At 41.8% G+C, this 63192-nt stretch overlaps 4 protein-coding genes across 5 annotated transcripts in view; all 4 read left to right on the top strand.

The window, feature by feature from the left end:
- The first annotated feature begins 15273 nt into the window (after positions 1-15273).
- LOC127531821 (primary amine oxidase, liver isozyme-like) lies at positions 15274-34106 on the top strand. Of its 2 annotated transcripts, XM_051942031.1 has the most exons (6): positions 15274-16933; positions 18211-18329; positions 19068-19234; positions 21321-21453; positions 21551-21883; positions 31436-34106. In XM_051942031.1, the coding sequence occupies exons 1-5, from the start codon at positions 15376-15378 to the stop codon at positions 21839-21841; spliced, it is 2268 nt and encodes a 755-aa protein (XP_051797991.1). In that variant the 5' UTR covers positions 15274-15375; the 3' UTR covers positions 21842-21883; positions 31436-34106. The 2 variants fall into 2 exon arrangements, with proteins under 2 accessions (XP_051797991.1, XP_051797987.1); XM_051942027.1 differs by lacking the exon at positions 31436-34106 and having other exon boundaries at positions 21551-24021.
- On the top strand, positions 25522-33864 carry LOC110952431 (primary amine oxidase, liver isozyme-like). Its single transcript, XM_051941973.1, has 5 exons — positions 25522-27103; positions 28380-28498; positions 29237-29403; positions 30873-31005; positions 31103-33864. Exons 1-5 carry the CDS (start codon positions 25546-25548, stop codon positions 31391-31393), a joined length of 2268 nt encoding a protein of 755 aa, XP_051797933.1. The 5' UTR covers positions 25522-25545; the 3' UTR covers positions 31394-33864.
- Positions 34107-35128: 1022 nt separating the features above from the next.
- Positions 35129-40080, top strand: LOC110947054 (primary amine oxidase, liver isozyme-like). The gene is made up of 5 exons (XM_051941982.1): positions 35129-36785; positions 37211-37329; positions 38068-38234; positions 39001-39133; positions 39231-40080. The coding sequence occupies exons 1-5, from the start codon at positions 35228-35230 to the stop codon at positions 39492-39494; spliced, it is 2241 nt and encodes a 746-aa protein (XP_051797942.1). The 5' UTR covers positions 35129-35227; the 3' UTR covers positions 39495-40080.
- Positions 40081-57192: 17112 nt separating this feature from the next.
- LOC110952403 (apoptosis regulator BAX-like) overlaps positions 57193-63192 on the top strand; it is a 12223-nt gene continuing 6223 nt past the window's right edge. Inside the window, exons 1-4 of the mRNA XM_022195927.2 lie at positions 57193-57464; positions 57647-57677; positions 62885-63049; positions 63174-63192. The exon at positions 63174-63192 is cut by the window's right edge and continues 120 nt beyond it. Of these exons, the coding sequence (XP_022051619.1) occupies positions 57437-57464; positions 57647-57677; positions 62885-63049; positions 63174-63192 (243 nt within the window). The 5' untranslated portion in view covers positions 57193-57436. The remainder of the gene's footprint in view (positions 57465-57646; positions 57678-62884; positions 63050-63173) is intronic.

Here is a 63192-nt window from a genome sequence, read left to right as displayed (position 1 = left end):
GATTTGCTTTCAACATCATGAGGGAGTCAGGATTCCTCAGCTTGAACTGTGCATGAGAGAGCAGCATGTTTTCTTACTGCTTTACGTCATCAATCATTTAATCTCTTTTTCCATTACAGCAGAAAGATCAGAGTTCGTTTCGTGGTCACTGGTTTCTTCACACTGAACCAGCTGGGAAAGAGAGCCAGAGGTGGAAATGTTGTGTTTAAAAGTTAGATTTGACATAGACATTAAGTTAAATAAAGTCAGTGTTGGTCTGGTTATTAGACAAGCATCAGACGAATGAAAACAATCCAGTAAAACAAAGACAAATGAATAATAAATGAATCCTGACTGGGTTAAACCGACCATAAAGTGCTTTCTAGGCAGAGTCTGTATTTAAAGTACCTGGTTTTTCTCACTCTTCACCAGTTTGATTATGGATCAGACATGTCTTATCCTGTCTCTGTAAGCAGACAGAGGTGGAGCTTCCTCTGATAGCTGCAGGTGAACTATTCCAGTTTGTGAACCACAGACTGGAGGTTTATCCACAACCAGCAGCTGGATTCTGTCACAGAGCGGCGCTTAAGATGAGCCATGAGCTCTAAGTGCATCCCGTAAAGTTTCCCATCATCTCTGCAGAGTTCCTTATCTGCTTTTATATTCTAACTGGACTGAACCGACACAGCGTCTGTTCACACGAGTGTTCATGTAAAGAAATGCACGACCTACTGTAAGGTGCTGCAAAATGAATTCCCCGTCATGATTTGTTGGGTGCTCTCACTTTTTCCCAAAATGTTTTGTTTCTTAAAATATGTTTAACTTTCACTGAACGAGTGTGACATTTATTAAAGTATCACTTGAAATGTTATTTTTTCCACCAAATATTAGGACATTTTTCCAAAACTGTTACATTTCTCCAGATACTATGCTTTTTAGTCTTCACAATGTTTTTAACATTTCACCTAATTATTATGATGTTTCTCAAATTTCTTGTAGTATTCTTTTAACAACATGCACATGAGTTTTCACAAACTTTTTCACTTTAATTTATCTCCCAGTGGATCAAACAAAGAAGAGTCCAAGAGACAGAGTTTTGAGCTTGAAACAAAAATTGCAAAGAAACGTCTTCAGTCTTAACATAAAACAGTAAATCTTAAAATATGGCAGTATATGCGAGATACTTCAGAATAAGATACAAATTGTTTCAGCTTTAGCTATATTTTGTAAAAAAATAAATAAATTTAGGTACAAGTAACATTCTTACTCTTCCAAAGCAGCTCTTAAAGCTGCTCTAAATTATCTTGAAACCAGCAGATTAATGGAGTGCATCTGATGCTTGACAACATTTACTTTTGTGAGAACAAATCATAAAATAAGACATTATGATGATCTTGTTTACCTTTTTGCAGCACAGGTTAGTGTGTGTTGCGCTCTGTTGTCTGGAACATCCACTGCTCATTACTGCGAAACATTTGATGGATCAGAACGTCCAGAATGAGTTTATGTACTTGTTAGAGTTGAATTTGTAAATACATTTATCATAATCGAGCCTTAGAGCATTAACTGTGTGTGCATAGTGTTTTACATGACTATTTTTATAGAATACCACTCACTCACTTCTATCTGCACACATCTCTCCCTCTCTCTCTCTCCCTAGTCTCCACATCCCAGTATATTTCCACTCTTTCAGCTTAGCACACCCCCTTGTGTAACTCGAGCTATTTCTTATCTTATGCCATGTCTTCATTTCTGCTTGTGTATAAAATAAACCTTGTATGGGAGCAGTCTTTGTAGCTCGCACTAATGTGTCTTGTTACACTGTGCTGTGTTACCCTTGCAAGTAAAAAGTTACAGTCTCCGTGTCTTTCTGGTTCGGTGAACATCTTCTTATGTTATGTGGGAGCTCTCAGCGGAGCTTCTCTCTGACATATAACTTGGTCCTTCGAGCCGGATAAAACCTGGTCTAAAACCATACTTTTATAGTAAGTGCAACTGTGTCAAAAGACAAACTCACATCTAGGTTCTAAATCCGAAGCTACCAACACATAAAAAGAGTTACATTATCAAGTCATTGCAGCTAGTAGTCAATGTAGAAGCTGGTCTAATCCTGACTGAATGGAGACAATGTTGTGCTAAATGAATGGTAATAAAGTTCACAACTGATGTCGGAGGTGAACCCCCTACTGAACGCAGACAATGTTTCATCTCTGCTACACAGAAGAGCATTTCTTCATGACACTGAAGAAATGACAAATCCTTTGTCTACTCTCTCACACCCCACAGCCTTGACTGTGATCATTTTGATAGAAGACGCTAGCTGTTCTATCTTCTCATTCTGTACCTTTTTGTTTATATTCACAGTGTAGGTGTGTAAATTCAGTCCTAGGGTTCGTGATCTGTCACACTTGTTATGGGGTGGGAGGGTGGGAGGGGGTCATTTATCTGGTGCTTCAGCTGCCGCGGCGCCTTCGGCCTCTGATGCACCAGGCCATCGTTGTTGTCTTTGTGTTTTTGTACACTATCTTATCACCTTCTGCTCTGGCTGCACAGGCCTCCCCAGAGGAAAATTTTACTGCTCAAAGCTTGCTCTTCTACAACTCAGGAGACAAATTTGAGATTCTCATGTCAGCCTCATTTTAGTTTCTATTTTGTCTAAAGGTTTCTCATATGTTTCTCCTAAAATTCACTAGGAGAAATAGGTGAGACAGGATAATTAGAGGGAGTCATACTTGAGACTTGTGGGAGATACCTTGCTAATCTCAATACAGTGTGTTTAATGGCTCCTTTATTTCTCCTCTGGAAAAGAAAATGAACAATAGTGGAGCTTCTACAGAGCAATATGTGAGACTCACTCACAGCTCCACAACAGACTCGGAATCAAACCCCGGTCTTCTGGGTGTGAGACAGCCACTCTACCCACTGAGCTATGCCACCCTATGCATATATTAATCTGCACACACACACCTTATAAATGCTGCAACAAATAAGAAGTTTCCAGGATACAGCCTAAACATCTTGAGGCACTTATAATAATATATGGTGACTTCAATCATGTCACCCTCTCCTCCCACTTGACTGGATTTATCATTCTAAACACCACGGATCATCCACTCATAATATCGTGATGGGCCTCTCTCTGGACTGCAGGACGGAGAGATATAGAAGATCTTTGTACCCACAGTGATCAGGCTTTATAATTCTATAGCAAATAGCAGATGAGCTGACAGACAAATGAATTTCCCTTTTGGGATGAATAAAGTAATCTGAATCTTTATTAATTAATTTTAAAAAATATCATGTGGATTACAATAAAGTCAACATACTAGATGATTAAAAACAACCAAAACGTTGATCTGAGTCTGAGAATTCAGTGAGCGCTTGTGGAGATCTCTTCATTTGTTCTCTCTGAGCTTAGTATGAGATGCATGAACTGAAGCTGGGATGAGAACAGATTGAGTTCTTAGAGAGAGCTCTCTGATTTCTCTGCCTGAGATCACAAAGAGACACAAAAGTTGAGAAACTCTGAGAATTATATGAGAGCTTGTTGAGATCTCTTCTGAAACTTTAAAGGAGACTAAACTGAGATTTAGTGCATCTTATTGCTCAGGAGAAAAAAATGAGACACAGGAGAAATAAGCCTTAGTCTCAGTTTGGTGTCACACGGATCTCAAAGTTGTCTAGGAGAAGTAAATGAAACATTTTTGAGATCTCTTTTTGAATTTTCTTTTCCTCTGGGTCAGTTTTTTTTAATTTGTTGCTGTATTTCTTTTTTTTCTTTGTGCTTCTTTCAGCCATATTTCTGCATAATGAAGCTGTTTTTCAGTTTCTTTTGATTTCTTTTATCAGTTTGTTGTTTTGCAGTTAATTCTGTAAATAGCTCTGTGCAGCCTCCTGCTATTAATTTGCTATTAAATTCATATTTCTTTTCCCAATCTGACAAGAATTGTATCGAATCTGGATGCTTCTGTTCTGTTCTGCTTATTTTGCATCGCCTTATAGTGAAATTTTTGTTTTGTTTTGTTCAAAATTATTTTTATTTAGAATTTGTGGTGTTTTTCAAAATTATTTTATTGAGGATTTGTGAAAAACAATGCGTCATAAGCCAAAATTCAGCCTTTGGAAAACAAGCTTCTAGGCCAGCTCTATTAGCTAGTCCGGTTTTCCACTGGGGGTCCGATATCAGGACTAAAGGTCGTTTTAGAGTTTTCACAAAATCCTCCTAAATCTTAAGGACTGTTCACACTCAGTGATTTACTTCAACTGACAACAGCCGTATGTTCACACCGATAGGTTTCAGGCTGTCCACTGCTTCAATCACTGACCAGTCCTTTCACACTCACAGTTTTACACATGCACACGTTTTGTAAGTTTTCAGCTTTCCCTAGCTCAGGACTTCACTTTCCTACTGTAAGTTTTGGCTTCTCTTAGCTCAGGACTTCACTTTCCTACTGTAAGTTTTGGCTTCTCTTAGCTCAGGACTTCACTTTCCTACTGCAAGTTTTGGCTTCTCTTAGCTCAGGACTTCACTTTCCTACTGTAAGTTTTGGCTTCTCTTAGCTCAGGGCTTCACTTTCCTACTGTAAGTTTTGGCTTCTCTTAGCTCAGGACTTCACTTTCCTAAAGCGCTTTGTTCGGATGCCGTCAACCTGGAACCCCGCAGAACCCGGACAGGGTTTTAACCGGCTGACGTGGAATTCAACCATCAGGGCTTTTGTCCCCAAACCTAGTTCCAGGGGGCTGTGCACAGACTTCGGTCTCCCTCGAACAGCTCCTTAGGTTCCCAGGTGTATTGGCATCCTTTCTGCGCTTCTTTTTTTTTTTTCACTCTTTATCTGAAGGATTTCAGTTTTTAGTTTAGTTTGGAGTTCTAAGATGTCTCTCTCATCTAATTTTCCCGAGAAATTATGTTTCTTTCTCCATCTTTTTTGACTTATTTTTCCTGATTCTTCCACATATCCTTCCATAAATTTCTCATCGCCTTCTAATACGCTTTGTTTTTGTCCCATAGCTGCTTGTTGTTGAGTTCTCTGGCACGAGACAACGGGAGGACACTAACACATCCTTCTACTGCAGATAAGCTGCAGCGGTGTTAGTTTTTATGAGTCTAGCTCGCCCTTAATCCCCTTGTCACCAGTACGTCGTCAACAACAAGGAAAATAATAAATCAGAAATTCAGCAAGGTATTCTAGACCTTATAATATGCTTGAAGTTCTCAGTCACTCTTCACATTCACACTGTGTACACCTTGCCGACGGAATCTCTGTCGTCATGTCGGCGGAATCTATTTTATCAAGCCATTACGGCGGAATCTCTTCACACTCACACCTGTGTACACCTTGCAGGCGGAATCTCTTTTATCATGCTAGCGGAATCTCTTTCTCACCCGTGGTTCTGATCGGTGTCACTTCCTGGATCGGATCCTTGGATTCACACCCAGCGCCGAGGGACTGCTTTTCCTTTCACCGACCTGGCCACGAATTCACGTCCCAGGATTTTCAGATCTCGCTGCTTGGCGACGATCGCTGTCGACAGACTTCGGTGTCGGCTCTCCTCGACGTCGGGAAGGAATCCTCGGATCCGGCTCGAAGGACCAAGTTATATGTCGGAGAGAAGCTCCGCTGAGAGCTCCCACATAACATAAGAAGATGTTCACCGAACCAGAAAGACACGGAGACTGTAACTTTACTTGCAAGGGTAACACAGCACAGTGTAACAAGACACATTAGTGCGAGCTACAAAGACTGCTCCCATACGAAGTTTATTTTATACACAAGCAGGAATGAAAACATAGCATAAGATAAGAAATAGCTCGAGTTACACAAGGGGGTGTGCTAAGCTGAAAGAGTGGAAATATACTGGGATGTGGAGACAAGGGAGAGAGAGAGAGGGAGAGATGTGTGCAGATAGGAGTGAGTGAGTGGTATTCTATAAAAATAGTCATGTAAAACACTATGCACACACAGTTAATGCTCTAAGGCTCGATTATGATAAATGTATTTACAAATTCAACTCTAACAGTACTGAAGGAAAATAGCAGTCAAACCGCCCAGCTCTAGTGTGGAGTTACCAGACCTGACTGATACTGATACCAGAATCACTTTCATGCTGCTCTTGAGAACTCCTCACATAACTGAACATTTGCCAGTTAATAGTAAATCTTACATTTGTCACTTTGACCTGAGAATGCTTAAAATCTGAGCTCAATAGTTTCTCAGTCAAAGCCTTTCCCGTACAGTATGCCAGTTAACATTTGGGCTGTAAATAAACGGCAGATAAAGTCCACCTAACCAACCTCTGCTAAAACTGGCCACAGAGATAAAATATATTAAATTCTGTTTAAATATATCAGTAATAGATTTACTGGTTTAGATTTATTTTATTTAGTGAGCATTCAAGTAAAACTGACTTTTTTTCCCATCAATCTTTATTTAATAACCCATGACGACAAATCTGCAGTTTTTTGCTCATCTATTAAAAACAAAAGGCCGTTTTCAAAAGTACTGAGAGTCTGTGCTGTGTCTCCAGACTGTCATTGTGCAGCCTGTTTTCTTCTCATGCTTGGCTGGAGTCCACCTCCTGTCACAAACCAGACTGATTGGACCAACAGTAGCTTAAAAACATGAGAATACAACGATCAGTTAGCATGCTCAGGCAAAAACCAAGAAGCCTTAAAGCATAAAGATCCGTTAGTTGTCAAACCTGTAGTGAGATGCAGATCAGAGATGAAACCAGTTCTAAAGCCTCAGGAGCTCCGTGACCTTAAAGGACCAGCGTTCTTCCTCTAGATGACCGTCCAACCAAACCCAGTAAATGAGCTAATTGTTCAGGAAGCCAACAGTCACTGTAACAGAGCCTCAGAAATGCTCTGTAGAGAACCACCACCAGCACTCTGTCCTGCTGTTACCACATCTACAGCCAAGCATGGTGGCGGCAGCATCATGCTACGGGGGGTTTCTCAGAAGTGCGGACAGATAAACTGGTCAGAAAAGGGAGGATGAGGCAGAACACAGAGAAGTCCATGAAGAAAAGCTGCTGCAGAGGTCCAGTGATGGAATCTGGATGTTCATTAAATAACCATCATCAGTGTGGATTGTTCTCATACATGTAGACCAGTACGGACTTCCTCCACCTTCTAGTAGGCTAAGAAGAGCTTTTAAGCCCCAAGAAATGGAGCTCTATTATCCCCACACTTCACACAGCACTTAAAACAAGGAGCAGAAGTCCACATTTTGAGGTTGGAGCTGTTGGTGGTGTAAGTTAGCAGACTTTAAATTCAACTCCCATCTCAGATCATAGATATAGTTTCATCGTTTTCATGAAGTCTTGATCTGATTTTGCTCACTGACTGTTTTTACTTGGTGTTTGTTGTGTTCCAGTTGGTAGTTAGTCGGGTTTAGGTACCAAATTCATTTGGTTAGCTTTAGAAAAGGATTAGGGTTTGGGTTAAAATACATCCTGTGACCAAATGTTCCACAGACTTTATTTTGATTCTTTCCAGCAAAGATTTAGAAGCACTTATTCAAAAAGCTGTGAGAGGTCACAGACACTATCGGGTTGACTTTCTGTTTACCAGTGATCAGAATGGATTATAATGAGCCTTCAGAGCACAGCAGAGGTTAAAGGAGGTCAGGACACTCTGGGATGTTTGGGGATGATCTACAGGGTTCACAGACATTTAATAACATTTGAAGTGGAGGATGTCACTGCTGTCTGCAGAGCTTTTACCTGAACAAATTACTGAAAATTACACTCTCCAAGGTTTGATTTTTAAGAAAAAACATGCTTTCATTTTGTCTTTATGAGTTATTGAGTGTAGCTTGATGATAAAATAAAATATTTTCCATTCAGGTGGAGCAGAAAGTGAAGCGGTCTGTGTTCTTTCTGGAGTAACTGAGCATTTAAAGGTTAGAGGTGATGGAAAAACACAACTCACCAAACGCTGTTTAGACCCGGATCACTTAGTGGTGATCTTGTCTGTTGCAGATTTGAATGTGTTTTGCTCTTCAGTAGCCTTTGTAGCTATAACTCTCAATTTGTTATAGTAAAATATTGATCTTATTGCTCTGAACTGATTTCTTGCAGAATGTTTCTGAGCAGAAATATCGTGTTAGCATCAGCTTTAACTTAATCCAGCTGTCAGAGTGTTGATTAACAATCTAATATTGAGGCTGAAGTCTGTCAGATCCAAACTTCCAGACATTAACCCTGGATTACAGGCTGCACACTTCCTAAATGTGAAGAATTCAGCGAGGTCAAAGCAGACAGAAACCCCCAGCCCTGAGATCTTATGTAACGTGTGATATCCATCAGAAATCCCAGGAGCTTTGAGAAACCATTTAGTCCACAGATGTGCACAAAACCCCACCTGGTAGCCTCAGCGTCCAATGAGACTGTTGCAGAAACAATGAGACTGTTGCAGAAACAATGAGACTGTTGGGACTTGAAGTATTTTGGAGGGAAGTCCAACAGCCTGAGCTAAACTAAAGCATGCAGTGAGTGGTTGAATTCCTCAGAGTTAACTGTCTGAAGCTGTTAGTGTGGAATGTACGTCCACCGCAGGATCAATCTAAACACTCATTTTTAAACCTTAAGTGATAGCAGATGTGTAGAGACCAGGCCTCACTGAGAAATATAACGTTTCACTTTCATTTTATGCTATGAATGAAGCTGCTGCTGTAAAAGTTTTAGATGCATCCAACAAACTATATATTCTCCTAACACCATCAAATGTTAAAAAAGGTCAATAAAGCTGAGATGTTTTGTAAACCCTCTTCTTAGAATGGATGGTTTAGATTTTGTAACTGCGTAATGAGTTGTATAAACTTGGAAAACAACTTCATTTGAATGGTCTGCTGTGTAAACTGTTGTATATGTCATTGATAGTTCTTAGAAACTTCCATTTCAGAGTAAAGTTTGTGTCTCTGGCATCGTCCATAGCGACCAGAAGAGTTCTGTGTCGGCTCTGGGTCTGCTCCAAGCCACAATTATCTGTCATTCTCTGCAAATCCCTGCATTTATTGACTTAACCCTCTCCACCCTGACAGTCTCAGACTCTGTTGCCCAGGGGAGGGGCTGGGGCTATAAAAGGGAGCTGTGGTGCATTGTGGGGTGTCTTCTTGGACAAGCTAGTCACATTGTGGGTGACTAGCTGCAAAAATTGTGAGGTTTTTGTTTCCAAAGGTAAATACTTTATTTGTGTACCTTTTGCTGCAGTGATTTATTTTTTTTCTCATCGCCTTTTTCACCGCTGTTTTGGAACATTGGGTGCTAAATAAGCAAAAAAACACTGAAGTGTGGTCGTCTGAGCCATCACTACTTTCCTGCAGAATCAAACCCGTGACTGTGTTCTTAAAATAAGCTTCAGATGAAACGATGCAGCACGTATTACATCAAACCTGGTAGGGTTAAGAATTTACAGAACATTTCTAGAAACATCTTCTACTCATTAAAAAGCTGCTCTTTATGTTGGAATTCACAGTTTCAAGTAAAAATGAGCATTTTTTGCAGACTGACTTACTGCAGATCAGTCTCTTATCTCAGGTTGTTTATTGCAGCCGTTACTGACTAAACTTTGGGATTTGTTCCTTGTAGTAAAGTCACAGCCTAGACTTTAAAAGCTTATGATTCCTTTTTGATTTATTTTTTTGCAGATCATGTGAAATATGAGTACAGCTCATAAAGAGGCGACACCAGCAGTCATTACCAAGGTGGTGTCCTCATGTAGATCATCATTGTTTTACTGCAATATCACATCTGGAATCATCAGACTGAAAGCTGTTCACTGGGATCTCCTGAACCCATAAAAGTCGTGTCATGTTCAAAAACAGACACCGACCATCGACATGCTGAAGGTTTTCCTGAAACAGCAACAGCAGCAGAGCTCAGTCAAAGTGACATTCTAAGAGCATAAAGAGGCAGTTTATTCCTCAGTTAAAATAGTCATTTCTTCATTCAGCGTCAGGAACGTTCTGTACAGTGAAAACCCAAATCCAAAGGCTGCTTTAGTGTTCTGCTGTCCTGTCACATGTTTCATCTCAGTATGAAGTCCTGCACCTCATGGAAGCAGAACTCAGGAAGTGTAGTTTGTGCAACATAACAAGGTTTTCATGTCATAAGACAAAACAAGACATGAAAGGTGAATTTATTTGATTAAAGGTTGTGCAAAAACATTTAACAGTGAACCTGAGGTGCTGCCAAACGACCTACTACAGAGATTTACTGCTTACACCGCCTGTAGTTCATCCAGACTCTCTCTTTGTTTTTGTTTGTTTCTTTTTGTGCTTGTTTTTTTGGGGGGTGGGGGTGGGGGGGGCTATGTGACTGTTGATTGCAGCTGAGTCAGGAAGGAATTTATTTATTTATTAAGAACCCGTCTAGAACAAAATGTTTATTCTGGATGGCTTTGAAAAATGAGGCAGGTCATTTTAATGAGACATCACAATCTAAACCTCAGAGTACTTTGTTTTGTTTTTGTCAGAACTGAAATGTGGTTTTCTGTCTCTGATAAGTGGTGATATCTGGAATATTTCTCTAAAGTTAGCACTCCTTTTTAAACCGTTCGGTAGGTTTTGTGTTTCAGAAGGTTAAACTGCTGCCAGAGTTCTGTTTTAATCTGAGGCTGGTGGCTGCTGCTGGTTCTGAGCCTCATTAATTATGCAGAGAAGAACTTAAACATGTTTACCAAAAGTTACTGATGTATAACAATATATTTCTGAAATCTAAATGTGCCTGTGCCTGGTAGGAAGATCAGAATTTACTTTAACATACCGTTCATTTCTGTGTGAATGCAAACACACTTCCTGTGGGTTTGGCGCCGGCTAAATGAATGTGGAGATCTTTCAGCTTCCAGAGGAACGCCCAGAGCTGCAGAGCCGAGCCTGCAGCGGATGACCGTAAAAAGAAATTAGAACAAACCCTCAGAAACCTCCTAGTCAGAGCAGGGTGATGCCTGTCCACGTACATGCCTCTTTATTTGAAACTTTGGCCATGTTTAATATGGACAAGGCCATACATGTGACAGAATATAGTTCTATATGTGATTTAAATATTTACTAGCAGAGAGGCTTGTTCTCAGGTCATTTACTGTGAGGGCGGCGGAGCTCTGCCAAGAGGAGTTACACAACCAGGAGGATTCTGGTGGGACAGAGTTTGACACAATCCCATAATGTTCTCATTCAGATCAAAAATTATATAAAAAAAGACTCAGAAAGAAACAGATGTGCTAAATGCTGCTGGAAATATTGGTTTCTCTGATAACTGACTGAATGAAAGCATGAGAGGGCTTGTTCAGATGAAAAAACAACTTCTGACGTGTAAAATCCAGAAAACAGAAAACCACACAGACAAACAGAAAGCCTGTCATGTAACACGCTGTCAGAGGACTGGACGGTCATACTGAGATCATTCTGTTGGGACAACACAGGAGCAGGAAACAGCAAAGAAAGCCACAAAAGCAGGACACGTAACACTGTTTTATCAGTTTTTGACTGAAAAATAAAGCGACATTGAATGTTGCTGGCAGGAAACACCAAGAACATTTACAAAAGCAAGACACTGTAAACAAAAAGCCAGAGGGTGGCAGAAAAAGGAGCATTTTTCCTCATGCAGGGGCCCGTCTTTACGTTTAAATCTGGTTTTCTGGTTTCACAAAGCTGGCTTACTGTTAACTAGGATGGTGACCTTTTCTGCAGAGTTAAGCTGCTCCAGGGAGGATTAGCTTCACAACAGATGGAAACCTGTCGACGGCCTGGCAGTCAGAGCCTGGCAGGGACAAAAGCAGCGATTGTGTAATAAAGTAAACAGAGACTGAAACTAATCAGGGCAGCTAGAAGAAAGCTCCTGAACAACCCTGCATCACTTCTGTGTTTCAAATGGAGCTTGTAATAAACATGTCATCAAAATGAGCAGCGGGCTGTTTGGATTAGAGTTTAGAAGAGAAGTCTGTGTCACGTGTGGACAGTCATGGCTCAACTTTTAAATGCTCTGCTTTGTGGATCAGTAGGCTGAGCTCACACACACCCTGAACCTTTCTCTGCAGGTGATCCTTACCAGGCTAGCCTGTGTTCTGACCCTAGCTCAGACATGCAAAAAGAACATTTCACACTGATTTATTGTTTTTGTGACAATAAGAGCTGCAGTTTCTATTAGCTTCTTTATCACTATCACCATTCCAGAGTGAGATTTCAAAAACCTGAGCAATATTTGACTTTTATTTACTTGAAACTAGTCACAACTGAGTAAAAACAGCTGTCAGCCCTCTTGGAGAACCCTTGGAGAACCGTCCCACCCTCCACAGAAGACTTGGACAGCATTTTGCAGCTCCTTCAGAGACGGCCTACAGCAGTAGGAGACACAGATATACATGCACATTGAAAAAATGCAGATTATCAACACATTCAAACCTGTGCATCATGAATATGCTGCACATTTAAAAACCTTTGTGTAATATCAGTACTTTCTACTTAGGGACAAATCTGTGCAGTATTTTTCTCATCAGTATTTCTACTCATGCATGAATGAACCTTGATATGTGGCATATTGTTATCTGAATGAACCACATGTGGAAAAGCTGCTACTTTTTTTCTGGTACATTTATATTTTTCTGCTGATGTATTTTGTAGATGCGTGCACTGTCCCCTTTGCTGCTGTAATAATGCAAACTTCCACACTGTGGGGTTAACAAAGGCTCATGGTATCATATTATGTCTGCTATGTTACTGCATTCTGTCAATTCTAATGAAAAAATGCTGCACAATAAGGAAATGTATGGTTGAATGTGCATAATCCCAGTAAACACTTTCTTGTTGCACATGAAAACATCATTGTACTCCAACCAGGCATACTTTATCCGCTTTAATCCGTCTAAACCTGGCTGTCATCTTATATCAATATGTTGGAGGGAAATCTGAGCCTTCTGCAGCTATCAAATACATTAGAATGCTTAAAAGAATGCTGGCAGTGAGCCTGCTCTGAAAAAAAAACATTTCCCACCGGAATGGCAGGAAGCACGGTGGCTGGAAAGCGGGCCAATTAGCAGCAGCATTCTTTGCTGTGTGACCTGACGGGACCTGGATGGAACAACAACACGGGTCACGGCTGTTGTTGGTCTTACATGTCCAGCTTCACTGATAGGAAAGGAAGGAAAAAACAGACAAAAACATGCAGCCAAAAATATTCCGCTGACTGATTACATGCATGTCCCTGTGAGGAAGATAAATTCAGGCCTCAGTTCCACAGATCCACTTCATCATTCCTTGTAACATCAGTAAACCCAGTGTCAGACCCTGATTATATCCTGTGGCTGAGCAAAGCATGCACAGAAAGAGTTCTACATCCGGCCAAGAATGGTGGAAATGCACAAGAAAGCTGATGTTTATCACATGTGCACGTCCCCACTGTTTTTTTTAGGGCTTAATGTGACACTCCAAATCAACTATTTATGGTCAACAACCTCTTTTTAAAAGTTCCAGTTTGCAGTATTGTTTTGACCAACATGGAACCAGTAGGAAGAAAAACATCACACCCTGGAAGTGAAAGTTCCGGTTATTGGAGTTGAGAAGAATGAAACGGTTTTATTTGGAACTTTACGGACCTGACTTATGACTTGGACACAGCAGAAGTATGTGACTCCTCCACACCTGTGTAGATACCATAGTTAGCTTAATTTATGCTGCATGTCAGGATAAAAACAAAACATGTAGTCCCAGGAAACTGGCACAGACTGACACAAGGGTTTTAAACCAAAGGGTGCTGTGGCCTCAAGCTGAAATGAAAAAGGTTGAAACTAGCAGGACTCTTCGGACAGATGTTTGCTCAGCAGAAAAAGAGTTCCTGATGTAATGAAGCAAAAAACACTTCAGCATAAATATCAGCAGGCATCGTCTGGGTAATACCATCCAGAGAGAGGAGCATGGTGGTGGCAGCATCATCATCATGTGGAGGTGCTTCAGTGGATGGCATTAAAGCTAACCAGTTATATCCATTTAAGATAAGTGAAGGGGTATGAATACTTTCTGAATCTACTGGAAGCCTTGGCCGACTCTCCAGGCGAGTTTTAACAGCTGATCAGCAAGACGACTGGAAGTTATGAACTTTCAGACGCAGTGGAAAGAGTTTAACACACACACTAGACAGCCATGATCATTACTGCTTTTTAAAGCACATAAAAGGTTATAATCTTTGTGCCAGACACTTTGTGCCATCAGCTGCTTTAACTGTTCCAGGTGTGGTGGTGTTATTTATTCACACTGATGAGAGAAAAGAGAGTCTTTTACATTTATAATGAATCTTTTCCAACTAATCCAACTGTTGCTGACAACTGGGCGTAGGTGTTCTCATGTTCTAAATAAATTCTGCTGATAAGACACCTTCATTTATTCTTACTTTCAAGGCCATGCAGGAAGTCCTGAAGATAGTGGACCATGTATCTCCATATCCTTCCTCCCTTAATATAGCACCTCTCATGTGTTTTCCAGGAGATTCCACGATGAAGTCAAGATCAGGCCACGAAAGGAAATGTTTACTGGTCAATCACAAATTAAAGTTCATGGTTAAATCTTCATTCTGTGAATGTTTGTAGACAAAAATGTGAAATAAAAAATACTTGTAAAGGATCAGAGAAATGTAGAAAAGAACCGTAGATCAGCCTCATAAAGGTTATCCAGAATAAAGTGGAAAGGTTTGCTTTAATTATATCATGATCATATTTATTTTTGTTTTTTATACATTCCGATGTCAGTGAAGATCAGTTATACATCTGATTTTACTTGTAGAAAGGAGTCATATCCCTCCACCTCTGCCCCTTTTTAAAACCATTTTCCTCTGGTAAATTCTCCAATATTCAGTCTGTAGTTTTAATGTCTTCAGTCTGGTGGTTGTAAAGAGAAAGTGTAATGGATAAGTAAACTTGTAATTATTCAGAAATGAAAACATTTCCTTTTTGGAAACATGTTCTTTTTCTTCTTCGTATTTTGGTGTTTTTAGGTAAATATGAAATTCTTTTCTAAAATAGCTGCGGTTTATGCCCAGGTCAGCTTTAACCCTTTAAGAGGGAATATTGTTAAGACCTATTTTGTCTTTTCTCTGTCCTACATGTAATCATGATGATTACTGATACATTAAACGTCGTGCGTAAAACATCCAGACACCGTGCGTAAAATAGTCCAGTTGGCTGACAAGCTAAACTGAGGCTGAACGAAACTGCAGCTCCTGAAGTGCTCATTCCAAGGGAGTGGGAGGGGCAGGAGAATATAGAATCCATGCTGAGATGGGTGGGAGAAAGAAAGACTTTGAGGTGGGCGTCTCTCCCTTCCGAAAATTGTCTGGCCATTCCATTCTCACAGCTCGTTCTTCTCCTCTCCTTTCTCCAAGCCTGTGCGTATACCAGAGCGGAGGATGAACTCTCTACTGAAATGGGCTCTCATCCTGTTCTTCCTCATCTCCATCATTCTGAACATCGTCCTGATCGGCCTCCACTCCAGCAGGTCGACCAAATGTTCCGCTCAGCGTGTTCACCCGCTGCGGGGAAAACACGACGAGCGCAGCCTCGTGTTCGCTGACCTCACTCTGGAAGAGTACTCGCAGGTCCAGCAGTACATGCTCAAGCAGAAGGACCTGGACATCTCCACCAAACAGCTCACCAAACCATCTGAAAACTTCTTGTTCTTAATAGACCGGTCTCTGCCAAAGAAAGCTGACGTTCTGGCTTACCTGGACACGAAAGGTCCCAAACCAGCGAGAGAAGCGACGGTGGTGGTTCTCTACGGTGCCAAAGGTTACATCAAGGAGTATGTAGTGGGGCCTCTTCCCAACCCCACATACCACAGAGATGTCACCAAAGAGAGGTACAACATGGATCTGCCCATCAATTCACGTTTGGCCACCATCGGGGAATACGCGCTGATGTTTCAGTTTCTTGACGCTGAAGTTTTCTCCAAACTGACGAAAATCATGAAAGAGAGTTTCGATGTGGATGAGAAAAAACCACTGAACGCCTTCGAGCAGATGCCCCGGGGAGTCCGAGCCGGAGACAGAAAGACTTGGATCTCCTTCTTCAGGGATATGGATGGAATGTACATCCACCCGGTGGGCTTCGAGGTGCTGCTGAACCATGAGAGCCTGAACGCGTCCCAGTGGAGAGTGGAAAAACTGATGTATAACGGCAAATACTTCAACACTGTAGAAGATCTGAAGGACGCATATGATAAGGGGACTGTTAAGAAAATAGTTTACAAGGAGACACCTGATTATGGCTCTCTGAGACCCAGGAACAAGCCTCTGCAGATCGGCCCGCAGCAGTTTTACGCAGAGGGGAAACGCTACAGCATCCAGAACAACCACGTCCTCTACCTGGACTGGAGCTTCGCCTTCGGCCTGAGCTCCCTTACAGGCATGAGGGTGTTTGATGTGCGCTTCAAGGAGGAGAGGATCCTCTACGAGCTGAGCGTGCAGGAGGCCATGTCCATTTACGGTTCAGTGACACCGGGGATGATTCTCACCAAGTTTCTGGACTCTAGCATCGGGATAGGGCGCTTCGCGCACGAACTTGCCCGTGGCGTGGATTGCCCCTACGAGGCCACATACGTGGACACGTACCGCTACATCGATGTTCCAATTCCCATGAGGTTCAGGAATTCAATCTGCATCTTTGAGCACAACATGGGTCAGCCCCTGAGGAGACACTTCGCGGACTTTTTCCACAACAGCTACGGAGGGATGGCGAACAGCGCGCTGGTGTTCAGGACCGTCACAGCTATTGGGAACTATGACTACATGTGGGATTTCATCTTCTACCAGAGCGGATCAGTGGAGGCCAAAGTGCACGCCACAGGCTACATCGCCTCTTCCTACCTGGTGGATGGCAGTCTGAAACACGGACACCAAGTAGCAGAGAATGTCCTGGGAAACATCCACACTCACTTCATGAACTTCAAGGTGGACCTGGATGTGGCTGGTGAGTGGCAGGAACAGACTGTGATAGAAAATAAATTCCAACAGATATTACTTTCTGTGGTGTTTCAGCGAGGTACAGCCAGACTGATGTAGGAGTTATTGGCACAGCAGCAGATAATTAACTGGACTCACAAAATATGTTTTCTGCAGATTTTGTGCAGAAACCTGTTTTTCCCCTTGATTCACTATTTCCTTTCTTTCTGTGATAAATATATTGACTACAAATGATTTTAGAGCCAACTAAAAGTAAAAATAGCAAAGAAACAGGAGATTAATCCACAATTTTGAAATATAGAAATCACGTTTATTCATTATAACTTACAAAATCTACATATATTCTTGATCCCTAATGCATATATACAGACAAACTGAAGAGCAAAACAACCTGAAGAAGCTTAGTAAGAGTCCAGGAAACCAAACACCACCAGAACAGCTTCTATGTACATTGGCAAAGACTCTCCAAGTCTCTGAAACGACTGTAGAAATAGAAAAAATAAATCCAACAGATATGACTTTATCTGGTGTTTCAGTGATGGTGTTGCAGAGTCTAAGACAAAATCTCATCCAAGTGCTCATTTATGTTGAGATCTGGTGACTGTAAAGACTGTAATATGTGATTCACACCTTTTTGATACTCATCCAACCATTCAGGGACCTTTCTGCCCTATAGATGGGAACGCTGTCATCTTAGAAGAGAAATGTTTCATCACTGGATATGTATGATCACTCACAATATGTACTTATTAATTCAGTTCCGTTTTATTTATATTGCATCAATTACAATTCAAATCGTCTCAGGACACTTTACAGAACCCGGAACTTGGAGGGAGCAGGGCACACAACAATGCACTTAGTGTGGGAGTAAAGAGTCACGATACTGTTGGCCTGCTGTCAGTGACTGATGTGGAAACAAAGACTTTAAAAGTTTGAGAAAAGGGCAAATGATGACTTTTATGTCCTGACTTTTAAAAGGAAGAGGCATTATCCATTCAGTCACAGAGCTTGATGGTATTTTCATTGTAGTTTGATTTAAAAGTAATGCAGAAATGTGAAAATATGCAGAGTTAAAGCTGTGAAACCAAAACAATGTGCAGTTAAAGCAAATTCTCTGTGGGTTCATCACGAAACACAATCATTGTTGACATAAAGACACCGGCAACTACGACTTTCAACGTATTTAGAATTTAAAAGTGACAAAAAATAATCCCCTGTGAAGTTCTCAAATGCAGATAAAAGAGAGGAAACATCACTTACATGACTGCGTCTTTCCCTGTGCAGGTGTGAAGAACATGTTCCAGACCAAAGACATGGAGTACGTTAATGTGTCGTTGCCATGGATGCCTGATCGCTTCGCTATGGTGCCTCAGCTGGTGGAGAAGCAGGTCAAAACAGAAAAGGTCTGACTTGGTCTTCACATACTTGTATTTAGTTAAATAAACAGTGAGTGCAGAGAAAGCATGACATGCTCTAAAGGCCCCACTGGGTCTAGTAGTGTTACTTAGACAGTTTAGTGCAGGAACTATGCATGAGGCACTCAGTAGGACCAAATATGTAGCTAATTAAAACCAGTTCTTCTGTACCTGTATTGCAGAATATCAAACAACTCAAGAGGCTGTCATCTGAAATGTACAACTTGTGAAAACCCATTTATTATCTGATTCAAAGAACTTGGAAACTGTCAGCCATGCTTTCATTATATCCTGGTTAGATTACTGTAGATCTCTGCTTCTCTGGTAGTTAAACTAAAGATCCAAACTTCTGCTGCAGCAGAACTGTTCACTAAAGAATCCTCATAAAGCTGATTTTAGCATCCCTGCACTGGCTGCCTGTACCTTTCAGAGTACATTTTTAATGTCTGATTCCAGTTTCTATCATGCTGCTCCTTAAGAGCCTGAATGCAGCCGCAGATCCTCCACAGAGACAGAGCTTTTGTCTTTATAAGGCATTCTGGAGCTGTTCTGTGACGGCGCTATATAAATAACTAAAGTTATTAGTGAGTATTTATTTCTATACACACCAGGACTGACCCCTAATAGTTCCAGAGCTGAGCTGTGAGGAGGAAGAACCCAGACTCCTCTCCCAGTTAGTGAGCAGATGACTGGGAGCCACTAATATCTGCTGTGACACCTCCACAGGAAGCCGCCCTGCGTCACGGCACCAAGACGCCTCGCTACCTCCACATCGCCAGCAACACTAAGAACCGCTGGGGACACAATCGCTCCTACAGGCTGCAGGTTTACAGCTTCGCAGGAGATCACCTCCCAGAGAGTGAGGCTGAGGAGAGGTCCATGTCCTGGGCCAGGTAGGACTCACAAATGTTCATGACTGCCAGCATGTCTTTTCAGTTCAGGATGAGTTGAGTGACAATAAGTGCTCTACAGATACTCTCAAAGCTAAGAAATATGATCTGCAGCAGGCTAAATTTATGAAATATTTTAGTGAAAATCATGGTCGGTTCTTGTGCTGCATGGCTGGTGAGCAACAATCAGAGGAGGAGGCCTGCTGTGGACAGGAAGTCCTGCAGAAACACTCTATGTTTTTCTCTCTGTGTGGAGGATTTGTCTCCAGTCAGCTTTCTGTTTATGTTCTCATCAGGCTGCACATTATACAAATATGACATCTCACCACTGGACCAAAACCTTCTGAACGCTCAGAGATGAAGTGAATGATGCTGATGACCTCAGGACAACGTCACATGTCAAAGTCTGGAATGTGTCAGAGGATGAAGTTCCAGTTAGTTCTCCTCATAAGAATTGTGGATGTGTAAAGTGGAAAGGCCTGAAACTCAAATGTTACAGACTTGGATGAACTTGTTGGTGCCCTTTTGTTAAAGAAATAAAAACCAGAATGGTCATTGAATAACTTGAAACTGACAAAAGTAAAAATAAATAAATCTTTACTGTAAATGAATTAACTAATTATAAACTACTGAAAATCAGACATTGAGTTTGAATTGTGATTCAAGAGAATCATTTAAAAAACTAATGAAACTGACATGGACAAAAGTGATGATACCCCCAGAAAAGACAATGTTTAACTCAGGTGTGTCCTCTAATTAGCATCACAGGTGTTATTGCTTCTGTCAGCTTCGAGGTATTATTATTGACCATTGTGGGTTTTCCTTTCTTTAACTGATGGGTGTCCACATCTGTATGAGTCTCTGGAACTGCAAGTTTGTGAGTGGGTCCAGGTTAGCTGTCAGTATCTACTGACGGTGGTCTGAGGCTGCTGGAGGGATGTGCTGCAGCTGTTCAAACCCACATCTTCCACGACTTAAAGACTTAAAGTTTACGTCTTGGTCCAGATACTGCAGGACACCTTTAGAGGACCTGTAGAGTCCAGGCCTCAGTGGGTCGAAGGTGTGTTTGTGGCTGCAAAGAACGGGCAGCACATTAGGCAGGAGGTCGTAATGTTTGGGCTGATTAGTGTAAATTCTGTTTATATGCAGATGACAACCTGCTCTATGTCACCCAAAGACCAGATAATTTGGGTATTATATGTGACTTACATGAAAAAATCTTGAAGTTGGTTCAGTCTTAGTTTCTCCAGACAATGACTTAAGTCAAACAAGAGGATTTTTAGTCTTCACAGCGATGCAGAAAGCAACCCATTCTTTTGTTTTCCCTTTTTAAGACTATTGCACTGCTTTTTCTTTTTCTTCAGTCTCGGCCAAAAGTCTCTTGTCTTTTTAAGTTTTCAGTTAATAATAAGACCCACCCAGGACTATTGTTTTAATGAAAGAACATTATTGCTGCAGTCACACTTGCTCTGGAAACACCAGTAGCTGATGGTGGCTAACAGGAACTAATGTCGACAGGTGAATATAAATACTTCTGAGCCAGTTTGTTGATGTTACTGGATAAATGTGCAATGATTGGTCACTTCATTGACAGAACATTAATCTGCAGCGACTCTGATTATCAGTGTCAGACTGTTGGCAGAACAGCTACCAACTGAGTAACCAATGATGAGAGTAATCTTTGCTACCCTGGTCTGACAAACTGTTTTGGAATTACAGTAAAGGCCTTAGAGGCAGCATCATGGTTCCATTTTAAATGTAAATATCCAGTTCTGTAGCACAAGAGCCAACACGATGGATCAGGGTTTATTCCTTTATAGCAACATGACGGGTGAGGTTGTGATGGACGGAGTGGTGCACATCAGACATAATGTAGGAGACCAGGATTCATGTATATCCACAAACCTGCATTTAACAATCGACTTTATATGAACCACAAGAGGAGGGAAGCATAAATTATAGAAATGTCTGGGGTTTTGCAGACTAATTAAGAGCAATGTCCTCTTCTGTTTCTGGGGCTGAAATTCCTTTGGAGCCACAACACAGCCTGAGGTCTGAAGCTGAAACCTCCTCTTGTGTCTGTCTCCAGGTATAAGGTTGCCATCACCAAGCATAAGGACTTAGAGCAGACCAGCAGCAGTCTGTACAGTCAGAACGGCATGTGGACTCCAGCTGTGGACTTCAGCAAGTACATTGAAGACAACGAAAACATAGAAAACGAGGTAAATGTGAATGTTAGAATAGTCCAGGATAAACAGTCATCCAGTGAGTCCATTTTAAAGTGGATAGCTAAAAAGAAAGTGCATGATGTGTGTGCAGGACCTGGTTGCCTGGGTGACCGCCGGTTTCCTCCACATCCCTCACGCCGAGGACATCCCCAACACGGTAACCGTTGGCAACGGGGGCGGGGTCCTGCTGCGGCCCCACAACTACTTCAATGAGGACCCCTCCATCCACTCTGCTGACAGCGTGTTCTTCAGCCCGGGTGCTGAGAACAGCTGCGACAACAACAGGATGGCCTGCCTTGCTCAGGAGACCTGCAGCCCCGTCCTGGAGCCCTTCACCTTCCACGGCTTCGAGGGAGTCATGAAGTTTGAAGACTGGCTGTGATTTATCCTTTCCTGCTAGGAAACAGCTGTGGTGAACTCAGAGGTGTGCTTGGGCTTATTTACCAATGTATGAAGATGCTTGTGTCACTGTGTTATAGAGGCAGCTTGGGATGGCACAGGAGTTTAAATCTGCACGAGGGGGCGATTAGCTTTACAGTCAGGTCTGTAAATATTTGGACATGGATACAATCTTCATCATTCTGGCTCTGTGCATCACCACAATGGTTTGAAATGAAACCATCAGGATGTGTTTTAAGTGCAGACTTCAAATTTTTGCATGTAAAATTCTTCAACCCCTGACATTTCTGACAATCTGGCAAAATGAGCAGTATTACAACTGTAGGTGACCAAATCATATGAGCTGAACAGTTAGTTTATTGAAATATAATACCAAAGCAAAAATCAAGATTTAATGAAAAGATTCATTCATTTAAAGATAAATGTTTTAGAGGTGTTGCAGCTGTATTGAAGCCAGGCAGACTGTTTCCCTCTGTTTTCAGCGCAGTGTGCAGCTTTAAAGATCCGTCTTTGGATCGTTAACTACTAATCATGCAGCCTTTACACTGTAGCAAATTTTTGTCTTCATTCATTTTACAAACATAGATTGTATAAAAAAATAAGGATATAGCCTCTGATGAGTGAAACCAGCATTCAGGTGCCTTAAACCTGCATTCTTCTTTTCAGCCAGCAGGGGGCGACTCTTTTAGCTGCAAAACCAAATCTGATCATATCGAAGTCTGTGAGAAAATCACACTGTTTAAATTCCTCAGTCAACATTTTTCTACTGTGTTTATGGTCTGAATTGCTACTTCCAAAAATCCTTTAATGTAGCATGATGTTCAGTTTGTAAGTTAGGGTCCCATTTAGGACAAAATAGATGATAAAACAGGATATGTTTTAGGGCAGGGCTACCTTATGATTAACAGATCACTACCATGTTAGCATGTGTAATATCTATGAGTTCTCATGGCCAAATCTGAAACACAAGTCTTTAAAACAATAGTTTATAAACCAGTGGATTATCTAATGGTTTCTTTGGTCATATTCTATATACAGACTGTTTACTATAGACGCAAAGCGTTTAACTTCCATAAGCTGGAAACACACTGGAGTTAGCTGATTCATTCCCTAAAATGTTACATTGCATTATTTTTTTACATGCAGTTAAAAGATCCTCAGAAATGAAAAGTTGGATCGCCTGATCACACATTTTTGCCGTCAGTACTTTTAAATTTCAGACAGCCTGACTATATGTACCCCTCACTATTTACTTTATGTCTTACTTTAATGATGCATACGACCAAACAGTTTGTCAGAGCCTCAATCTGGGCTCTTCTGGAACCCGACCATGTTGTTCTGCTGGCAATCCAGCCTTGATGGATTTAAATGCTGCCTAAATGGTTTAGAATCCATCTTAAATATAAATGATGTCATTATAATCTGGAAACGTGACTGTGTCTACACAGGAGGTATTAAGGGACATCTTGAACTGTAGGTCAGTCACACATGTAAATTGTGTAAACTTAAGCTAATACGAGGCCTGTGTTGATGGTGGAACGGTTAAATAAGAGCGTAGCGGATCTGTCAGATCTGCATGAAACCTCAGACGCTGATCTCCTTCAGTTTTTACATGTACAAAAGTGAAAATGTGAATTAAATGCTAAAATGTAAACACAAAACTGTGGGTGACACAGGGAGTAAGGGTTATACCAGCAGTGGAGCAGCTTTGCTAATCTAAAATGTGTTGCATGACTTTAAACAATATTAGCAGACTTCTGTATTCTCACTAATACCTGCTGCCTGGGATTTAACCGTCTTATTTCAACCCCACATGGATACAACCTGTGAAATATCAGTTAGAGATTATGCAGCCTGAAAGTGATTTGTTTTGATGTCATCAATCAGTTTTTATTTTGCATAAAGTCAGAATGTATTCAGATGTTTGCTTTGTCTCTGGTTTTCTTGCTGATGAAGCACTGTGATGTACAGTCAGCTGTGTGGAAACGAGCGCACTGATAAACATGAACATTAACTCAAAGGTTTTTGATTTGGTTAAAGACCGAGACTACTGAACATCCCACTGAGGTTTCATCCTTTTTCTACAGTTTTTCTGCAGTGCAACATTGTGAGAAATGTTTTTGTTGCTATTTTCTCTCCCAATAAAACAAACACTTTATGTAATGTGTTGCTTTGAGGGATTTTGATACCACTAAAGGCATAGAAGTGTGTGAGTTTATGCAGATGTGTGGGGGCTTCGTATGGTTTTCCAAAGAGGAGCTGACTGAAACCAGGCCAGCAAAGCGAGGGTAAACCACTCCCATCTACATCTTTGGACCAGACTCAGAGGACGGATACGGGTGCATGTAAGGTTCAGTGATTGTGTGAGTGTTTCCTTCAGTGAACTCCAACATATGGTTCTCTGCCTCAGACACCAAATGAAATGTTTGTGTTAAAGCTTTCATTTTGTTTAAGAAAGACAGTGACAGGATGAGAGCAATGAAACCCTGAAGTCTGCAGCTGTGTTTCTGAGACTTTCATCAGTACACTGCAGGTTCATGGTGGACCATTCTAACATAGGTCATGTTTTTTAAAAAAAAAGTGTGTGATTTGCATGCAGAATCAAATTAAAAATATATAGTTCATAGGGACAAAATGAAGTCTTAAAGAGTAAAGTCTTACTCCCTCTGGAGGAAAAGAGAGACGGATTTTAAGACACCAAAGAACTCTCTGCTCCTGTTTGTCTGTGGATTTTTATAGACAATGAAAAAATCAGATTTTTGAAGACTTTCTCTCACATTTTTATTCCTTAGAATGCTCAGTTTCTGCTTTAAGTAACAAGAAAAATGAACACCATCCTAGACTTAGAAAGACAAATAGTTTGATTACTTTTTAAAGACTGGGAGAATTTAGAAGGTTGTGGGAGTTTGTTGTCTCCAGCAAGTGGAAAACGCATGTCAAGATTATTAGTTTAATACAAGCTGAGTGATTCTAATGCAATACACAGTGAATTTGTCCTCCCGAAGACGGTAAAAAGGATGGAAGTTTTCATCAGAATAACATTCCTGATACTGTCTGTAAGGAGAGAACAGCCACACTGATGTACACGTTTTTAACACAGCAGCAGATAATAACAGGAGTCACAAAATAGGTTGTTCTGCAGATTCTGGGCCAGTTGTGTGTTTATGTCGTTTATTAATTACTTTGTTTTTCTTTATTCTGTAACAAACTTATTGAATGCAAAAGATTTTACAGCCAAATAAAAGTAAAAATATCAAAGAAACAGGAGAGGATTTTTTTTTTCTTGAACAAATGGACATGGGATCTGTAAACACGCAATTTATGCCCAGGTCAGCTTTAACCCTTTAAGAGGGAATATTGTTAAGACCTATTTTGTCTTTTCTCTGTCCTACATGTAATCATGATGATTACTGATACATTAAACGTCGTGCGTAAAACATCCAGACACCGTGCGTAAAATAGTCCAGTTGGCTGACAAGCTAAACTGAGGCTGAACAAAACTGCAGCTCCTGAAGTGCTCATTCCAAGGGAGTGGGAGGGGCAGGGGAATGTAGGATCCATGCCGAGATGGGTGGGAGAAAGGAAGGTGGGCGTCTCTCCCTTCCGAAAATTGTCTGGCCATTCCATTCTCACAGCTCATTCTTCTCCTCTCCTTTCTCCAAGCCTGTGCGTATACCAGAGCGGAGGATGAATTCTCTACTGAAATGGGCTCTCATCCTGTTCTTCCTCATCTCCATCATTCTGAACATCGTCCTGATCGGCCTCCACTCCAGCAGGTCGACCAAATGTTCCGCTCAGCGTGTTCACCCGCTGCGGGGAAAACACGACGAGCGCAGCCTCGTGTTCGCTGACCTCACTCTGGAAGAGTACTCGCAGGTCCAGCAGTACATGCTCAAGCAGAAGGACCTGGACATCTCCACCAAGCAGCTCACCAAACCATCTGAAAACTATTTACTGTTAATAGACCGGTCTCTGCCGAAGAAAGCTGACGTTCTGGCTTACCTGGACACGAAAGGTCCCAAACCAGCGAGAGAAGCGACGGTGGTGGTTCTCTACGGTGCCAAAAGTTACATCAAGGAGTATGTAGTGGGGCCTCTTCCCAACCCCACATACCACAGAGATGTCACCAAAGAGAGGTACAACATGGATCTGCCCATCAATTCACGTTTGGTCACCATCGGGGAATACGCGCTGATGTTTCAGTTTCTTGACGCTGAAGTTTTCTCCAAACTGACGAAAATCATGAAAGAGAGTTTCGATGTGGATGAGAAAAAAACACTGAACCCCTTCGAGCAGATGCCCCGAGGAGTCCGAACCGGAGACAGAAAGCCTTGGATCTCCTTCTTCAGGGATATGGATGGAATGTACATCCACCCGGTGGGCTTCGAGGTGCTGCTGAACCATGAGAGCCTGAACGCGTCCCAGTGGAGAGTGGAAAAACTGATGTATAACGGCAAATACTTCAACACTGTAGAAGATCTGAAGGACGCATATGATAAGGGGACTGTTAAGAAAATAGTTTACAAGGAGACACCTGATTATGGCTCTCTGAGACCCAGGAACAAGCCTCTGCAGATCGGCCCGCAGCAGTTTTACGCAGAGGGGAAACGCTACAGCATCCAGAACAACCACGTCCTCTACCTGGACTGGAGCTTCGCCTTCGGCCTGAGTTCTGTCACAGGCATGAGGGTGTTTGATGTGCGCTTCAAGGAGGAGAGGATCCTCTACGAGCTGAGCGTGCAGGAGGCCATGTCCATTTACGGTTCAGTGACACCGGGGATGATTCTCACCAAGTTTCTGGACTCTAGCATGGGGATAGGGCGCTTCGCGCACGAACTTGCCCGTGGCGTGGATTGCCCCTACGAGGCCACATACGTGGACACGTACCGCTACATCGATGTTCCAATTCCCATGAGGTTCAGGAATTCAATCTGCATCTTTGAGCACAACATGGGTCAGCCCCTGAGGAGACACTTCGCGGACTTTTTCCACAACAGCTACGGAGGGATGGCGAACAGCGCGCTGGTGTTCAGGACCGTCACAGCTATTGAGAACTATGACTACATGTGGGATTTCATCTTCTACCAGAGCGGATCAGTGGAGGCCAAAGTGCACGCCACAGGCTACATCGCCTCTTCCTACCTGGTGGATGGCAATCTGAAACACGGACACCAAGTAGCAGAGAATGTCCTGGGAAACATCCACACTCACTTCATGAACTTCAAGGTGGACCTGGATGTGGCTGGTGAGTGGCAGGAACAGACTGTGATAGAAAATAAATTCCAACAGATATTACTTTCTGTGGTGTTTCAGCGAGGTACAGCCAGACTGATGTAGGAGTTATTGGCACAGCAGCAGATAATTAACTGGACTCACAAAATATGTTTTCTGCAGATTTTGTGCAGAAACCTGTTTTTCCCCTTGATTCACTATTTCCTTTCTTTCTGTGATAAATATATTGACTGCAAATGATTTTAGAGCTAACTAAAGTAAAAATAGCAAAGAAACAGGAGATTAATCCACAATTTTGAAATATAGAAATCATGTTTATTCATTATAACTTACAAAATCTACATATATTCTTGATCCCTAATGCATATATACAGACAAACTGAAGAGCAAAACAACCTGAAGAAGCTTAGTAAGAGTCCAGGAAACCAAACACCACCAGAACAGCTTCTATGTACATTGGCAAAGACTCTCCAAGTCTCTGAAACGACTGTAGAAATAGAAAAAATAAATCCAACAGATATGACTTTATCTGGTGTTTCAGTGATGGTGTTGCAGAGTCTAAGACAAAATCTCATCCAAGTGCTCATTTATGTTGAGATCTGGTGACTGTAAAGACCGTAGTATGTGATTCACACCTTTTTGATACTCATCCAACCATTCAGGGACCTTTCTGCCCTATAGATGGGAACGCTGTCATCTTAGAAGAGAAATGTTTCATCACTGGATATGTATGATCACTCACAATATGTACTTATTAATTCAGTTCCGTTTTATTTATATTGCATCAATTACAATTCAAATCGTCTCAGGACACTTTACAGAACCCGGAACTTGGAGGGAGCAGGGCACACAACAATGCACTTAGTGTGGGAGTAAAGAGTCACGATACTGTTGGCCTGCTGTCAGTGACTGATGTGGAAACAAAGACTTTAAAAGTTTGAGAAAAGGGCAAATGATGACTTTTATGTCCTGACTTTTAAAAGGAAGAGGCATTATCCATTCAGTCACAGAGCTTGATGGTATTTTCATTGTAGTTTGATTTAAAAGTAATGCAGAAATGTGAAAATATGCAGAGTTAAAGCTGTGAAACCAAAACAATGTGCAGTTAAAGCAAATTCTCTGTGGGTTCATCACGAAACACAATCATTGTTGACATAAAGACACCGGCAACTACGACTTTCAACGTATTTAGAATTTAAAAGTGACAAAAAATAATCCCCTGTGAAGTTCCCAAATGCAGATAAAAGAGAGGAAACATCACTTACATGACTGCGTCTTTCCCTGTGCAGGTGTGAAGAACATGTTCCAGACCAAAGACATGGAGTACGCTAATGTGTCGTTGCCATGGATGCCTGATCGCTTCGCTATGGTGCCTCAGCTGGTGGAGAAGCAGGTCAAAACAGAAAAGGTCTGACTTGGTCTTCACATACTTGTATTTAGTTAAATAAACAGTGAGTGCAGAGAAAGCATGACATGCTCTAAAGGCCCCACTGGGTCTAGTAGTGTTACTTAGACAGTTTAGTGCAGGAACTATGCATGAGGCACTCACTAGGACCACATATGTAGCTAATTAAAACCAGTTCTTCTGTACCTGTATTGCAGAATATCAAACAACTCAAGAGGCTGTCATCTGAAATGTACAACTTGTGAAAACCCATTTATTATCTGATTCAAAGAACTTGGAAACTGTCAGCCATGCTTTCATTATATCCTGGTTAGATTACTGTAGATCTCTGCTTCTCTCTTAGTTAAACTAAAGATCCAAACTTCTGCTGCAGCAGAACTGTTCACTAAAGAATCCTCATAAAGCTGATTTTAGCATCCCTGCACTGGCTGCCTGTACCTTTCAGAGTACATTTTTAATGTCTGATTCCAGTTTCTATCATGCTGCTCCTTAAGAGCCTGAATGCAGCCGCAGATCCTCCACAGAGACAGAGCTTTTGTCTTTATAAGGCATTCTGGAGCTGTTCTGTGACGGCGCTATATAAATAACTAAAGTTATTAGTGAGTATTTATTTCTATACACACCAGGACTGACCCCTAATAGTTCCAGAGCTGAGCTGTGAGGAGGAAGAACCCAGACTCCTCTCCCAGTTAGTGAGCAGATGACTGGGAGCCACTAATATCTGCTGTGACACCTCCACAGGAAGCCGCCCTGCGTCACGGCACCAAGACGCCTCGCTACCTCCACATCGCCAGCAACACTAAGAACCGCTGGGGACACAATCGCTCCTACAGGCTGCAGGTTTACAGCTTCGCAGGAGATCACCTCCCAGAGAGTGAGGCTGAGGAGAGGTCCATGTCCTGGGCCAGGTAGGACTCACAAATGTTCATGACTGCAAGCATGTCTTTATAAAGATAAGTTACAGACAAGAAGACAAGACAAGAAGTAGTCTGAATCCCAAACCGCCCCCTACACACTCCCCCTCCACTACCGAGTGTCACTCCAAAAGAAGTCACACTCGCAGCTGTGGAGGGCACCTATTATTGAAGGGGGAGGGTATAAATACGATCGTCAGGAATGGGACGCCCTGTCGCCTCACCGGAAAACGGAAGACGTTATCGCCATGGTAACACAAAGACGCCTACTGTCATGGCTGTAGCGCTGTGGCACAGGTTGCAACTAACAAGGATCGCTGCTGCTTCCAGAAGACGAAAGCGTCCCACTTTTTTTTTGACACATGTTTTCCAATCCTATTATCTGGCATTTCAAATCCAACAAATGAAAGAATGAATGAATTCTGTCAGTTGTGTTCAAATTTTAAGGTGTCAGGGGGTGCACAATTAAATCAAACGTCAGCAGAGAAGAAGATTTGTTTCTTTTGTTTTATCTTTTTACACCACTCTTTTTGTGATGTTCTGTCAGTGTGAAAAAGGCGTGGGAGAAATAAAGGACGCATGTGGAACTCACATCGATATGTTGTTTCCTCCTCCATTTGGACGTTGCACTTCCTGAAAAAGTTGTCCAGAGTGTGCATCGATGCAGACTCGCTATTTAAGGGCTGAACAGTCCACTCTCCCTCCACACTACGCGGTTTGGGACGGCCCTTAATATGGAGGACCCTCCACGGGAACGCGCAAACGGAGGGGTAGTGTGTAGGGGCGGTTTGGGATTCAGCCACACACTCACCAGCCACCTTATCAGACACACCTACTCTGTTCAGTTGCTTAGCAACACAAATAGCTAATCAGCCAATCACATGACAGCAACTCAGTGCATTTGTTCATGTAGACGTGGTCAAGAGAACTGGATTTTCACCAACAACCATCTCTGGGATTTACAGAGAACGGTCAGAAAAAGAGAAGATATCCAGCTTATTGATGTGAGGTTTCAGAGGAGAATGGGCAGACTGGTTGGAGAAAATAGAAAGAGAACAGGAACTCAGATAACCACTGGTTCCAACCATGAATGCAGAATACCATCTCTGAACTACAACAACCTTAAAAAGAATGTTCTACAGCAGCAAAAGACCACAATCCTGTCAGCTAAGAACAGGGAACTGATGAGTCTCCATTTCAGAAAATAAGGGGTCAGGTGTAAAGTTCTGAGCCACAGGTGTTTTGAGTCTGAGCATCTCTGAAACTGCAGGCTTGTGGGTGGGTCCAGGTTAGCTGTGAGTATCTGCTGACGATGGTCTGAGGCTGCTGGAGGGATGTGCTGCAACAAATCTGATCCGCAGCGACTCATACTCACATCTTCCAGGATTTAAAGAATTGGAGAATTGGAGCCACAACACAGCCTGAGGTCTGAAGCTGAAACCTCCTCTTGTGTCTGTCTCCAGGTATAAGGTTGCCATCACCAAGCATAAGGACTTAGAGCAGACCAGCAGCAGTCTGTACAGTCAGAACGGCATGTGGGCTCCAGCTGTGGACTTCAGCAAGTACATTGAAGACAACGAAAACATAGAAAACGAGGTAAATGTGAATGTTAGAATAGTCCAGGATAAACAGTCATCCAGTGAGTCCATTTTAAAGTGGATAGCTAAAAAGAAAGTGCATGATGTGTGTGCAGGACCTGGTTGCCTGGGTGACCGCCGGTTTCCTCCACATCCCTCACGCCGAGGACATCCCCAACACGGTAACCGTTGGCAGCGGGGGCGGGGTCCTGCTGCGGCCCCACAACTACTTCAATGAGGACCCCTCCATCCACTCTGCTGACAGCGTGTTCTTCAGTCCGGGTGCTGAGAACAGCTGCGACAACAACAGGATGGCCTGCCTTGCTCAGGAGACCTGCAGCCCCGTCCTGGAGCCCTTCACCTTCCACGGCTTCGAGGGAGTCATGAAGTTTGAAGACTGGATGTGATTTATCCTTTACTGCTAGGAAACAGCTGTGGTGAACTCAGAGGTGTGCTTGGGCTTATTTACCAATGTATGAAGATGCTTGTGTCACTGTGTTATAGAAGCAGCTTGGGATGGCTCAGGAGTTTAAATCTGCACTAGGGGGCGATCATAGACTGTATATAAAGATGGACGTAGCATCTGGCTCCAAAAATGAAGTCCACCCGGAAGTGTCAAAAACTTGCAATATCACGCCGTCCGCTAGGGTTGGCTCCAAAAAGCTTTTTCTCCATAGACCCCAATTCATTTTTGGAAAAAATAAAATTTGATAGACTGATGTTCTTCAGCTCAGGATTTTTTCCCGTTAGTTTTCATGGTCAAAATGAGAGATCAGGTGGCCGATCTTAAAATAAATCAATACTGAATTTCAAATAAATCGTTAAAGTTGGCGGAGCCAGGGGGCGTGGCTATACTTGATAGACAGCAACAGAAGCCTCTGCGGTAAAATGTGGGCGGGATAAGAGAGTCCTCAGCCAATCCTGCCCCTAGTTGCTCTCCGGTCCAGTCTGTTTGATGACGCTTTTTACGTCACTGGCTCCAAAAAATCCAAAACGGCGACCAGGAAGTAGCAAAATCCGGGCTTCATTTTCTCGGCGTTGAAACCAACGGGTGACGTCACGGTTAGTTTATGCCTGGGGGCGATTAGCTTTACAGTCAGGTCTGTAAATATTTGGACATGGATACAATCTTCATCATTCTGGCTCTGTGCACCACCACAATGGTTTGAAATGAAACCATCAGGATGTGTTTTAAGTGCAGACTTCAAATTTTTGCATGTAAAATTCTTCAACCCCTGACATTTCTGACATTCTGGCAAAATGAGCAACATTACAACTGTAGGTGACCAAATCATATGAGCTGAACAGTTAGTTTATTGAAATATAATACCAAAGCAAAAATCAAGATTTAATGAAAAGATTCATTCATTTAAAGATAAATGTTTTAGAGGTGTTGCAGCTGTATTGAAGCCAGGCAGACTGTTTCCCTCTGTTTTCAGCGCAGTGTGCAGCTTTAAAGATCCGTCTTTGGATCGTTAACTACTAATCATGCAGCCTTTACACTGTAGCAAATTTTTGTCTTCATTCATTTTACAAACATAGATTGTATAAAAAAATAAGGATATAGCCTCTGATGAGTGAAACCAGCATTCAGGTGCCTTAAACCTGCATTCTTCTTTTCAGCCAGCAGGGGGCGACTCTTTTAGCTGCAAAACCAAATCTGATCATATCGAAGTCTGTGAGAAAATCACACTGTTTTAATTCCTCAGTCAACATTTTTCTACTGTGTTTATGGTCTGAATTGCTACTTCCAAAAATCCTTTAATGTAGCATGATGTTCAGTTTGTAAGTTAGGGTCCCATTTAGGACAAAATAGATGATAAAACAGGATATGTTTTAGGGCAGGGCTACCTTATGATTAACAGATCACTACCATGTTAGCATGTGTAATATCTATGAGTTGTCATGGCCAAATCTGAAACACAACTCTTTAAAACAATAGTTTATAAACCAGTGGATTATCTAATGGTTTCTTTGGTCATATTCTATATACGGATTGTTTACTATAGACGCAAAGCGTTTAACTTCCATAAGCTGGAAACACACTGGAGTTAGCTGATTCATTCCCTAAAATGTTACATTGCATTATTTTTTTACATGCAGTTAAAAGATCCTCAGAAATGAAAAGTTGGATCGCCTGATCACACATTTTTGCCGTCAGTACTTTTAAATTTCAGACAGCCTGACTATATGTACCCCTCACTATTTACTTTATGTCTTACTTTAATGATGCATACGACCAAACAGTTTGTCAGAGCCTCAATCTGGGCTCTTCTGGAACCCGACCATGTTGTTCTGCTGGCAATCCAGCCTTGATGGATTTAAATGCTGCCTAAATGGTTTAGAATCCATCTTAAATATAAATGATGTCATTATAATCTGGAAACGTGACTGTGTCTACACAGGAGGTATTAAGGGACATCTTGAACTGTAGGTCAGTCACACATGTAAATTGTGTAAACTTAAGCTAATACGAGGCCTGTGTTGATGGTGGAACGGTTAAATAAGAGCGTAGCGGATCTGTCAGATCTGCATGAAACCTCAGACGCTGATCTCCTTCAGTTTTTACATGTACAAAAGTGAAAATGTGAATTAAATGCTAAAATGTAAACACAAAACTGTGGGTGACACAGGGAGTAAGGGTTATGCCAGCAGTGGAGCAGCTTTGCTAATCTAAAATGTGTTGCATGACTTTAAACAATATTAGCAGACTTCTGTATTCTCACTAATACCTGCTGCCTGGGATTTAACCGTCTTATTTCAACCCCACATGGATACAACCTGTGAAATATCAGTTAGAGATTATGCAGCCTGAAAGTGATTTGTTTTGATGTCATCAATCAGTTTTTATTTTGCATAAAGTCAGAATGTATTCAGATGTTTGCTTTGTCTCTGGTTTTCTTGCTGATGAAGCACTGTGATGTACAGTCAGCTGTGTGGAAACGAGCGCACTGATAAACATGAACATTAACTCAAAGGTTTTTGATTTGGTTAAAGACCGAGACTACTGAACATCCCACTGAGGTTTCATCCTTTTTCTACAGTTTTTCTGCAGTGCAACATTGTGAGAAATGTTTTTGTTGCTATTTTCTCTCCAAATAAAACAAACACTTTATGTAATGGATTGCTTTGAGGAATTTTGATACCACTAAAGGCATAGAAGTGTGTGAGTTTATGCAGATGTGTGGGGGCTTCGTATGGTTTTCCAAAGAGGAGCTGACTGAAACCAGGCCAGCAAAGCGAGGGTAAACCACTCCCATCTACATCTTTGGACCAGACTCAGAGGACGGATACGGGTGCATGTAAGGTTCAGTGATTGTGTGAGTGTTTCCTTCAGTGAACTCCAACATATGGTTCTCTGCCTCAGACACCAAATGAAATGTTTGTGTTAAAGCTTTCATTTTGTTTAAGAAAGACAGTGACAGGATGAGAGCAATGAAACCCTGAAGTCTGCAGCTGTGTTTCTGAGACTTTCATCAGTACACTGCAGGTTCATGGTGGACCATTCTAACATAGGTCATGTTTTTTAAAAAAAAGTGTGTGATTTGCATGCAGAATCAAATTAAAAATATATAGTTCATAGGGACAAAATGAAGTCTTAAAGAGTAAAGTCTTACTCCCTCTGGAGGAAAAAGAGAGACGGATTTTAAGACACCAAAGAACTCTCTGCTCCTGTTTGTCTGTGGATTTTTATAGACAATGAAAAAATCAGATTTTTGAAGACTTTCTCTCACATTTTTATTCTGTAACAAACTTATTGAATGCAAATGATTTTACAACCAAATAAAAGTAAAAATATCAAAGAAACAGGAGAGGAATTTTTTTTCTTGAACAAATGGACATGGGATCTGTAAACACGCAATTTATGCCCAGGTCAGCTTTAACCCTTTAAGAGGGAATATTGTTAAGACCTATTTTGTCTTTTCTCTGTCCTACATGTAATCATGATGATTACTGATACATTAAACGTCGTGCGTAAAACATCCAGACACCGTGCGTAAAATAGTCCAGTTGGCTGACAAGCTAAACTGAGGCTGAACGAAACTGCAGCTCCTGAAGTGCTCATTCCAAGGGAGTGGGAGGGGCAGGGGAATATAGAATCCATGCTGAGATGGGTGGGAAAATTTGCGCCTTTGAGGAGTGCCTCTCTGCTTTCCATAAATGATCTGGCCGGTCCCTCACTCACAGTTCATTCGTCTCCTCTCCTTTCTCCAAGCCTGTGCGTAATAGTAGAGCGGAGGATGAATTCTCTACTGAAATGGGCTCTCATCCTTTTCGTCCTCATCTCCATCATTCTGAACATCGTCCTGATCGGCCTCCACTCCAGCAGGTCGCCCAAATGTTCCGCTCAGCGTGTTCACCCGCTGCGGGGAAAACACGACGAGCGCAGCCTTGTGTTCGCTGACCTCACTCTGGAAGAGTACTCGCAGGTCCAGCAGTACATGCTCAAGCACAAGGACCTGGACATCTCCACCAAACAGCTCATCAAACCATCTGAAAACTATTTACTGTTAATAGACCGGTCTCTGCCAAAGAAAGCTGACGTTCTGGCTTACCTGGACACGAAAGGTCCCAAACCAGCGAGAGAAGCGACGGTGGTGGTTCTCTACGGTGCCAAAGGTTACATCAAGGAGTATGTAGTGGGGCCTCTTCCCAACCCCACATACCACAGAGATGTCACCAAAGAGAGGTACAACATGGATCTGCCCATCAGTTCGCATTTGATCACCGTCGCGGAATATGATGTGGTGGATAGGTTTCTTGAGGCTGAGGTTTTCTCCAAACTGAAGGCAATCATGAAAGAGAGTTTCGATGTGGATCAGGACGAAATACTGCACGCCTTCGAGCAGATGCCCCGAGGATTCCAAGCCGGAGACAGAAAGGGTTGGATCTCCTTCTTCAGGGATTTACATGGCATGTACACCCACCCGGTGGGCTTCGAGGTGCTGCTGAACCACAAGGGTCTGAACGCGTCCCAGTGGAGAGTGGAAAAACTGATGTATAACGGCAAATACTTCAACACTGTAAAAGATCTGAAAGATGCATATGACAAGGGGACTGTTAAGAAAATAGTTTACAAGGAGACACCTGATTATGGCTCTCTGAGACCCAGGAACAAGCCTCTGCAGATCGGCCCGCAGCAGTTTTACGCAGAGGGGAAACGCTACAGCATCCAGAACAACCACGTCCTCTACCTGGACTGGAGCTTCGCCTTCGGCCTGAGTTCTGTCACAGGCATGAGGGTGTTTGATGTGCGCTTCAAGGAGGAGAGGATCCTCTACGAGCTGAGCGTGCAGGAGGCCATGTCCATTTACGGTTCAGTGACACCGGGGATGATTTTCTCCAAGTTTCTGGACTCTAGCTTCGGGACAGGGAGCGCCGCGCATGAACTTGCCCGTGGCGTGGATTGCCCCTACGATGCCACATACGTGGACACGTACCGCTACAAGGATGCTCCAGTCCCGGCCAGGTTCAGGAATTCAATCTGCATCTTTGAGCACGACATGGTTCAGCCCCTGAGGAGACACTTCGCGAACGTTATCCAGCACAGTTATGGAGGGATGGCGAACAGCGCGCTGGTGTTCAGGACCGCCACAGATATTCTGGGTCATGACTATATTTGGGATTTCATCTTCTACCAGAGCGGATCAGTGGAGGCCAAAGTGCACGCCACAGGCTACATCGCCTCTTCCTACCTGGTGGATGGCAGTCTGAAACACGGACACCAGGTAGCAGAGAATGTCCTGGGAAACATCCACACTCACTTCATGAACTTCAAGGTGGACCTGGATGTGGCTGGTGAGTGGCAGGACTCCATTTAAACTTGTCTATCTGAGCAAAACTGAGATACATTTTTAAAAAGTAAAAAAACAAAAACCCTGGTAAAGAAAAGCATGTGATGCAGCTATGGGCTCTATGTCAGGACCGGGTCTGGGCTGTAGATAGAATGTTAGAAATATTCACTTCAGGAGATCACTCCTGTACCTTTCATTTATTTTGATCTGTTTAATTCCATGTGCATCACTGTTTATATGATCTATATATAAAGGTGTAAATGTAGATTATCTTTTCCAATCAGAGCTCCATCATCTTTGGAAAATGTGGTTGATTAAACTTTTTTTTTCTCAGATTGTCAACTGAACAGCATAATCCCCTGTGAAGTTCCCAAATGCAGATAAAAGAGAGGAAACATCACTTACATGACTGCGTCTTTCCCTGTGCAGGTGTGAAGAACATGTTCCAGACCAAAGACATGGAGTACGTTAATGTGTCGTTGCCATGGATGCCTGATCGCTTCGCTATGGTGCCTCAGCTGGTGGAGAAGCAGGTCAAAACAGAAAAGGTCTGACTTGGTCTTCACATACTTGTATTTAGTTAAATAAACAGTGAGTGCAGAGAAAGCATGACATGCTCTAAAGGCCCCACTGGGTCTAGTAGTGTTACTTAGACAGTTTAGTGCAGGAACTATGCATGAGGCACTCACTAGGACCACATATGTAGCTAATTAAAACCAGTTCTTCTGTACCTGTATTGCAGAATATCAAACAACTCAAGAGGCTGTCATCTGAAATGTACAACTTGTGAAAACCCATTTATTATCTGATTCAAAGAACTTGGAAACTGTCAGCCATGCTTTCATTATATCCTGGTTAGATTACTGTAGATCTCTGCTTCTCTGGTAGTTAAACTAAAGATCCAAACTTCTGCTGCAGCAGAACTATTCACTAAAGAATCCTCATAAAGCTGATTTTAGCATCCCTGCACTGGCTGCCTGTACCTTTCAGAGTACATTTTTAATGTCTGATTCCAGTTTCTATCATGCTGCTCCTTAAGAGCCTGAATGCAGCCGCAGATCCTCCACAGAGACAGAGCTTTTGTCTTTATAAGGCATTCTGGAGCTGTTCTGTGACGGCGCTATATAAATAACTAAAGTTATTAGTGAGTATTTATTTCTATACACACCAGGACTGACCCCTAATAGTTCCAGAGCTGAGCTGTGAGGAGGAAGAACCCAGACTCCTCTCCCAGTTAGTGAGCAGATGACTGGGAGCCACTAATATCTGCTGTGACACCTCCACAGGAAGCCGCCCTGCGTCACGGCACCAAGACGCCTCGCTACCTCCACATCGCCAGCAACACTAAGAACCGCTGGGGACACAATCGCTCCTACAGGCTGCAGGTTTACAGCTTCGCAGGAGATCACCTCCCAGAGAGTGAGGCTGAGGAGAGGTCCATGTCCTGGGCCAGGTAGGACTCACAAATGTTCATGACTGCAAGCATGTCTTTATAAAGATAAGTTACAGACAAGAAGACAAGACAAGAAGTAGTCTACATACTGTCAGGACTAAGAAACACACTCACCAGCCACCTTATCAGACACACCTACTCTGTTCAGTTGCTTAGCAACACAAATAGCTAATCAGCCAATCACATGACAGCAACTCAGTGCATTTGTTCATGTAGACGTGGTCAAGAGAACTGGATTTTCACCAACAACCATCTCTGGGATTTACAGAGAACGGTCAGAAAAAGAGAAGATATCCAGCTTATTGATGTGAGGTTTCAGAGGAGAATGGGCAGACTGGTTGGAGAAAATAGAAAGAGAACAGGAACTCAGATAACCACTGGTTCCAACCATGAATGCAGAATACCATCTCTGAACTACAACAACCTTAAAAAGAATGTTCTACAGCAGCAAAAGACCACAATCCTGTCAGCTAAGAACAGGGAACTGATGAGTCTCCATTTCAGAAAATAAGGGGTCAGGTGTAAAGTTCTGAGCCACAGGTGTTTTGAGTCTGAGCATCTCTGAAACTGCAGGCTTGTGGGTGGGTCCAGGTTAGCTGTGAGTATCTGCTGACGATGGTCTGAGGCTGCTGGAGGGATGTGCTGCAACAAATCTGATCCGCAGCGACTCATACTCACATCTTCCAGGATTTAAAGAATTGGAGAATTGGAGCCACAACACAGCCTGAGGTCTGAAGCTGAAACCTCCTCTTGTGTCTGTCTCCAGGTATAAGGTTGCCATCACCAAGCATAAGGACTTAGAGCAGACCAGCAGCAGTCTGTACAGTCAGAACGGCATGTGGGCTCCAGCTGTGGACTTCAGCAAGTACATTGAAGACAACGAAAACATAGAAAACGAGGTAAATGTGAATGTTAGAATAGTCCAGGATAAACAGTCATCCAGTGAGTCCATTTTAAAGTGGATAGCTAAAAAGAAAGTGCATGATGTGTGTGCAGGACCTGGTTGCCTGGGTGACCGCCGGTTTCCTCCACATCCCTCACGCCGAGGACATCCCCAACACGGTAACCGTTGGCAACGGGGGCGGGGTCCTGCTGCGGCCCCACAACTACTTCAATGAGGACCCCTCCATCCACTCTGCTGACAGCGTGTTCTTCAGCCCGGGTGCTGAGAACAGCTGCGACAACAACAGGATGGCCTGCCTTGTTCAGGAGACCTGCAGCCCCGTCCTGGAGCCCTTCACCTTCCACGGCTTCGTCTAGAAGACCGGGTCTGATTTGTTCTCCACTGCTGGGAAACAGCTTGTGAGGCTGTGGTGAACTCAGAGGTGTGCTTGGGCTTATTCACCAATCTATGAAGATGCTTGTGTCACTGTGTTATAGAGGCAGCTTGGGATGGCACAGGAGTTTAAATCTGCACTAGGGGGCGATTAGCTTTACAGTCAGGTCTGTAAATATTTGGACATGGATACAATCTTCATCATTCTGGCTCTGTGCATCACCACAATGGTTTGAAATGAAACAATGACGATTATGCAGCCTGAAAGTGATTTGTTTTGATGTCATCAATCAGTTTTTATTTTGCATAAAGTCAGAATGTATTCAGATGTTTGCTTTGTCTCTGGTTTTCTTGCTGATGAAGCACTGTGATGTACAGTCAGCTGTGTGGAAACGAGCGCACTGATAAACATGAACATTAACTCAAAGGTTTTTGATTTGGTTAAAGGCCGAGACTACTGAACATCCCACTGAGGTTTCATCCTTTTTCTACAGTTTTTCTGCAGTGCAACATTGTGAGAAATGTTTTTGTTGCTATTTTCTCTCCAAATAAAACAAACACTTTATGTAATGTGTTGCTTTGAGGGATTTTGATACCACTAAAGGTATAGAAGTGTGTGAGTTTATGCAGATGTGTGGGGGCTTCGTATGGTTTTCCAAAGAGGAGCTGACTGAAACTAGGCCAGCAAAGTGAGGGTAAACCACTCCCATCTCCATCCTTCTTAGGACCAGATTGAGAGGATGGATACAGGTGCATGTAAGGAGAACTTTAAGTAAGACACACAGAGTCACTGAAGTCAAAGCAAAGTTTCTTTAATTCTTGCAGCGAGGCGACGAGCCTCACAGAGGTACAGGGTTGTCTGAATATTACATATTGAGGAACACATCTTTATACAAGTTGTAGGACAGTTGGAAAGTTTGTCTTGAATGCGCTCCATTCCTGCTCCGTCCTGCTCAGAGCCGATCACCTCCTGACCTCCTCATAACAGGAAGTCAGACTCAGCAGCTTTTTGAGCAGCTTCAGCTTCTTCTTCCACATTTTTCTAACACTTCCCTCCAGTTGATAAGCACTTTTTAAAGCAATATAGTCACACAAGTAAATTGCCATAGGTGTAGGAATTTAGTCAGTCATCTGAGTAATTTAGAAAATCAAATGTTTTAAATAAATAAACGCATGCTATGTTCTGCTCCATGATGGTATTGTTGGCATGTTGAGGACCACTGAGGGCAGGCAGCTTATCCACTTTCTCCTGTCTCTTCCATGGTTTTCCTTAGTTTGTTTTTTCAGGATGCCATTGTGTCTCTCCACTAACCCTGCAGACTGTGGGTGATCTGCACAGTAATTCTTCAGTTTTATTTTAAGATTCTGGGCTATCAGTGATATTGCATTGTTTACAAAGTGGTAGAGTTTCTTTCCACATTTTATAGAAGTTATACGAACATCTGCTCTCCATTCCTGCTCCGTCCTGCTCACCTCCTGACCTCCTCATAACAGGAAGTCAGACTCAGCAGCTTTTTTAGCAGCTTCAGCTTCTTCTTCTTCTTCTTCTTATCACTATAACAAAACACATTTTGCAAACATGCATGTAAAGTTCAACAGTTGTGTGAGTGAACTGACTCCCACCAAGAGAAAAGAGAACTCAAACCTTAAATGACCTTTTAGTTATGGATTGTAGGGAAAAGGAAAAAGACAAGAAGCGTCACCTTTCATTTGTTAAAAAAAAAATCACTGATGCTTTAATTACAACTGAAATTTATTTGTAAGCAGGCTGATGCTTTATTCAAAATACTAAAGGACTTCTACATGCCTTTTCTCTCCTCCACACTCAGTGTCTGGAAAGTTCCCAGATTCTCACCATAAATCTGTTCAATTCCTGAAAGTAGTTCAACTAAATCAGCCTTGTTAGAACATGTCTGGAATCAAAGCAGTTTACACAGTGTTCCAAAAGTTGGTTCCCTCCACTGTACAACATGTTTTATTGATACCAAAATGGGTTCCACCTGGTCAGTCAGGTCCTGTTTGGTTGTTTGTCAGGTCTCAGGAGGCAAGTTTCTTACTTCACCAAAATGCATTACATCACAGCCAAATTTTTAAAGCGTTGTTACCAAGGCAGTCAGGGTGGAAAAACTCTTAGAATCTGAGATTTGTACACAAGCCATTGCTCATTGAAATGCAGGAAAAACTAAGCAGCAAGCTGAAGCCCTAGGCAGAAATATCTGCTGGGTGCAGAAATGTTGGCAAAGGGTCAACAAAGGAGGATCCTTCAAAGACTTAGCCAAAGATCTGATGAGAAAGGCCGAGGGAAAGAGACACCAGCCATGCCAGTGACTCAATCAGAGGCTGAAGAATCTTGGATAAGATGCTTCTCAGAGCTCTGAGCATCGTAATTTAACAGAAACTTTGGGGCTGAAAGCTTACAAGAGGCAACGTACCCCACGGCTCACCAAACTGCAGAAAGAGAAGACACTAACTTTACAAAGAAATCCATAACTCTGGAGAACTGGATTTTCTCTGATGAATGCCCTCTCTACTCTCTCTGATACCCAACAGCCAAAACCACCGTGATGAAAGTTAAAAAGTACCATCTGAGCAGTGAAATTCAGTGTCCATACTATGATTTGAGGGAACTATGTCCTGCAAGTGGAAGCTCTACTTTAAGAAAATAGGTTAAATGTAGAGTGAATGATTCTAATCTAACACACTTTTTTGCCAAACTGAGTGAATATGTCCTCCTCAAGAAGGTACGCCATGGGTGCTAAAGTAGAAACGTGCACGTCTCCCCCTGGGCTTGCACTATATTATCTTGTGTAAAGTTTAAAAAAGGAAATATCCACTGATTAGAATGCATGGACCCTTAGTGCACTGGGTTCATTGGAGAACACGGATTTGAGCAGCTTTTGAGTGTTTTTTGGTTGTTTGGCAACTGGCAAGCTCAGCAGTATCTCTACTGTAAATCTGACATGATCTTGAGAACAACTGCCCAAAAACTTCTGGATAATTTTGTTAAACTAGTTTTTCTAAACTCCTGTAAACTTCAGACCCACAGACAAAAACAAAACCTTTCCTTAAAGCGCCAACAATTACCCAGACTCCTCTTTAAAGGCGCTTTCAGTGACCTGAACACCCTGAGGATGGCGTGCATGTTTTGCACAGAGCAGCGCTTAAGCTCACTTAAAAGTAACAGACTGTAAAATGGCAGTAAAATGACCCCCACATCAGCATCAGCAAACACAGATTTACACAGCCAAGTCTAGTGGAGACATTCATGCTGCAGCTTCAGAACATCTGGAACTTGTCAACGAGGTCTGAGCTGAGCCAGGAGGGTTGTTTCGTAAAACCCACATTCACACAGCGAGTTCTCAACATGAGTCCCAGAACAGTCCAGGAGCACAGCGCTGCAGATGCTTCATGACAATCGATGCACGGGCTTTTTGGCAATCTGAATCATTATGTAAAGGCACAGGGGACTGAAAACAAAATGCTGAGCCTAATCATTGTTCAGCTGCAGATGTGAAATATCATCACCTTAATGGCCTGAAATCAAGCTTTCATTGGGCTACTTTTAACAAAACTTTTATTTTTTTCAGACCAAGCTGCAGAGACGTAACAAGCCAAAACATACAGGGGGAAAACAGAGTGTATTCAGCCAAGAATTCTGCAGGAGCGCCAATTTACTAATTAGAAGACAATTCTTTTTGTTTCCAGTAACAGTTTCAGTGAGGTTACAGTCTCTGCTGGGTGTGGGACGACCTTTCGCCATGTGTTCCTGGAAGAATGTTTCTGCACCCAGTAACAAAATATATTTGCGTGTGTGTGACTGGCTGCAAACACTTTTCCAAGCTGCTGATAACATTTAGTAGGAAAACAAACAACAGTAGGAGCACACAGCGGTGCTAAGACTTCCTTTACTCCACAGCTTCCTGCCAGATAGGAAACATTTAGAGGCCAACCATGCGCAAAGGGAGCTAAACAAGGGCAACAACAACAAACACAACTCATCTTCAGTCTGTGAAGGATAGCCAAACATGAAGCTGCTTCATTTCTTACAATTAAATATACCTACACCTGAAACTACAACAAACTACAGGTGCTCTCACTACTTGGTTTGGGATGAGGAATCTTCTGTAAAAGATCTTGTTCATAGCTGAGGAGATCAAACCCAGTCAGAGTCGAGTTCCTCTGAAACAACGGCAGGTAGGAGCCAAATATATCAGACTAAGTAACATATGCAGAGTAAAAAAGCGCTGTAAAGGTAGAAAATGTGTATAATAGTTGTGATGCAGCTATCCCAACCATGAACGCTGATAAACCCAAACCCAAAACAATCAACATCTAATTTATCATTTCAAAGAACACACTCAGAATTCATTTAGCCTTTCTTGAAGTACTTTAGTTCTATTCTTAGAACACACATTTAGTTTCTATGTGTTATGCCTTTTGCTTTAAGATGTTAAGAGTTTGATGACTGATGAGTCGGATGAGTTGTGTTTAGATATGTTGTTTGAATTTGATTTTCAGAAACTGTCATCAGAGCCAGAGTGAAACGTCTCTTTATTGAGGATCTCTGTTACTTTCTTCTTCTTTTTTTACCACAGAGTGGGTGTTCATTTCTGATAGAGAGGATCTTTGTTTTATACAACTGGGAAGAAAAACTTTGTGAGACAGTACGTTTGTTCTGTACTGTTGAACCTGGAGAAAACCAAAGTCTTTTTACCATTTGCCGATTACTGGCTTCAAGAAGACTCCATAAAGCTGATAAAAGGAAACCCGGCGTACGGAGTCTTTTTTGAAAGGTTCGCTGGCTGTATAACAGCACACAGGTACGTGTTGTGAGGACAGCACACTATGTTTAGCATGTTTTTTTTAAAGTTGCATTGATCTTTTCTTTGTGTTAGCGGTGCTGGTGTATCTGGTCTGCAGTGGTGGTAAAGAAAAGTGGCTCTTCTTTATTTTTGGCAGCGTAGACCCTGCAAGGCGTATTACTGCCCTCCACTGGTCTCTTCCTTAACTAGATCTTCTTCTTTTTCTTTTTTTTTACAAACAACAAATGTATTTCATTACAATGACATCAATTGAGACCACATTGCTCGTGTTTTTGCAGCCTTACTATTAGTACAGAATTCAATACATTCAAAATACATATCAATTTCTTTGCAAAAGACATAAAATAGAGGTTCCTTATTTCCAAATTTACATTTATGAATGAAGTATTTTGCTAAGAGTATAATAAGGTTCTAACTAGATCTTCTTGGACACTCCAGTTTCATGCAGGAACTGCAGTACTGCCTTAGGTATCATTTGATGGTTCTCATTATGGCCGAATAAAGAAGAAACACAGAAAACCTCCTCTCCTAGCTCTGACATTCTTGCAAACAGATGGCGTCTTTCTGTGTTATATCTATTGCATTGTAGGAACACGTGATGATCTGTTTCTGGATGCCCACACTGACATGACCTCGTGTCATGCTTTCCTACTGTGGCCAGATTCTGATTTAACCCACAGAGCTTCAGCCTGCACAACTTGAAGGAAAATGGCTCTAAGGAAGCCCCAGGTTTTAAAACCAGAGCTACCAGTCACACCATACCAAGTGCTGCCACTGCAAGAGGTGCACCAAGTTTATTTGGTTAAAATATTAGTTTATGTATTGGATTGGTGCTGGGGAATTACATATATTTTAGGATTGTTTATTATTATTATTATTATTGCGATTAAGTAAAATATATCCATCCATTCTTTATACACCGCTTTATCCTCACTAGGGTCATGGGGGGTGCTGGAGTCTATCCCAGCTGACTCGGGTGAAGGCAGGGGACACCCTGGACAGGTCACCAGTCTGTCACAGGGCAGTAATATATATATATATATATATATATATATATATACATTATGAGATCATTTGACCAGTGCAATTGATTTTCTCTGTTGTTTTGTTGGTTATAATCTCAGTTTAGTTCTGCCAGTTCTTCCAGTGTGTCCTTGTGCTTCACAATTAAGTCCATCATAGTAATAAAACACATCCTGTAATGCCCCGAAATAATAACATTGTAAAACTATTTCTCGATAACAATGGTTAAAATTCAAGATACGTTTCAAGCACTCCAGATTACATTAAAATGAAACATCTGAAGAAATAGAGACTAGGAATATGACTTGTCCTGGTCAGTGGTTTTACTCCAAACTGTATGTGAGCCATTTCCACCACCTACTTAGAAATAATTACAGTCATAATTGCCTTCTTGCTGCTCTTCCTGTAATTTACATCCCATCTGAAGCCAACTCGATCTCAGAATGTTTTTCCTTCTCCTGCATTCCACCAGCTCTGACTTTAAAAGTGAAATATATGAAGAAGATTGCAGTGGGATGTACCATAGTAATGTCACTGACAGCTCCTTTTGCTTCTTTGACACTGGGGAAGACCAAGGGCTCATTTTTTCCTTCAGTATGTCCATTACTGGTATTCAGCACAGTCGATCATTTTAATACCTGCAAAGCGTCATCTCTGCTGATGGATTCTTTGACAACATGATAACATTCATCAGCATGGTCAGCCAGTCAGCTGGCTGGCTACACTCACCATTTCTGAGCCACACAAGTGTCCAGACCACCAGAAAGGTAGAGATTCACCAGGCCATCATGGGCTCCAACGTTCTGTCCTGCTGGAAGACCTAAACCCTGTGGAGGAGGCACATTTAGGCATCTGAGCGCTCCTACATGTGCTATCTGCTGGGCACCAAGTAACAGGACAGAATGACAAACCTGGAGATCCTGGACAGAACAGGCCTGGAGAGCTTCAAGGCAAGAACTTCAAGAACTGCACTGGTCATCAGGATCTACAGGTCGTCTCACCAGTTTCTCTATGGGGCACTGGTGCAAGATGATCACATCCAAGGAGAGATTCAAGGACTCCGTTAAACCATGCCACACCTGCTGAAAAGGATGTGGAGAACCATGAAAACACAGACAGCAAACAAGGCCTTCACCACCTGTGCTGGAGTAAGATGATCTTCAGCTCTGCTGGTCTTCAGCATTGCTCTGACTTGACTGGATGTCATTTTCTGAAAATAGTGAGGAAGGAAACTAAAACACAATGGTAGGCGAAAGGGAGCTTATCAGAAGGGCAAGTACCTAAAAACTATTACAGTGTTGTGTTTTGTGAAATATCTTCTAACCTCAGTAACTAAATGTCAACTTGTATGATTTATCCTGAGCAGCAGGGGGCGCTAAACTGTCAACACTGTCTCCTGGGTGGATGATGATACTGTGGAATACTTTTCTGTTCTGGTGAGGTCCAGTTAGGCAGACCTTTACTGCATTACTGTGGAATTTCAAATAACACATTTCAGGTATTGTGACGTTACTATTTCCCAGAATGTTTTCTGGACTGGCATACATTTCACTAGAAATGTCACAGCCCCCTCTGTGCTGGATTTTCTGCAGCCTTTGTGTGAGGAGATGACTTGTGTGGACTCAGTCATAGCTGACTGATGAGCATGATCCGAACTGCCTGTCTTCTCGGTTGACTGACCTGAGCTCCAGAACTGCTCTCAGCCCTGGTTCTTCTTCCCGCCAACTGAGCTGGCTGACTGGACCACCACCCAGTTTCCTCCTCCAGTCAGACTGCAGCAATCACCACACCTCGGCTTTAAGTCTGCAGCCAGTTTTACAGTCAGGGCAGCTGAGATTTAATGTGAGTGGCTTGGTGCTGCTTGTATTTGTGTAAATATGTAAGTTTTGTTAGGAGCTCTGCAGCTGAATTATAAATTGACTGATTCCTCAGTCTGAGACACAACGTCAGGTCAGGCGGTGTTACCTGCTACTGGTACAACGTAACCCAGAACAACCTGCCGCATTGAAGCAATAGTAGGAGTGTTGTGAACACATACCAAGAGAAATTTACACAACCACAACACTACACAGTTTAACTAACTCACATGAGTTCCACTTAGTGACATGAATGAGGAAAAAGAAGAAAGTGCACAAAGCAAACAGATTCACTGTGAGAACATCTCACTCTGTTCCTCTGACAAATGAATGTTGAGTAAATGCAGATTGTAAGAGTTTTCTTGTATATTTAACATAATTCATTGTGATTTTCTTGTTCCAACATCATTTTGAAATGACAGGCCTTAAATGAATGCCTAAATTTGCTATCGCTTAGCTTGTTCATAGCAAATACCTTGAAATAAAACAACTGTCATTTAAAGTTGTCATTTTCCATATAACTGTCAAGTTGCACAATTTTTCCAAATACAAGACTTTATTTTATGAAAACATGAGTCGATCTTCTTTATACGGTGCAATAAATCTCGTGAAAACTGATGATCTCGTCCAAAAAACACATTTATTGTTGTCGTTCCTTTCTAAACTAACGGCCACCCCGGTGTCGTGGTAAAAGCTCAGATCAAACACCACAGACACCTTAATTCGTTAGCGTTGCTGTTTCTCTCTGCTTTGGGCCTCCATCCAGACCAGCAGAGTTTTTCTAATCGTGACCTCCACAGCAGTGTAAATCTAAAAGGGCTGTCTGGGTGTTGCAGGTTGTACAAAGAAAACAGAGCTTTGCAGCCACACTGTCACACTGATTACAAACCAGATCCAAACATGGCTTTCTTGAGGAATGAACCGACTGTATATTCGTTTGCCAAATGGCTTTTAAAGGACTCTGGGAGCATGAGGGGAAAAACTTGTCTGGACAGATGAGACTCAGCTTAGACTTTTGGCAGAACTTCAAGCCCTGGGTTTGTTGAACATCATGCACAGCTCATCACCTGGATAATACCATCCCTACACTGGAACACAAACAACGCTGGAGGGAATTCAGGACAAGGCCTGACTGTCTTTGCCAAAATCCAGTTTTTAACGCAACATGTGTGCTGTGAGACCTGAGAGGAGCGTTCATAGTGTTATGGGCTTAGAAAGTTCTCAGCCTGACTCAGAGATCAGACTCAGTCTGCTGCACCTGTGTGATTGAGCTCGGCTGTGTGTTGTTGCCAATCAGCTGGGCGGGGATATAAGGAGGGATCTCCCAGCTGCTCAGGTGGGTGTGGGTAGGCAGATGGGAAGGTTTGACACATCGGTCAGCATTCTTTTCAGAAACCAAAGTGTCTTTGTGACATTAATGCCCAGAACTCAGCAGTTCTTTCTTTTTGTTTTGGGGAATGTTATTTTCTTTTGAGGGGTTTCAGTTTTTGTTTTTTATCTACCACTTTTGGTAGGTTTAGTGGGGGATAGTGGTATTTAACCATACCCTATCCCCTTTTAGACCACAGACCCCATTTTCTGTTTGTTTGTGCAGTTTTTTCTTCATTTCACCCCTGAATAACCTTAGTTTATTTAATTTGTGTGAAACGTAACAATAGACACTTCTCATCCAGTCTGATGGAGTCTGAAAGAATCTCTCCAGGAAAATAGGCTAAACTTTCTAATTTTAGATGTGTAAAATTCTAACAACTTTTTCAGAATGTGTAATTAAGTGTGGCTGGATGGGGGGGGGTCGGTTTTATCATTTAAACTGAAACTAGGATAACACTTGCTTTGCAAAGTGTGTAAAACCTGCAGAAGTGTGAATTTATTCCCTGAAATGACTGTAAATAAAGTTTCTTCTTCATTGGCTTGGCATGTTCCCAGCAATAGGAGGGTTCCTGCTCCGGACATTTTAATACGAAGGCGGTATTTACCAAACAAGCCGGTAAGTTTGCTGTGGAAGGATGTTGCACAAAATTTTGTAATTGTAACAAGTTTTATATGGATGTAGTAAAAGTCAAGGAAAGGTAAACCGAGGTCACGAGTCAGAGACAGCACTGTGGGGTTGTGTTTAAGGGCCTGAGTACCTTCATGATGTCTTTCAGCGTTCTAGTTCCACACATTGTTGTTCTACTCTCCTGGTACCTCCTGGCAGGACAGATTTTTTTTTTTTTTTTCTCAGAATGAGGCAGGATCTTCACACGTCACGAGGCAAAAAACATTGCAGCTCTACAGATTAAGATCATAGTTGCCAAGTCTGCTTATTGTCAGAGACTTTGGGCTTGTTTTTCTGTAAAGTCACTTCAAATCTCATCAGTTGTAGGTTGCAGGTTTTTGGACTTGTTTTCTAAACTGTAGTCTCTTGTTAGGGTTTGCTTTTTTGCCTGTATGAGCCCGTCCTGATTCTCTCCAGTTCTCCACAGTAAAGCCAAGCATGTTAGTTTGTCCACTCCCTCGTTTCTTGGTTACCGCCCCCACCCACACTCAAAAACATGCACAACAACAACTGAGAGTCTGTCAGAGAGACAATGAGCGGGAAATAGTGGGGAACATGGCAAAAAAAATAGTAAAGAGTGGAGAAAGAGAATGCATTGAAAGACTGGTCGAGACCGGAGGTGGGAGATAACTCAAAGGCGTTTTGTCGATTTTACAAATGTGAGCTTCATGCTAACCATGTAGATTTAATACAGCATGCAAAAAGCACAAATAAACTCTACACGCTGGTAGAACAAGCGACCCATAATCAGCGGCCGTGGGTTCAGATCCACCCCTTTGCTGCAGGTCCTCTCCCTTCTTACCTGTCTCTCTCTCTCACTGTCAATAAAGACAAGTTCTAAAAAGAACTGAAACAGTCCATGAGGTTACAGGCATTAGTTTCACTGCTACAAAACAAACAAATGAGGTAAAGATGCCACTTATGCTGCCTGTCACACTGAATTATTCAAAGTATTTATGTTTACTGATGCTTTTTTTGTTTGTTTTAATCAGAGTTTAAAAATTTACGTTATTCAAAGTTTTTCTGCTTTTATGGCTATTTACTGCAAACAAAAATAGAAGTACGTATTTACACGGTTGTTCAGAAGCCTCTCATTTATAAAATGTGGTTTTCAGCTTTTGGGCTTCTGTTGGGCTTCTTTCCATAGAGCTGGTTTCTTGTTTCGATCACAAGATCTGGCAACCCTGCTGAAGATTTGTAGGTGTTTTCTGAAGTGCTGAGGAAAGCTGCTTGTATCCTGTTTGAGCAACTGGCAGTTTAAAGTGGACCATAAAAGAAGTGCTTTGGATCCTAGATTAGTGCAGGTTGCACTGAACAAAGGTTAGCTTCTCTGGGTGATTCAGAGCAAAAGAAAATAAAAGAGAAAAGATAAATCCATGAAAGGAAAGGCATCCAGAAGACTAAAACTCCAAACAAGAAGAGAAAGCAGCAGGAGCCTCTGGGCCACAGTCCCACAGGAGCAGCACTGCAGGCGGTTTTTTATTTGTACGGGAAAAAGTCCGGTCCCAGAGCACCAGAGAACCACAAATGAAGGTCAGAAAGCAGCTCGGCGGCTGCTGGTTAAGATTTGAATCTGAATAAGACTGGAGGGGATCCTAGCAACGGCTCAAGACAGCTGGATCAGGGTGGAGAGTGTTCATGAGAGTGAGCACCACTAGAGACATCGTGAACTTCCTGAAGGTTGTGCAACCCAGAACCATCTGGCAGTTTAAGTCCGTTCACAATGAGAATGTTTGAAGTTATTGACCTGTCCTAATGTGTGTTTGTTGGGGATAAGTTTGGGTGTTTTCTGCTTTGACTCCTTCCACATTGTCACTGACTCTGGCTGCAGCTGGAAGTAGAGAGAACCCAGAAATGATGTTTCGTCCAGTACAACACATTCCATAAATCATTAAAAAACAGATTTCACTTCATTGATTACTTATTTTATAAAAACTTAAAAAGAAAAATCTAAGCATTTTTCCAAGTGCTACCAAATGATCCCAATAGTAAAGAAAACACTTCCTGCAGTTCAGCCCAAGCCACCAAAAAGTCCCAAAATTTTTGTTTTACAGCTCTTGATTACAGCCAAGTTACTCGAGGTTTAGGCAGAACAGAACAGGTTTGGTTACCCCAAATGCTTTATTTTCTTAAAATCTTTAAATGTAACACAGTTTTGATGAAATACTGTAATTTCCAGACTATTGAGCACACCTGAATACAAGCTGCACCCACTAAATTTAAAAAGAAAGAGTTTTGTACACATATAAGCCACAGGTGTCCACATTGTAACAGGAGATATTTACAAAGATTTAAGCTGCTGCCTCACCATGGATTCATTGATGCCAAGCTAACAGCTCCATTTCCTTCAACAGGCAGACCAACTGCCTTTAGCTTAAAAGCTGCTTCATATGCATTTCTTGGTGTGTTTTCCATGATGGTGTGTACATGAAGTGCAAAATGACTGATTTGAAGAATTATGTGTGCATGTGTTTCATTTAATTCTAACAGTTTCATTGAGCCACTGTGACCTGTTCAGTAATTTCATTCTGATGCAACGAGGGCCACCCGAAGAAATGTATAGTTTAGCCACAGGTTCAAAGCATGTCCAGGAAGTACGGTATCTTGATTTTAAGCTTCAATTTGTTTCCCCCACCTTTCCACAGAGGCATAGTTCAGGGACCATCAGAAAGTCAAAAATCTGAAGATTCCTTCCATGTTTACAGTTTGGAGCTTGGAAATGTCACAGCTCAGGTTAGAACCCAGACACTTAGTACAGACAGAGGCAGAGGACAGGTTCAAAAACAAAGTTAATTTACAAAAACATAAATGTCTCCTTTATTGGGCTACATGAGAACTCTACACAGGTGAGAGGCCGTGTCCTTGTGAAGCATGTGGTAAACATTTCAAACATCAAACTTCATTTATAGAGCACTTTTCATACAAAGAGAGTAACACAAAGTGCTGTACAACATTTAAAAACAAAAAGACCCCTCCCTCCATATAGACAGACACACATGGAAAACACCTCCATTGGGCCGTCCACACTGGGAGGAGCTCCAGGCCATGCCCGCTGGAGGCGCTGGCACCCAGACCCCCCACCCCAACAGACACGGGGACCCCACACTGAGGTGGGGAGCCCCCCCACCAGCCGAGCCAAGGAGACCCGTGGCCAACACCCCCAGCAGCAGACCAGACACAGCCCCCAGTGTGGAAGACCCCACTGAGGAAACACTGGAGTTAAAAGAATAAAAAATAAAATACATAAATATATAAATAAGTAAAGCATGGAAAGTAGAAACAGTAAAATACATAAGATAATAAATAGGTAATAACATAAGAAGGCTTAAAAGGTCAGTTAAAAACCTGATTAAAAAGGTGAGTTTTTGACCTTCTTTTAAAAACATCAACATGTAATTATCAGGCCACATGAGAACTCACAGGTGAGGGGCCGTGTTCTTGTGGAAACGGTTGGACTAGTTTTGCTCCATGTGGCCGCTCGTCGTCATGAGACTTCACACAGGTGAGAAGCCATACTCCGAAACACCTGTGGAGAACAATGTAAGCATGCATCAGCACTGAAGAGTCACACAGGTGAGAAGTTTTAGTCCCGAGACATCATGGGAACCAAGCTTGAACACGTAAGAATTTAGCCTGGTTCAAAGATATTTCAGAAAAAAAACAAACAAAAAAACACCTACAGGCTGTGTTTAAACAATGATTGGTGTGAAAAAATATTCAGAACATTTCACCTTAAGTTGGTCCATGGGGAGTCGGTGTCTGATGACGCTGAGGATGGCTGACTGAGGTGGAGCCGACATTTGGGCAGAAGTCTGGGGAAAAGCCGGCGGCCGTGGCTCATCTCAGCAGGCAGAATCCACAACCACGGTCTAAGGTCTGGGTAGGAGCCAGAGACAGAAGCTGAATCCATTAGCCCAGTGGGAAACTATGGCAGAGGAGAACAGGATTAATTTGCAGCTGAAAACAAGTGACCAAAGAGCCAGAGACCTACTCACAGCTGAGGATATGAGCCGATGGTGAGGCAGGGACGAGCTGGGCTTTATTAGGAGCAGTGATGAGGAACAGGTGAGATGTTCCTGCAGCTGCTTCCAATAAAACCTGATCATCAGCAGCCAGCAGGACGGGAGGGACCGAGGGAGAGAGGGAGACACAGACTGGTAGAGAGGGAGAGAGGGGGAGACAGACTGGTAGAGAGGGAGAGAGGGGGAGACAGACTGGTAGAGAGAGAGAGAGGGGTAGACAGACTGGTAGAGAGGGAGAGAGGGGAGACAGACTGGCAGAGAGGGAGAGAGGGGGAGACAGACTGGTAGAGAGAGAGAGAGGGGTAGACAGACTGGTAGAAGAACTGGTAGAGAGAGAGAGAGGGGTAGACAGACTGGTAGAGAGGGAGAGAGGGGGAGACAGACTGGTCAGAATGAAGACTGGGAGAGAGAGAGAACGATACACAAATGGACATATCTGTCAAAACTGTAATATGACCTTCTGCAATATTCTAACTACAGCAGTATTTGTTAAATACAAAGTGTTTAATTATTTCACTTTTTTTCAAATTTTATTTATCCACTTTTTGTTTTGAACAAGGCTTATTACAATTTACGAAAAGTTATAGAACGTGATACAACTTAATTAACGTAAATAAATTAATATTAATTAACATTAGTATTATTAATGACTAATAGTATTCTCTCTACCCGACTTAAATGCGTGTGAAATTTTAAAAGGCGTATGTTAATTAGAAGTAAATGATAGAACCAGAGAGAGAAACGGACAGATTGAAGCCAGCAGACAGATACAGAGGAAGAAAGTGGACACAGAGAGGGATGGACAGACAGGGACTAATAAATAGTGTCATTATGGTTTTTTTAAATAACAAAGATAACATGCTGTATAAAACCGCTGGTGTGTTTTGGGTTTCAGAGGTTTAATCTTCTTAATCCTCTTCAGAATCACTGCATAGGGTCACATAAAAGCAGGGGTCATATCTGAGTTTAGCTCTGAGTTAAAACATCTCCAGGACTTCATACCACAGTTGTTGTGGCTTTCTTCAAAACTCAAACATATGTAAGTCATTCAGTAGGTCCTAACAACTGTTATAATAACACTGTCTTGTTATTTTAAATACTGTGCTGTATACAGCCTCATGTCTGCTCTCTGTCAGAGCTGAAGTGCTTCAGTGAAGTCTCAAACAAGCCGGTTTACTCTGCCGTTACGTTTTTTTTTCAGTCTCCTTCTGCTCTCTGCAGTCACTGTCACTACGTTTTAATCCAGCTGAATTTAAGATGCACTTAGTTTCATTTACATACAGCGGGGTCTCAGTATGACACAACTATTCATTTAGTTTCTCATTAAATACAAAATATTTCATTACAGATATATAAATTCAGTTCAAATCTGTGGAAAATGTCAAAGAATTGTCAGCTCAGATCATTTAATGATGAACGTCCTTGAGCTGCAGGGACTACACACCTTTGACTCCTAATTCACTTTAGCCATAAACCATCATTACTCAGGCCTGATCAGCTCAAAGCTTTAAGTGTGTTTGAGCTCATTTTCCAGTGAATAATCAGTCTGGTGAAAACTGGTGAAAAGTGTGGAAATAAACTACACACTGAACTTGAAATTAAACTGTCCCACAGAGTTTAAATCTCTCAGCTTCCCTCACTGTGTTTCCTTTTTTAATCTAATAATCATGCATCATTAGCATTCTAATTGAGACAGACACCTGATTAATACTGTTTAATGTAACTAAGAAGAAACCGTTTTAACTTTCTATCCTGTGCCGACCACTTAAAGGTTGTCTCCTACCAGCACCAGTCATTCCTGTAGTTATAGAACTCACTCTGATTCCTAGAAACACCGAGCAGGTTCTGCTGTTTGTATTGGCAGAAAGGACTCAGACTGACAGCTTGTAATCTTCAGAGCATGTTCCTTCCTCGACAGGTCTGAGATATTTTAATTAAAACCATCTCACTGTCCAACACTCATCGTTACCTGCTGTGGAGTGTGGCAGTGCTGCTCCCCAGTGGCAAATACAGGAACGGCAACAAAAAGCATCCTTTTCTCGTCTGTGTCTGCAGACCCAGAGGGCCACACATTTAGAGCATTTTTTAAAGACAGCTACAGCAACAGATGATCACTAAAGTCCACAGTTTACTATTTAAATGCATAACTTACGATTTTAAAGGATGATTTCACTCAAAATATACTTTGAATTGATCAGGTTTTGAATAAACCTTTTAAATTCTAAGTATTCCACTTTTATTTTGACCCCAGTTAGTTAGTCTATAGATTTGGAGGCTGAACCTTCAGGACCACACCGAGTATTCCACACAAAGCACTGCTTCAAGTCCTACCAAAGATTTTACAGGTTTAATTCACCCAAATAGTGCTTATTACAACATCATCACTTGGCTGCTAAGACTTGCTTTTCAGCAAATTGTGTAATTATTAGGTAAAATATTAACGGAATCACCTGTAACGACTTTTATGGTCTAGATCTGAAACAGTTTTCTTCAGTTTTATCAGAGAGGGTTAAGAGTTATTCTAATTTTGGTTTGGTTTGGCATTGGTTAAAGATTCCAGAGGTTTCTCAACATAACGTCTCACAGACAGAGGACACTTTCTTTTCCCAAACCCCGTATGACAGCTCCATCCATCCATTCTCTATACACCGCTTTATCCACACTGGGGGGGTGGGGGTGGGGGGCTGGAGTCTATCCCAGGTGACTCGAGTGAAGCCGGAGTACCCGGAGAAAACCCACGCATGCACAAGGAGAACATGCAAACTCCATGCAGAAAGATCCCAGGCCGGGATTTGAACCGGGGATCTTCTTGCTGCAAGGCCAAAGTGCTAACCAGTACTCCACTGTGCAGCACTATAATCTGAGTGAATCCAAACTGCAGCTACTTTGAGCCACACAAGCCGTTTTAAAAAGTCTTCCCCCACTGATGATTCACATTCGACCACAGCCAGGAGTTTTAGATGAATGCTGTCAGTTGGATAATGGACCACACCCCTGCACTGGGCTTTTGATTTTATGCCTGCTGTTGTATCGATTTGTACTGAAGATATTCCAGACTGGAGGACATCAGAGGAAACACTCACTGTGATTAGTTGTCAAACAGACTCCACTGCTGAATTCAAAGCTGTTTTGTGCATTAATATGACTAATGAACCTCTTCTTTCAGTTTAAAATTTGATATATTGCCAAAAAAAGAAATATCTGTCATGATTATCTCAGCTTAATAAAAAGAACACAATCCAAACTATTTCTGAATCAGCTCATTTTACTAATAAATTTGGATGGTTATTTAGTTGACATTTTAGTGATATCCAGTCATTTTTTATTAGTGATTGTTTCCATAATAAATAATTATCGAATTGTGAAGACATGATCAGTATAAACATAAAAACATTAGTTTTTTTTTTTTTTTTAACTTTTAATAGAAATGTATGCAAGATATATTCCAAGGACTTTAAAAGTCCCTCAGTTATAGACTGCTCTGGACAAATTTTGAGTCATTTTGGACAATTTGCTTGTCAATTCCAACAAGTTTTGTCAGCTTGGATCTTTTCTCGTCATTTTGGATAATTTTTGTGTCTTTGAGATAATCTTAGAATCATTTAGGACAAATTTCATGTCATTCCGGACCTATTTTCTGTGAGTATGGATTATTTTAAAGTCCTTCTGAACAATTTTTGAGTCGTTTTGGGCAGTTTCCTTGTCAATTCCAACAGGTTTTGCCAGCTTGGATCTTTTTTAGTCATTTTGGATCATTTTTGTGTATTTGGGATAATTTTCCAGTAATTTAGGGCAAATTTCATGTCATTCTGGACTAATTTTCCGTAATTATGGATCATTTTCATTTTAATCTGGGTCAAATAAATGAATGGAGCAGTCTATTGTGTTTCCACACGGAATACATTTAAGTGATGCACAGATATCTGTCCCCGCCCTTCAGCGCTCCGCAAACTTTTACCACCCGCTGGACTTAAATATCTCCTCCTGCTATGAGTTTCTCACAGTTTGTGGGCTTTTATCACGAAGAAACTCCGACAAATATGAATTAATGTCGTTTTTTTTTTCAAACGCAGTTTTTGTGTGACGTAGAAGAAGATATCCGTAGTTTATCTGCAGCACAAAAGTTCCTCCTAACTTAGTGAAGCAATTTTATTTCTCCAACCGATGGCGTCTGAGGGGAACGGTATGTCCGGTAAGCTCGATAAAATATGTTTCACGTTAATTAAACAAACGCAACAGAACATTTTTAGTGTTTTCGTTGCTGTGATTTTACGCCCCCCGCTGCTGTTTACTCGGAAACACCGCAGCACAGGCCACACAGGCGTGTTGTTGTTGTTGTTCTTTGTCTAACTGGTTGTTTTTGTTCTTCCACAGACGAGAGAATAGGAACAGCCCTGATCAAACAGTGAGTTCCTTTTATTTTCCAGCTTTTCCCGTCACAATAAAGTGTTTATTCCCGTTTAAATTCAAGTTAGTTTTTGCTATCATTGAAGCTAAAACAAGCAGATTTTTATTGCTGTTTAATTTCTTGAATGTCTTCCTTCAGCAATTAATCTAGTAATAAAAAAGATAAACGTACAGTGACAAGCACAGCCAATTTTATGTTCAATCACGTATTTCATAGTTTTTTAGTTACTTACTTGAAGAAAAACAACAACAAAAATGTAGATTCATTAAGTTATTACTCTTCAGTTAATCAACAAGTGTTCACCAGAGTTAGAAAAACTTCTCCATCATTTGAACTTTATGAAAAGTTGGAAATATCCTGTGCTGATATCTGAATCTAAACCGCTTAATTAATTGATAGAATAGCAAGTAAAGCATCAACAAGCTAGACATTTTATTCAAAAGTAGTTTTTAAAGAACAAAGTGCTGTTTTTGGATTCATAAATGTGATGATTTGCTTTTTTCTGTGTGTAATGTCCATATTGGTGCATTTTGGACTAAAAGTTAGCTTATACTTTTGGTTTTAATGTGCTTTATCCGTCTGTTCTTTCATTTTAGAGTTAATTAAGAAAATAATGGACATGTTAAGCAGCATTTGAAACAACTCTGAGCTGTAGCTCTGATCTAAAAGGCTGCTCTCTCAGCCTAGTATGTCCTAAAACACTCTACTCCTGTATGTAACTCCTGTGTTTGAGGTTTTAAGTGAGTTACTACACATTTTATAATTTGCCTCTCTGGTCTTTAATTCCTTCTTTAAAACTAGTTTCGGTTTCGTTTCACAGTAACTGTTACTACCCTCTTACGGTAAATCATTCCCCTCGTAAACCTCGTGTTTGATCTATGACTCATTTAAGACTCATGGTAAACGTCCGAGAGCTTTATGTCCTTTTGTCAGGACTGGGTGTGGCGTCGTCTGGAATGTTAAGAGTTTCTGGGCGTCGTAGATGACGGCAGGACATACTAGAGTCAACATCATCGTCTGTTACTGTTTATGCATGTTAATACAGGTCTAAGTGGTGACCAGGATGGAGCTTGTGTTTGACTTGTCCCCACAAATTCAAAGCAGGTGTGAAGTCCGCGGTGTGGTTGTAGTCAGAATGCAAACTAAACCCCACCTGATGCTGTGCTGTTACTGGACGTACTGCAGGAGTGAGGCCGTGGAAATACGCAGCCTTAGACTGTTCATGGTGCACTCGTAAACATTTCTCTGATGCCAGGTTTGCATGATGCTGTGAACAGGACTGTTTGTTTTCATCCTTGTTTCTGGAGGTTGGTCTCTGACATGCAGGTCCAGCTGGGATTAGTTAGGAACCTAGTCTGGATGTCACATCAAACATCTGTGGTATAGAATAGTTTTAAACCGACAACTGGGTAAGGAAAAGATGGTTTTTACCTTGCTGACATGTTTCAGCCACGTCTGTAGTCTTCTTCATCTGATGTGTGATGGTGTGTCGTTTTCATCAGCTGATCGGGCTGACAGCTAAATCAAAATGCCCCGGTGCATCTATCATCTATCTATTATTATTCAAATCAATCAATAAATAAGTTTGATTGATCTATCATCTGCTCACCATCGTCTTCTTACAGTGCAGCAGATCACTGCAAAATACTTCAGTTTGTGATGCAAGCATGAAATTTGGCACAAATACTCTTTAAGGTCCACTTTTTGTAAAAAAAAAAAAAAAAGGCATTAGCCCTGCAAAATTCCAAGATGGCGACCATTTTTCAAGATGGCCGCCATGTGCACCGTAAATTCGGATATGGGGCTGTTAGACAACATTTGGGACACTAAACTAAACAATACTATAACTACTAGTCTATTACTACAGTATTAGTAAAGCTAGATCAGCTGACACTGAACCCCATGCTGAGTTACACAGCAGTGATGTCACCAGTGTGCCCTGGTTGTGCGCTGACATCACTCCATGACATTATTGATAAAATATTTCTTTAGTTTTTATGGCAGCCATCTTTGTTTTGACAGATAATTGCAAACAAGTGAACATTTACCCGCTATGCAATAAATCAGAAATCAAAGTATATGATCTCTACCAACTTGATTTTCTCGCGTTACGGCTTAGCAGCCATCTTGAAAATGGCAGCCATTTTGTTTTCTTAACAAGAGCAATATTTTTGGATAAAGAATGATCGTTGGAGACGAGGAATGATCTGTGCTAAATTTCATACTTGCGACATAAGATATTCTGATGAACATAACGGAAGTAGCTTCAGCACAGTTGTTAAGACGTTGAGATTTATAGATTTCATGGCAGCCATCTTGGACGCCATCTTTGCTTTGATCATTTGATTAGACACTCTAGCCCAGAAAACCCTTCTTTTAGATACTTTAGTCCATAAAACCTAGATATGCATGCAAAATATAAGCTTTCATTCAAATACTTGGCTTGAAAATTGAACTTTTCAATCAAGATGGCGGCTATCTTGGAAAATGGTCGCCATCTTGGAATTTTGCATGGCTAACACCTTTTTTTAACAAAAAGTGGACCTCAAAGAGTATTTGTGCCAAATTTCATGCTTGCATCACAAACCGAAGTATTATTATCTGCTGCACTTTTACAGGAAGTTGCTTGTTTGTCCTGACAGCTTGTTCAGGTTCTGAAAGGTTCATGAGTGAAGCTGTTTGGTCCAAACCGACACAAACACGTGAGTTCACTTATGTAAGTTGTCCAACATGTGATAATACCGTAGAGCCTGGTTTTACAATGTTATCATTAATGATGTACCATAAAATACCTGCTGGATGCTCACACAGAAACCTAAATAACCTCAGGACACATGCGTAAACACACAAGTTCTGCTTTCTGTCCACTGAACTGATGGTAATTAGCAGCATCTGTCCCAGTGTTCAGCATTTTAACTGGTGGAAGCAACAGTTGCTGAATGTTCTGTGCTGCCATGTTTGCTGTGTGTGGACAGAGTGAGGAGTTACAGTGAAAGGAAATCTGTCACATTCACACTGACTAATCTTCACTAACATTTTTAGTTTGGGTGTCATGACACATTACAAGTCACTGTTCAGCTTTCAGTGCATGTTAGAACAGGGGAAGAGACAAAGAGAATGCAGACATGAAAATGAAAATGAAACTCGTCATGTGTGGCTTTTCTGCTTTCTGTAGTTAGCTACAAGTTAGAAGTTAAGTTTAGAAGTGAGCTATCTCACATGCTCCATACTTTTCCATAGGAAAGGCTGAATACAGGAAACGGGATGAGAACAAAGCAGTAGAAGTCAGAAAATGTGCCGCCTGAGTTAACAGATCATACATGTGTCTGACAGCTTTAAAACCTTCCTGCTGCCATCCTACATTCCAGTTCAAGCAAAGACACAAATAGAGTTTGACATGAATAGTTTTGACCATAAAGCAGAAGCAAACGTCGAATGTTCTGTTGCACATAGTTCTGGACAAAGACTCCTAACATGCAGTGCTGCTCTGCAGACTGTAATGTTTCATCTGCTAATGTTCTCATCAAATAATCTTCTGAGTTATTTTTTAAGCAAAATTTGCTGCATCCTGTCTCAAACTCAAACTTTATTTATTTGTATAACACTTTTCACGAAGTGCTTCACAAGTAATTAAAAACAAAGAAGACAATAAATAAATACAATTAAAATAGAACTAAAAATAAAAAAACAACTCTCCCACCCTCCTCACATATAGACAGCCATTCACACACACACACACACACACACACACACACACACACACACACACACACACACACACACACACACACACACACACACACACACACACACACACACACAAAAAGTATCAACATGACATCATCATGACCAGGCAAGGCACTGAGGCCAGAAGAAAGGAAGGAAGACACTACCTTGGAGAGGGGGGGCAGCCCAGTGGGGGTTATGGGGGAGGGGGGGTATGGGGACCAAGAGTTAACACCCCCATGGACATGGTCTCTCAAATCTAAACATGCTTTTTTTGTCATCTGACTTTGGACTGGATGTCTTCTGTTCATTGGAAGGTTTCACTTGGGCAGGGTTCCTTTTTTATATAATTTATTGTAATATTTTATTGAAAAACTGGTTGATTAATCAACATAATAACCAAGTGTAGCTGATAATGAACTCAGTCGTTGTCTGTCTGTCGTCATGAGTGCTGGTCCACATCAGAGTTCAGCAGAGAACGGATCAGACACTGATCAGCTTGTTTTCATCTATTTTAGCCAATGCTGATCTGGAAAACTAAAATATCTACCTGATCCACTTGGGACTCTGGTTTGACAGTCAGACTGATTTTCTCTTCATGTTCATATGGAGGGAAACATATTTGATTATAAGCAGACCTTTGCATGGAGTTCAGTGTGGTTGAACTTTGCAGAATCCAGAAGATCTCTGATGAGACAGTCTGACAAGAAATGACTCCAAAAGACATCCTCTCCACTGCTGAGCAGATGCATGTGGATCTTCAGTCCTGTCAGTAGCATCGTCGTAGGTCTGCTGTCAATAAAGTTCTGAGAAGTGATTCACTGTTCCGGTGTCCATAATTATTGATTCAGTCATTTTATCAGCATAGTTATGTCCTGTTATTTTAATGCAGTTCTGTTGATTTATTCTACAGTGGTTTGTATTTATTCACAGAAATCAGGCACTGCTGGTTGTTGGAAGCCTCTCCTCCTCCTTTATCTGCAGCGTTTGGCTAACTGTGATCACACGTTAATGTAGAGAAGTGACAGTGGATCATAAAACAATTAAAGTAAATAAACTCTGTTCCAGTAGGTTGCAGTGGTTTTATTGATAAGGATGGAGATAAATCCCTTTCAGGGAGTAATGCAGATTGTTGTTGGTGCTGTTGGTAGCAGCAGGTTGTGCTCAGGTTTCTGCAGACACTGATCACTGACAACAGACTGAAGTGATGTGAAGAAACGCTGTGGGACACTTTAGCATTAACATTATTTTGTTCAGAATAGATTAGATCTCCACACTGACAGCCAAATCTGTGTTGCTGTTGATGTGTGGAAAACCAAGGCAGTGTTCTTGAGCTGTGTTGGTATAAATCCGTCCACACTGAGCCACCTGAAGGATTTCATCAGAAATCACAGCGTAAACTTCACGCTGCAGATCTGTGCCTCGTTGGTGATTGGTTTGGGAGCGAGCCTGTGCTTTAACGGCCTGTTCTCTTCCAGCGTTATAGAGGAGGAGCTGAAGGATGTCCCCTCAGAGGAATTCCCTCCTCTCACCCCGCTGGCTGTGCAGCTGAACAACGAGCAGGAGGAGAAGGTGGTGAACCAGCTGAGCAAAATGATCCGGATTATTGGAGACTCAGTGAAGGGCAACGAGGAGTTCCAAGAGTGAGTTTCAGAACAGCCGCTGTGTCTCAGAGCTCGTGTTGGAATGTTGACAGACCTCTGGGTGTTCTCAAGTGCTTTCAGGAAATGTTTTTCAAGCCGTTCTCGTCTTCCCTTCATGCTGCAGTGCGATAGATGGGATGGCC

This window comes from Acanthochromis polyacanthus, chromosome 2, assembly GCF_021347895.1.
Source record: "Acanthochromis polyacanthus isolate Apoly-LR-REF ecotype Palm Island chromosome 2, KAUST_Apoly_ChrSc, whole genome shotgun sequence".
Taxonomy (NCBI): Eukaryota; Metazoa; Chordata; class Actinopteri; family Pomacentridae; genus Acanthochromis; species Acanthochromis polyacanthus.
Note: the sequence above shows the minus strand (reverse complement) of the source record. Positions and strands in the feature narration are given on the sequence as shown.

What these genes read in the sequence shown, in the direction of transcription:
- LOC127531821 (XM_051942031.1), top strand. Translation starts at nt 15,376, where the DNA reads ATGAACTCTCTACTGAAATGGGCTCTCATCCTGTTCTTCCTCATCTCC. An exon ending in AGCAGGTCAAAACAGAAAAG is followed by an intron (nt 18,330 to 19,067) that starts GTCTGACTTGGT and finishes ACACCTCCACAG; the next exon opens with GAAGCCGCCCTGCGTCACGG. An exon ending in AGGTCCATGTCCTGGGCCAG is followed by an intron (nt 19,235 to 21,320) that starts GTAGGACTCACA and finishes GTCTGTCTCCAG; the next exon opens with GTATAAGGTTGCCATCACCA.
- LOC110952431 (XM_051941973.1), top strand. Translation starts at nt 25,546, where the DNA reads ATGAATTCTCTACTGAAATGGGCTCTCATCCTGTTCTTCCTCATCTCC. An exon ending in GGTGGACCTGGATGTGGCTG is followed by an intron (nt 27,104 to 28,379) that starts GTGAGTGGCAGG and finishes TTCCCTGTGCAG; the next exon opens with GTGTGAAGAACATGTTCCAG. An exon ending in ACGAAAACATAGAAAACGAG is followed by an intron (nt 31,006 to 31,102) that starts GTAAATGTGAAT and finishes ATGTGTGTGCAG; the next exon opens with GACCTGGTTGCCTGGGTGAC.
- LOC110947054 (XM_051941982.1), top strand. Translation starts at nt 35,228, where the DNA reads ATGAATTCTCTACTGAAATGGGCTCTCATCCTTTTCGTCCTCATCTCC. An exon ending in AGGTCCATGTCCTGGGCCAG is followed by an intron (nt 38,235 to 39,000) that starts GTAGGACTCACA and finishes GTCTGTCTCCAG; the next exon opens with GTATAAGGTTGCCATCACCA. An exon ending in ACGAAAACATAGAAAACGAG is followed by an intron (nt 39,134 to 39,230) that starts GTAAATGTGAAT and finishes ATGTGTGTGCAG; the next exon opens with GACCTGGTTGCCTGGGTGAC.